Source organism: Aptenodytes patagonicus, chromosome 3 (assembly GCF_965638725.1).
Source record: "Aptenodytes patagonicus chromosome 3, bAptPat1.pri.cur, whole genome shotgun sequence".
In the NCBI taxonomy this organism is placed as follows: Eukaryota; Metazoa; Chordata; class Aves; order Sphenisciformes; family Spheniscidae; genus Aptenodytes; species Aptenodytes patagonicus.
In genome coordinates, this window is record NC_134951.1 from 41,409,132 (window position 1) to 41,464,041 (window position 54,910).

Here is a 54,910-nt window from a genome sequence, read left to right on the forward strand (position 1 = left end):
ACAGCACCTGATGCTGGCAGCGGAATGAAGCATCGGGACCACATGAAAAAGAATAAAAAAAGGCACGTTTCCTCGGTAAAAATACCCTACTGAAAAAAAAAAGCCACTATGCTAATTAGGAAAGCAATGTTATGTTAGGGGGGATTACGTCACGGCGCGTATCAGGGGGTGACGCATTATGAAATAAGGACCCCTCTAAGGAGCATCGTTTTCTCCACCACCCCAGGGTGAAACTCCTCTGTCTGTGCCTGCGCACCCTGCCTGGGCTCCTCGGGAAGCGCTCCCCCTCCCACGGCAGCCGTGCTCCCGCCGGCTCGGACGCGGGGACCGGCGGGCGCTACCGGCACCAGCGCGGGCCGCAGCGCCCAGCGGAGCGGAGGCGCTGGCCCGCCCTTCCCACACGCCTTGCCTTGCCGCTCGCGGAGATAAACAAACACGTTTTTAACAACAAAAGGCCGCGCTTGCGGCGGCTTGACCCCCGCCGCCGGGACGGGAGGGCGGCCCGGGCACGTCCCCGGTGCTGCCTCGCCTCGCCCCGCGCCCGCCGCCCCCCGCTCCGTTCCCACAGGGCCTCGCCCCCCGGCAGCAGCCATGTGTCTGCTCAAGTGCGATTAACACCGACTTGCCAAATCCCTCCCCGGGCCATTTGGGGCATGCACGCGTCCGCGCCCCGTGTTTACACAGCGGCGCCTTCGCGCGGAGCCTTTTTGTTGATGGCGCTGGCAAATGAGCCGGGGGAGGTGGGCTCCGCGGCGCGTAGCGGCCGCCGCCGGCTATAAAAGCCTCCGGGCCCCGGGGCGGGCAGGGTGAGGTGAACGGCCGCGGACCGGCGGAGGATGGAAGGCGGAGGGATGGGCTGCGGCTGCCCCCGCCCGCCCTCGGCGGCGCTGCCGCCCCCGCAGGGGTACTCGCCCCTCGCAGCCACCGTTTCCTCCCGGCGCGGGGCGCGGCCCGGCCCTGCCCTAGCGGTCCTGCCCTTGCCCCGCAGGTCCGCGCCCTTCTGGAGGCCCTGGGTGCCCGCGCCGGGCGAGGTGGGCCGGCGGACCGGCCCCGGCCCCGCCGCGGTGAGTGGGGCGGGTGGGGCGCGGCGCTGGGGAACGCCTGCCGCCGGCATCGCCGCAGTAACGTTTGGGGAGGCCCGGCGGGGGCTGCTCGGGGTGGGGCCCCCCGTGGGCTGGGTGCCGTGCCGGCGGGCTGATCTCTGCTCTCTCCTCCCCAGCCTCACAGCCCCTGCGGGCTGGCGGAAGCCTCCCGAAAGCTGGCGCAGTACACGCACCCCGTCAGGTAAGTGGCTGTCCCGGGCTGCCGCCGGTTCCCGCGGGGGAGCTCCGGGCACCCGGTCCCCTCGCTGCCGGAGTCCGTGGTGCTGCGCGGCCAGGAGGGAAGAGCCCCTTGCTCGGCAGTGTAGTGCCGGGCTGGCCAAGCACTGGCTCCCTCACCCCTTTTGATCCCACCCATATATTTATGTAAGATATTAAAGTGCCTTCGGTGTGATTTTGCCACCTAAGTGCTTTTGAACTGACAGGTCCCTGGGCAAATGATGGCCAGCACTTGTGGATTTACCAGATCTTTAAGATGAGATGTTGACGTGCTTCTGTGGTGCGGGACTTAAACATGTTCCACAGTTATGTGGCTTCTTTCTGTGGTGGCAGATTTGGCTGAAGCCCCTTGCTACTCGTTCCTGTGCCCAGGATCAAAAAAAGGGAGGGGTGGTAGTTTCTAGTCTGTCTTGCTGTGTAAACCTCCAGTGTCCTCCTGGTGCAAGGAAGCAGGTGCAGGCATGGGAAAGAGTGGCAGGAGGAGAGGGTACGGACTAAGCCAGCACTGCTGAGAAAAATACTCATGTAACTACTGCTTTAATGATGAAGGTTAAGGATAGTATCTGCACTGTCAGTTCTGAAAAGGAAATAAAATAACCACAGTTGAATCTGCAGGAGTCTGTATTCAGAAGTACTAATAGGTGTTGCAAGGTGCTTAAAGTAATTGCACAGGTAGTTCTTCCAGACAAGATGCAGCTTTCTCCCAAATCTAGGCTCTGATCCTTCAAGTACTGATGCACAGACTATCTAAGCGATTGCACGGACCCTGACTTCACTGTGACTGCTCCGGTGGTTAGGTATGAGTGAATGCTGCAGGGAACACTGGGAATGGAGAGATGTTACAAAGCAAGCGTCAGTTACTTTGTGCTGCAAAGGAAGCAGCGTTCTGTCAAACAGTAGCCTAGAAAGCACTCTTTGTAATTGCTAGAAACCCATCTAGTTCTGTTTCTTAATGTATTTCTATTATAAACAATCTGTAGTCGGCATTTAATTATGTTGCAGTGTGCTAGTCTCTTAGCTCTTGGGACTTCTATTGTCTGTTTCTTCCAGCTACTTCCAAACTGTAAGCGAAAGAGGATGCTAGTTGAAAAGGAACAGGAACTGTGGAGTATATTAATTGCAATTTATTATCTCACTAGCTGATAGCCCCTGCTAACCATGATATAAGCAATTTTTATGTTTCATTTCTGGACACAACACAGACTACTTTAAAATCTAGACCCATGGGGCATCTTCCGTAAGGAGTCTGTTAGATGATTCTTCTTGGAAAGACAGGGGTGAAATATCAAGGTCTGATCCCCTTGACCTTTATCATTCCTTTCACTTTGAGATTTGTCTTGCGCCATTGTAAACAACTACCTCGGTTGGGGACCTTCAGTAACAAAACTACTAGTTTAATCCAAATGTGTTGGGGATCCTGTTTGACACCCATTATATTCCCTAGGAATAGTTCCAGTGAGGGCAGTATTACTTGGATCAGATCCCCACGTAACACTGTTAATGAGGTACTGGAGTAGTAAGTTTCAGATGCAGTGGATCTTGGGCTGTAGAGTAGTTTTGCTGCAAAACTAGCACTTTAAGTGCATCTTCATCTCTTCAGACGAAAATACAGAATCCAGAGAATTTTTTGTTCTATTTAAATGTAGAAAGCAGTTTAGCAATTGAGGATGTGAGGAAAAACTCTGTAGGATGCTTGTCTTGACAGAATTTCACTGCTGTTTCTTGTCTGTCAGCCTCCAAGTAGAACGTGTAATAACAATAAGCAAACCTATTGTATACTTGTTTCAGACTATTTTGGCCCAAATCAAGGTGCTATGATTACTTATATCAGGAAGCTGAAGCACTTCTGAAAAACTTTCCAGTTCAAGCTACAATTTCCTTTTATGACGACTCGGATAGCGAAGATGATGAAGATGAACTGGAACAAGATTCAAGAACAGAATCAGATTGCTGATTGCAGGAAAGGCCAATGTGACTTCTAAGACTTAATTTAAACTTAATATAAAAATGTGTTATAGTATTTTTAAAGATAATTTATTTGTATGTAAGTTATTCTTAATAAAACCAAAATGTTTTGTAATTTTATCTGAGCCTTTTCCCTTTGTTCTATTCCCGTCCTGTTTTAGGCAGGGAAGATACTGATTAGTATTTTTTATCTAAGGTCCTGTATTTTGTAGACCATAACTCGGACATCAGTTTTAGGAGCAGAGAATGGATGCCTTGCTTTAAAGTGCTCTATGGTTATGTGACTTCCTCAAAGTTCGAGGACACAAGGAAAGCTTTTTCATTGTGATTTAGTAGGCTCCATGTGGAAGCGTATCAAGGAATCATTGGATTAAGTATTCTAATATTGTACCTGCTGTTACAATGGAGTCTCAAACATGGAAAAGAAACAGTATAGCTGTTTTCCAGATGGAGAGAAGGGTCCAAATTCTACTCTAGTTCTTGCTTTTGAAGAAGGGGTTTGCCTTAAGTCATTCACGCTCTCTCATGTACTGAGCTGTATTGTTGTACATAAATACAGTATGAAACTATCAGTTTTGTTTGTAAAGTGGATATTGAGAAAGGTCCAATGTGAGTTGTTTTGATTGTGAGTTTGTTTTTGATAATCAAAGTTTGGTACTAATCATTGTGCAGGCCAAAGCCCCTAAAGGGACAAAAAGATCCAAAATTTTAATTCAAATGCCAGTGCCTCTGTTAGGTACAGCTTGTGTACATACCTGAACCTGTCCTTGCCCGAGTGCTCCTGTGTGTGTGTGCGTTGCTGCGGGCTGGGCTGGCTCAGCATGTCAACAGCATCCCTGGGGTGCTTGCCCTGTCACATCTTCTCCCAGCAGGCCTGACACAGCTGGGCAGGAAGGAGCAGGTCATCACACATGGCCCTTCTCACCATTTTACCTTCAACCCGTGGGTAGCAGCAACAGCGCCCGTTATAAAAACCTCCAGGCTCGAGCACCGTGCCTGGCGCTAGGAGACCTGAACATAAAACCAACTTCAGTGCAACGGGAGACAAACTCCCCAGGGCGAGACAAACAGGCCTACGCGGCACACGGCGCTCTCTCCTTAGCAGCCACCGGCGCTGCCCTGGGGAAGCCCGCCACCGCCCTGCAGTGGGACCCTCACGGGCCCGAGATGGCAGCAGGGATGTCTGGTCCCAGGCGGTTTCCACCGAGAACCCCCCTAAGCGACGCGGCCGGGCCGCTACCGGTAGGCCGCTAGAGCCTGCACCCCGCCCGGGCCGGGCGTGGGCCCCGCCCGCCGCCGCCGCGCTTGCGCCCTGTGCCGGAGCGCTCCGCCCGCCCGCCGGGGCGCAGGCCGCGGCCCGGGCCAGCAGGATGCTGAACGTCCCGCCGCAGGCTTTCCCCGCGCCCAGCTCCCAGCAACGGGTGGCCGCGGGCGGCCGCGCCAAGGTAGGGACAGCTCGGCTGCCGCCGCGGGGGTGGGGGTCAGTCGCAGCCGGCGCTGTGGCCTTCCCCGGCACCGCGGCCTGGGGCCCTGCGGGGCTGCTTATGCTCCGGCCGCGGGGCTGTCGGTGACCGTCGCTCGGGGCGGGTGGAGGGCGCGGGTGCGGGCCGGGGCCTGGCCTCTCCTCTCTCGGCGGAGCTGCTGTGGTTTGCCGGTTGGCTCCCGGTTGCGGCTGGGGCAGGGTTACCTCTGGCCGCTTCCCTCGAGAGGTCTCGTTCTCCAGCAACCGCCGAGGGGACGCGGCGGCTGTGACAGGGCCCCCAAGGTAGGGGCTGGCTCTGCTGCGTCGCTGAAAAATACTTAGTACTTCTCGTTTTAGAAGGCGGTGGTGATAGCGCTTCCTGCTCTGCCTTCCCAGGCTGTCTCGGGGTTCCTCCTGTGCAGAGACGGAGACTTCCAGCTTGAAATTACTGCGCACAGCTTACACTTTACGGGTCTCTGTCTTTGGAGTGGTTTTGGGGGCACTTGGTGTCTGCAGACCTAACTTGGAAAGCAAACTCGTACTTAGACTAAAGTAGCATCAAGTGGTATGGGTCTGTGTGCCCTTTAGTTTTCTCGCTTCTGGTTTTGTAAGACCGTGATTCTTTAACCCTGCTCCCTGCTGTTAGAGTTTGGATCAAAGGGGTTCCCAGTCTGTGGTGCTGTTGCAAAGGAAGATGCTAGACACCCTGAGGATTTTGCTCTGCCTTTCAGGCAGGCCATGGATAATACATCCCTGGTAAGCTAGAAGACTTGGCCCCAGCTTTCTCTGGGTGACATTTTCAGTTGCTGTAGGGCTTGCAGAAAGTCTTTATGAAGGCTGCGAAGGTGAAATTTCCTACCTTGTCCTACCTGGCCGTGATTTTCATAATCTCTCTTTGTTGCTTGTAGGTTTCCAGGCCATAACTCAAATGACACTGATAAAAACTTTTTACCATCACAGGAGGACTTGGTATCTGCAGTTTGCTTTGGGAAGAGTCGTTTAAATGTTTGTTAATGTTCAGTAATTCCCTTGCCTGGTTTTCTACGTAGGAAGTTTCCTTAAGCATCCTTACTGCTGAGTAGGGCTCCCAAATATCGGTGAAGAATACAGGTTGTGTTATTTCTTGTTTTGCCCGAGTCCTTCTTAGGAGCTTAAAAAAGTGTATTGAATGGCTCTTTCTTCCTCTAGAGTTAATAATGTTTGTACATTTGTTATTTTTCAGGTACCTTTAAAACCAGGAAGGAGTCTTATGGATTGGATTCGACTAACTAAAAGTGGGAAGGACTTGGCTGGTTTAAAAGGGAAGCTAATTGAAGTGACCGAAGATGAGCTTGCTAAGCACAACAAAAAGGAGGACTGCTGGATATGTATAAGAGGTTGGTTGCTGTGATGTTGCTTCGGCTTTTTTTTGTCTAGCCTCTCTCTTCTGTACTTAAGAAGCAACAAGACCCAATCAAACAACAACAACAAAAGCCACACCCCAAAACAAACTGTGTGCCATCTATGTTTAGGCCAGGTGTAATCTTGAAGTAAAAGGACACAACTTTGTTCAAGTTAGAGGTTTTATGTAACAAAGCTTTTCTTTGCTTTCAAGCCTTTCTTAAGAAGTCTTCCAAGTGGGCATATTTTATCCCGATTTTATGTTTGCATATGAAAATACCAAACACAAGATTATAAGTGGTGCCTCAAACAACAAGGGCTTAGCAAGAATAAGGTATTGAAAATGCTGACGTGTACTTACACTCGTCAGTCTTGGAGAGTTTATCATCCTTAGCAGTTGAATATTTTTAGGGGTTGCTTTAAAGCATCTAGAGACATACAAATATTAAAAATGTTACTTAAATCTGTAGAATGGTCTTTGGGAAATAAGCATGTAAGGCCAGGTATTACTTCATAAAATTTAGTAAGGCAAATGACAGTTACCACACAGAGCAGTTGTAATCTGTATCTAGCATAACAAATACCCGTGGTAACTGAGCCATTCTATTTACACTATTATTTTTATGAAATTTTAGCTCAAAAGTTGAAAGTATTGTATGTTATAAGTTAACAGTGTGCGAAAGGTGGTTTGGAGCAATAGCGCTGGCTAGAAGAGTATTTTCAGTGCTGAAGATGAAGTTCCTAGTTGTCTTACAGAAAGGAGTAAAATGTTTACTCTCTAGTTTAATTATTTAAAGGCTAAAATACATTAATATCACCTTAAATTTGTTATGAGATAACAGTGCTTCCTATGAAGATTAAGAAGATAAGAGGAGCTGTTGTGACCTTTCTGTAGGAAGAGTGCTTCATGTTAGTGGTAAAAGTTAAGAATTTCTTTATTAGGGCAACTAGGGTTTTGTTGGGCATTAAAGGGGATGAGAGTGAAGGTAAGGGTAAAATGTCATTCAGTGCTGGCTTTTGAACAAAATAATAGGATTGTTAATGCTCTGTGTGCTGCTCTTGCACATACTAGCAAAACTATACTGGGAGGAGAGCTAAAGAAAGCTTATTTACTGTGGAGATCTGTTCTTTTTTTCTCTCACAAAAAGGGACATCTCCTCCTGCAAACAGAATCACTGCTTAAAAACATTTCTGTTTTGTTTTTAATCTCTTCCCTCCCCCCCCCCCCCCTTGATTGCATCTCTGAGGTTGTTTTTTACAAGAACTCCATCATGCTGCTTCTGTATCTGTCTTTAAATTTTCCCATCTCAGCCTCTTCTTTGTTCTAGAACTACTGATGAAAAAAACAGCATAACTGAGAATCCTGGTAGATTATCTGTAGACCTGGTATGTGGACAGGTAGTAAAATAACACCATTGTGGAAAAGCTAAATTAAATCTTTGTGTTGGTAGTTAGACTAGCTCTATACAAAAGAGCAGAAATTGATGAGAGGAATGTGAAGCAGAAGAAGATTAGGAGCTAACTTTATTCAAAGACCGGTATGGTGATCGTCAAAGAAAGCTGTCATATAGGCCATAAATATATAAAGTGGGATGTCAGGGGGGTTAAAAAAAGTGTGAGGGATATATATGAGAGATTTCTTTTGCTCCTGCAAGTTTGGTAAATTGAACATTTGGCTAATATTCAGGAAGTCCTAACTATGTAGATATTTACTTACATTTTCTTGTGTGCAGTAATCAGTGCTGCACGCAAGATGGCGTAGTGGATACATCCATCAGAAGATCAGGTCAGTAAAATATGCAAAGATCCTTCCTTTGTTGTCTGGGATGGTTGTTCTTACCAACTAGGATTGTCCCAAGTATGTCTCCCCTTGGCCCAGTGCTGAATGCCTACCTCTCCTTCTGAAGTAATTAATGTACACTTCTTAATGTGTTAAAAGCTTCTTATGAAAGCACTGGCACAGTTCCACTTCTGGTAGCTTCCTGTTTTGATAATGAGAGTGAATAAATATTAAATTTAAATATTCTGCTAGGTAGGCCTGCAATAGTCCTCTAAGCAGCAATATGTCTGTAGTTAAATCTGTTTATAGCTGCATTCTTCAGGCTCTAATTACTCGCAACAATAATTGGACTTCATAATTTCAGACCTATGAAGAAACATTGTTTTATCTCCCTGGAAGTGTGAAGAATAGTACTCATGTGGAAAGAATGCTGAGCCCTTTTACTGGGACAAATTTGGTACCAGAGTTGTAAGCCTTTAATGAGCATAGGCTATGTTTAGTTTTTTATATTGCTGAATCTGAAGAATGGAAATTTAATCGCTGATGGTAGCAGTTTTTCCTTATGGGAGACAGTTCATTCCCATAGGCATTTTATTCCATAGGTGATAGGGAAACAACTATGACAGCACTTTAGGAGTAACTTAATTGGAAGGGACAGTGAAAGCAATTCTGTGTGCTAACTAGCTCAGTTTTATGTCTCTCTTTAAACCGGCCTCTGGTTCTTTTACCCCCTAGCTAGGATACATCGTGTTCAACTTCAAGGGTTTATTTTGTTAAAGTCTTAACCCTGCAGGTTTCTCCAGACGTTCACTGGGACAGGTGGTATGGCATTGTAGGATTGGCCTCTCTATGTAATAAGATATGCCTTGTGCTCTATACGATTGTGTAACTTATGTTTCTGTTTTTGGAAAGTCATACTGTTTGTTCCAATCATGTCTACTGTTTGCCATTACGCTGTTTAATATGCACTAACCTTTCAGCTGGTCCTGGAGATAGGAGTGGTGGTAGAAATGCTGCTCACGTTTCTTTATTTCATTTTCTTCAGGATTTGTATATAATGTCACACCATACATGGAATATCATCCCGGTGGTGAGGATGAACTAATGAAAGCAGCAGGAACTGATGGTACAGATCTCTTTGATCAGGTGAGAACAACTGGCAGCGAATGACACTTGCTCACTGAAAGGTATTTTGAAAAATGCACGTTTTCTGATTATTTTTAGGACATTCCAGTGGAAATGGTGATTTGAACTTCCGGGTCTAAGGAAGGGCAATGGGTTACTGTTCAGAATGGCACTTATGTGTGCTGAAAGAGGCGTGTAGTTTCAACTTTGTACCAAAAGACAATAATGAAAATGTGACTTTATGTTGTTGGAATGATGCTTCAATTTGACCATTTTATTAAATTAATTTTTTAGCAGAAATAGCAATAAAGCTAGCAAGAACTGGAGATACCACCTTCTTAATAAATTACTACAACGACTAATTGCTGCTGTTTGAGAGGCATTTTCTTCTCAGAACTTTCACTTTTTGACAAATGCTTGTAGTGTTCTTTCGTCTATTAGCTTGGCCGCTGCACTGTCAGCGAACAAAGTACTAAGAAGAAATGCTGGGGCTGCTATCCGGGGCTGCTGTTAACTGATTGTGAACAAATCGCAAGATGACAGTTGGTCTCTTCTTTGTTTACCACTTCTTTAAATGTTTTGAAAAGACTCAGAAAATAAATGGTCTGCAGAATGGGTGTACTTTCTGTAAGGAATTGCTTGCAAACCTGCTGCTGTAAAAGATGATTCACCGAGTTGGTATTTTTTAGAAACAGACATTCTTTGAGTCTCCTTGGCTCACAAGGTTTGTCTGAGAAACCGGGAAAGAGCAGAAAGGAAATCTCCTCTGTTTCTGAAAGGAAATCTGTTATCCCTTTACAGTTCATGCATCACAGTATGTTATGCCTTTATTTGCAAAATGTTTTTAACAATGAATGTAAATAAAGAAGTGATGATGTTTTAGCTTTAAGTGTATCTTTGGTTAACTCTTTCACAAATGAAGTGTTGGATTTGAGCATAATTCTCTGGTTTCAAGAAATTTGGAGTTTCTCTCCTAAAAGTTCATCCAGTGTCAAGTTGTGGCCTGGGATTCTGTAGCTGGATCACTGTCAAGTATTGCATGATGTACTTGGGAACGGAAATCTTGACATCAGGAATATTTGGGGAAGCCCCTCAAGTTGTTACTAAGTTCAGATACATACTTGCTATGCTTTTTTTTTTTTTAGTTTGTTTTGTCATGGGAGTGGAAAGCAGTGTTCAGATCCTTAAAATATGCTGTTTACATTTTTGTTTCTGGCTGATGTCTTTCGTGTTCTGGAGGCATTTCTGTTATTATCCCATCTGCTTTAACATTCTGTGTCTGTCAGATACGGATCTTTTTAAGAGTTTGGTAGGTTGCTAGTGTTTCAAATTTCTGGAAAAATAAACTGTCATTCAAAATCCTTCATTTCTTTCTGTTGTCTGTATATGAGGAAACTACAACTTGTGGATGGGATTCTTTATCTCGTCTCCTCAGCTTGTCCAGTTTAAAGTTTTTATTTTTAAATCTCTACATACCATTCACATTTGTCATGCAGCACTTTGTTTCCTTTTCTCTTCTTGTGATGTTATCCTGGATGCTCTATCAGAATTGGCTTTTCTGCCATCCATTTTCTCTGCAAGTTCTCCAGTTCTGGTCTGTAAAGCTACTGTGTTTCTTCACTTTATTTGACTTTCTAAAATAGGTAATTTCCAAATAGTTCAGTGATAGTAAGACAGAAACAAACAGAAATACGCCAACTTGGTAGGAACTGTTTGTGTGTCTAAACTACTATTCATTATCTTTGTTTCCTTCATCCCTTCTCCCTTCACTTGTATCTAAACAAGACTAATTACCCTTGTGGTAAAGACAAGGTCTTTATTCTGTTAACTGCGTAGCATGCATCATAAAAATGCTCTTCTGAAATATTTTCTGTAGCTCAAGGTTATGATGTTCAGATACTGCAAAACAAAATGAATAAATTAAACTATTGTCACTTTTTCATGGTCCTATTTTTTCATTTAATTACATGCTATCTGTAATAGAAGTAAAAATAAGTACTGAATGATGCAATAATGAGTGTCTGTTTAAAAAAAAAAAAACCACTGCTAAATGAATTACATTAACCACTGTACAAAAATGAACTTTTCTATTTCAGTGCATAGAACAACATAGTAAGAATTACAAATTTTGTGAAAACCAATTTTGTTAATATAGGTTCATCGTTGGGTCAATTATGAATCCATGCTGAAGGACTGTCTTGTTGGGAGAATGGCTGTTAAGCCTATTGCTGCTCCAAAAGGTGAGGGTTTTAAGAATGAAATAATTTCTATTATGCTTTATTCCAGAGTTCTCTGGAAATTATGAGAAATCCTAAATCACCATATTTACAAGGGGAGTCTCTATTCTTGCATAGAGATGAAGGCTGTTGCATATATTCAGTCTTTTTACAGCAGGTACCTGAAGATAAAACTATTTTATGTATGAGGACTTTTATAAGTAATGTACCGCTACATTTCTTCTTTTGATTTTAGTCATCAGAGAACAGACACGTGTGTGTGTGTGTTATGTGTGTATGTATATAGAAATAAATATATTTTTTTTTTTTTTCCCCAAGATCCCTCTTTCTTCTTCTGATCCCAGGGGACAAACTATCGTAGGCAGCGCTCTCATCTTGAAATAAAAGTCAGTATTTTCAATCTGGTGATTTCAGCACCAAACATAGGTCTGGCAAGTTGCATATGTATTGAGATATTTGAATACACTTTATGGCCAGAACACTTTATTAGGTCCTTTAGTTTGAATTTACTTGGAGAAAATTTTGCTGATACAACAGACTCCTCTGAGCCAGGACAGCAAGAGATGTAGTATATTGTCTTAAAATGCTGGTGATGGTTTCCAGAGACTTTAATCTTTGGTATTTGTTTTGGTTTGTAGGCCACAGCAAAAACTTCCTATACCTAGGAAGCAGACACTATTACTGAATATTGACCCGTAGCAAAACTGCAGTGAAAACATGAAAGAATTAATGTTTGCAACTGTTTTTCTCAAATTCTGTGGCATCCTTTAGTTCACAAATTCAGCCATCTCTTGTAGCTCTTCAACTTCTGACAAGGTGCACCGCATACTTGCTTAGCGCTTAGATCCCATCGCCTAACAGTTAGGTTGAGTTTGTTCTGTATGTGAAGGGGAATAGTATTTTACATTTCCATGTTGCTAGGTAGCTAATTCCAGCGTGGAGCTTTTAAGGTAAATGCTGCAAAGTATGAAGGAACCTCGACAGCGTAACTGCTTCATGGAGTTGAGGTGTTACAGACAAGTTACTGCCACTTTGTCAGCTGAGTTAGAAATTTAAAAGTAAACCTGACTTTTGCTGATTTCATTAATCTAACTTTTCTGCAACTGGAAGGAGTTCTTGTGAGAGCCAGTCAGTAAAAAACAAACATGTCTTTGCCCCTGCCAGCTATGACAGTCCATTTTCTGCTGTTCACTTTTTCTTCTGCTTTCCTCTGTAATAGGACTGCTCTATTCATTTTGCTATATTAAAATTTGTTGGATAAAGGTTGCTGTCTGTGTAAAAAAAAAAAAAAACCAAAAACAAAAACAAAACAAAAAAAAAACAACAAAAAAAAACCAAACAAAAAACCCAAAACCCCCCCCAACCAACCAAACAAAAAAACCCCACACCAAACAAAAAACAAACAAACAAACAAAAAACACAACAACAAAAAAAAGGCCTGTGTCTCTCTTGGCCATTTCAGGCTTGAAAAAAATGTAACTTCATTAGTTAAGAATAAAATCGATTAGACTGGATTTGCTGAAATTCTTCATTGTGAAATTCTCAAAGTTTACTTTGATAACTGATAGGTTATGTATCCTCCTCTTTTGAATAGTGAATTATCAAAAATGTGATTGACTAACTTCACTGTCAGCCAGCAATAATTCTTGTCTTGTGTCCTTCGAGAAGACAGTATTCAGAAAAGTTTGCATTTGAAAATGGAAGAATAAAATACAGAGTTAAGATGCATGTTTTTGAATATAGGATTAAATAGGCCCATAAGTACAGAGGAAAGCCAGGCCTTCAAATTACCGTATAAATTGCTTTCTTTTTGTGGCAGAGAGTTAGTGTTTGGCAGTAGGGCAAACATCAGTACTTGGTGTTTGGTACAGTCTCAATACAGTGCAAGTAAGGCAGATGTAGGTTTGTTGGGGCACTGCTGGAAGATTTGCGGTTGTTTAGCTGTTTTGGTTCCTGTGTTTTTTTGGAAGGTTGTACAATTACTTTCTCACTGAACTGTTTAAGGAAGCTGAAGCTTGTCCTTGCATACTCCAGGGTGTTGTTTGTTTGTTTTGTTTTGTTTTTTTTTAAGAAAGAAGAGTCTTTTGAAGATGCTGATGATAATGTTTTGTCAACTTGTCTTTTGGGAATGCTGCTTGATGGTTTGGTAGTGGCTAATAGGAATTTCTGATGTGTCCCTTCTGTGATGTTACAGAGCAGTGGAGCTGTGCACTGAAATGTGTAGTGTTTGTACTTGCTGAGAAGGCCAGTGCAGCAACTACAGCAGTACCCAGGCATGTAGAGATTATTTCAGTACCTCCCTCAGCAAACCTGTACAGCATTAAACTGCTTGCCTTCCCTTCAGGGTACTCAGCTGTAAACATTAGCATGGACACTTGTTTGTTGTCTTTTAATGTTGCTAATGTTTCTCATAGACATATCTTAGTATATGTCCCTACGTTACTTCAGTGGTAATGTAACTTGGGAGTCGGAATGCATGTTGTATTATTGTTAATTCAGCGAGATTAGGCTGAGAGCTATGGTGTCATCCAAGGAAGAGAGGTAGGGCTGTGTCTTGGAAGTGCCTCAAACTGTCCTTAAATTTGCAATGCCAATTTCAGTGCAGTGTGTTAAAACGCAGTGAAATGAGAGTAGACTTTTGTACACAAAAAATTTACCTTCAATCAGAAACGAGTCTTTGTGGATGACTTGCCTATCCTGGCAGAAAGCTTGAAGCGGTGTATAGCAGAATACACAGACAAATACAGCCTCAACTAAAAATTTTGGGTCAACTGTCCCATTCATTTTGTGGAGTGTTTTGTTTTTACCTTATAGTGGCACAACGTAAAAGCCTCTGATGAAGGCAATTCTTGGTCAGCTCTGAGTCATTCTGCAATACTGTATGCTTGGTGCTTTGTTCCAGGAGGCGTTCCTTCACTTCTCTTACAGTGGCATTTTTCTTCCAATGCTGGCTGCTGTGATGCAGAGCACTGGGAGGGATTCAGAAGAACAGGGGAGAAACATTGACATTTTGGTTTCCATAAAAGAGAGCAGGAAGAACACATTGGTTTCTCCCACCTCCCCAAACCTGGCTCCCATAAAAGAATATTAAATGGGCCTTCATATTGGGACATTCTGAGATGCGAAATGTAGAGAAGGCAAAAGGGGCTTGGGTACATCCAGAGGACTAGTTTCCTCACAGATTTGCTATGAACAGAAGGATATGTGGCTGAGAGGTGCAGTGCCTTTCCCCTCGAGTTGAGCACCTTATCTATGAATTGACACTATGTAATTCACGTGCTTGGTCTTTATCTCCTTTTTTTCTGCTAGTATTTTGGAGTAGTTGCAGCACACTGTAGATTTAATGAAAAACTCAGGTAATAACTTGTCAAATAAAACCATTTGACAGAAAGAGCTTATAGGAAGATTTTCTTTTTCCTGGGTTTCTGCCAAGGATTGGGTTTAGATTGCCAAGGATTGGGTTGGTCAGATTCGGTGTCTACTCTGTGTTGTCGTGAGACAAGTGTCATCAAAAATCTGACAGATATAGCGAGCTTCTCAGCTATGAAGTTTGTAATTGCACAAGATAATCTGTGATGTTTGTTTTGAAGTGCCAGGGTTCTTGCGTTTCCTACCCTTTAGTGCTGTGCAACTTTTGGCATTTTTAACGTAGTATTTTTTCAATTATACATAATCTTTTGAAATGGTAATCAGTGCTGCATTTGTTTGTGAGTTCTTGACATCTGAAGTGTCCTGGTCAATCTGTTAATGTTTTGGAAGGTTTATTTGGAGATCCTTACTTTGGCTTAATTCTTTAGCATGATGTATGCAAGTACTGTGCCATAACTTCTTACTGTTGTGCTTGTTTTTTCTTAATGCTTGTAGAGATTTCTTCTACTCTATCTGAAGAGAAGAAACAGCTTAATGGTAAGTATTCACTTGGAGTGAGGTGGGGAGTAAATCTTAAACTTACTTGAATATTATTGAATGAGCATTGTTTATCCGGACTTCTGTCTGTCTTTGTATTTGAATTTGATGTTGAGGCTCTAGTGATCTGTGGAAATTACAGAAGGCAAAATTTTAATCAGGCATTGTGAATTCAGTGTTTAAAAGTATTCTAAGACTGCAGTAGAGTAGTACAGATAAGGGAGGTATGAGATGGACAAGCTTTCTGCTCGAGTTGGACAAGATAAGTCACAAATTACTGTGTGCTATGAAATCTGCCACTACAAAATTGCCAGGCTTTTTGATCTTTCTCTGTATCAGAAAAGCTAGGTGGCCATGGGGCTGGAGTAGCAGAGAAGACAATATCTTGGGGAACACTTAAAATTACTAAGTCTCTACTAAAAGCTGAAAGGTCATCACTGAGAAACAAGTTGAAATGGAGGTGAATTAGCTGATCACAGCATGACTGAACTACTTGAGATGTAACTGAGAATGACTGGGCTATTAGTATAAGAGGCTTCCTAAAAGAATATGGCTTATGAAGTCCCATCAAATGAGGTGTGATGGCGTTGTGTTGGTTGAGCAAATAAGATGAACATCTGTGAAGGGAAATAATACAACTTGAACTCAAGGCTGACCTGTTGGCATGAAAGGCGACAGGTGCAAATTGGTCATGGAAAAGTCTAGGCTGAAACTTTGGAAAAGGAGTTAAGAGCATTCAAATTTCAGAGTAGCAGGAGGAGCAGAAACCTAGATGTGTCTTAAGGTAAAGCCAGAGAAGTGCTCAGGGTGGTGTCCCAGCAAGTCCAGGCACAGTGAAGAAAAGGTAACTTGTTCGTGCTTCCTCTGGTGAATTTGAGTTCCCATTTGTTTTCTTATTTCTCATGCTGTCTTCCTTGCCCTCCCTTTGTGTTCTCTGAACATTGTATTTGACTTCTAAAAGGCAGTTTACCTTTTAGTATGCACAAGCATTGAGCTACACAAAAAGTTAAACATACATCATATAAAAGTAAGCAAGATTGATTTTATAAGGCTATAGAGCAAAATAGGAACAAATAAGATGTTATGCTAAACTTTGACAGGGTCTGCTGCCTGACTTTTTTTTTTTTTCTTCAGCAATGAACAAGTTGTTGGAACCTGTTAATCTTGCTTTGAAGGACAGGGAAAATTAGAAAACAAACTCTGCTTTACTCTACCAGAATGGTATCGCTAGCAGCTAGTAGTCATTAAATACACCATAAATATTTTGTATTCAAGTAGAAGACTATTTTTACCACCTATTTCAATGTTCTTCTCCTCTTGGTTATTTTGGTTCATGAATTCCTTACTTTTTGTGCTTGTCTAGCTGTCCAGAGCTATGCATCTTTCATATTCACAGTGGATCCAGGTAGAAAGAAATAAGTAATATTCTGTCTCTCTTCCATCTTGCTTCCCTTCCTACTCCTAGCAATAACTTTTCTTGTCCAAATTATGTGACTTGTCAGGAGATGTAGGAAATTATTCTGATGGTATTTTCCAATGAAATTGCCAAAATACTGATGCTTGCTTGTTGTATTCAGTTTACCTGTTTGGCAAGACTTTTTCTAAAATAGGAGAGGTCAGTCCCTGAGGTTATCTTCCATGAGGTTTTTCATATTCAGTTGTTGCATCTCGGTGCTTAGCTCTTGTAAATTTAAGTCAAAATGAGTCTAGAAATAAACATCACTGTCTGAAAATGGGCAAGAGAAGCCTATGGCATGGGCTGTGATTTTTTTGGAAGTTGTTGGCACTACTGAAGACATTTTTGTCTTATCAATCTAAAATGTATAAATAATAATTGTATTTGAAATGTGCCCGGATCAATCAACTTAAATGTATCCTTGATTTTTGTGAACATCAATTGTATGTAATGTTAGGAGCAATTAAAGCTGAAGTTTTCAGAATATATTACTAGTGATAACAATCAGCGTAGGTGTAGCCTAATGTGCTCTTCAACATCTGTTCATAGTTGAGTTTCAAACAAAAGACATCAAAATTTCAAAACGCTGCCATTACCAAAGCATGTCTGAAAACTTCGTATTTGTTTGAGAACAGATATGCATCAAAGATGTATTTTAAAAATTATCTTTTCAGCCTTGCACTTTCGAGCTAAACTGAATTTCTCTTTCACCCAAGCTATGATGATGATGATTTTTGTAATATTAATAGGAAAAAAAAATTACATGGGCAGTTCCACTATCTGAAAACAAGCTGGTGTTTGAGTATATGCACATCAGACCTTGAAAAAACTTACGCTGTGGAAAAGGGTGATGGGAGGAGAGTTTGAGCTAGAGTTTCAAGTACAGAAAACTAAATCTTGAGGTTCAACCAGCTGGAATTCTTTAGCGTAAGTAATATAAGTGTTCCTATTTTTCTTAGTAATATTTGGAGTTTACAAATATGGGTCAAGCTTGTTCTGGCCCTTCTAAGAACAAGGAAGACAATAGGTACAGAAAGCTTTCAGAGCGTCCTAAAATAGTTCAGATTGGAACGAACATCTGGAGCTTGTTCACTCCAGTCTCCTGCTCAAAGCAGGGTGAGCTTCAATACTACATCAGATGACTCATGAGCCATCTTCCTTATGGGAGGGGAAGAGGTGTGGTATTTTGGTTTTTCCTTTGTTGTTTTGTTGGGTGGTGTTTCCCCCCCCCCCCACATCCATACCCAGAATTTTTGCTGCTACTTGTCTATCGCCTCTTGTCCTTCTGCTGTGCCCCTCTGAGAAGAGTCTGGCTATCTCCTCTATGCTTCCTTCTCTCTCATGCTTTTCTTTTTAGGTAGTTGAAGACTGCAGTTGGATTTCCCCCTTAGCCTTTTCTTCTGCAGGCCGAACAAACACGATTCCCTCAGCCTCCTTTCATATATCCTGTGCTCCAGCTGCTGACTGTCTTGGTGGCCTTTCCCTGGACTTGATCTGGTATATCAATGTCTGTCCTGCACTGGTGAGCCAAAACTGGATGCAGTACTCCAGATGTGGTCTCACAAATGCTGAACAGAGAGGAAGAATCACTTCCCTTGAACTGATCGCTATGCTCTTGCCCAGGATAAAGTTGGCCTTCATCACCACAAGGATGCAGTATCTGCCCAAGTTCGATTTGTCTACTAAGTCCCTGGAAGGTTTTCTGCAAAGCTCCTTTCTATCCAGCTAGGCCCCTCACTTGTTTTGTTGCATCAGATTTTTTTTTTTTCTCCACAGGTGCAAAATTTTGCATTTGCTTTTGAGCTTCATGGAGCTTTTGTCAGCCCATTTCTTCAGTCTGTCTGGGTCCCTTTGGATGGTAGCCATAACCTTTTGTGTTTCAACTGCTTGCTGTTATTTGTTATTGCTCACATGCTTCCTGACAGTGGGACAGTCTGTGCCCTTCAGGTTGCTAATGACAGTATCGAACAGTATCGGCATTCCCTGTTCCCTAGGGAGTACCAGCTGAAACTAGCCACTAGTTGGACTTTGTACTGTTGATCGCACCTTTTGTGACTGGCAGTCCTACTAATTTTCTATCCAGATTGTAATCCACCTATCAAACCCAGCTCTCTCCAATGTGGCTATGAGGATAACGTGAGAAACTCTACCACTAGCCTTGCTATCCCATAGGATTTTGCAAAGCAGTTCCCAGAACAAGCTGAAGTTTGGTCTCGAGAGATGCAGCGTTGTAATTCTGCTGTTCATTCTGGTCACCTTAAACTCCTTCATTTCATGCCCGCCATCAGCTTTTGGCTTCACCACCAGCTTTTCTTTTATTTATGACCACTGTGACCAGTAGACCACTTTCCTTAATTGATTCATTGATCACCTGAATCATTGTCTTTTTATTGCAGTGTGACTTCTTGTTTTCACATAGCATCTTACAGTATTTCCGAATAATTCATAAATAACTTGGTTTGCCAGAATGTTCTGTTTTATTGTGGCTGTTCATATATTTCCACTGACCTGCAAAAGCAAACAGGAGTGTGTATGACCATGAATTCCTCTTATCCATGGAGGCCAACCTAAGCATATGATATATGTCCTCAAGAAAGGCTTAGCCTTTGAGAAGGCTTTTATCATTAGGTGATTGGTTTTCTTTTGCAATGATCTGACTGCTCTGCCATTTAGCTTCCTTGGCAGCTGCAGATGGTGTGTACTTAGGGGTAATTAAGGATCAAAGAATAAGTAATTCTAGCGAGTTTTAATTGCTTTAGGTTAATTCCCCCATCTGGATGATCAAATAGTTTTGACAGATTGGATTAGACCAGAGTGACTCTCTTTGTTTTTATCTGCTTCCCACATGGTGGAGCCATTCAATTACTGTGTTTAAGCTTGTAGTCAAACTACAAAACTTACTGGCATTTAGAAGAGAATCATGTAGGTAACTGAGAATTCATACGTTAAATTATTTTATGCATAGCCATTTCAGGTTTGCCAGGTTTGCCTTTGGGCTTGAAACCAGCACTTACCAACTGTTACCTTAGACCTCTGCCTAGCCATTGTCCAGGAAAACTTCTGCTGTTCATGTGGTGTTACAAATCATACCATATTTCAGTCTGTGTAGCTTCATCCATCATGATTCTATATAACTTCTTTGTGTTAAAATTGATGAAGGATTGCAGTTGCTTTTATCTGTCATCTCTGCACAAGTTTTTGCAAAATATGTTCAGTTTCTATTAGGTCAGAGATCAGTACAGTTGACGTTTTCAAAGATTGACCAAGTGTTGCCTCCCAGCAAAGGCTTTTTCAGACTGTTTCATGTTGTTTAATAATTAAAGTGAGTAGCTGAATTCTGTGAAAATTCCTAGCAAAGTGCAAAGTAGAGAGATTAAGGCTGATATCTTTGCTTAACTGACTGACGTGCAATTTTACTTGTGAATTAGGTTAGACCAGACGTCCCAAATTGAATTTGTTCATCTAAGCTGTACGAACAAATAGTTCTGTTAAAGGAAATACATTCAGATAACCTTTTTTCTGTGCTTCACTATCACAAAGTGTGAAAGCACAAGCTAATAACAGACCAAGCTACATGTACCAGAAGGGCTGCATGCATGGGTTTTGTGGTATATGGAACTCTTAATTTCTGAAGTAGAACTTCATGTTCTAGGAGCCTGCTCTCCAAGACAAAGTGCTGAATAAAAACAAAATTTAAAAAGTACATGGATACTTCTGGCTGCCTGTGGAAATAAAGCCAGTAAACATTGTGGAGGGGTATTTAGAACATTCAATTTAAAAAAACCCAAAACATCTCTGATTACGATTTCTATTAAGTGAGCATCACAGCAAATATTTTAATGACTCTCTGCTCTTTGTAGGTATGCTTCCTGAGAAGAAAGTACTGGGTGCTTCTGCCAAAGATTTAACTCCAAGGTAAATCTTTGTCTTCATTGTCTGTTGAACATTGTCTGTTTAATAATTTTGTGTAGTTCTTAGTGAATGCAGGCAGCTTCTTCCATGGTTAGTTCTTGGTGTTTCAGCTAAATGAGTATATATCATTACCATCCTCTTGTAAGTAGGAAAGTTGAGGTTCAGGTTTGAACAACTTGCCAAAGGTTATATTGACCGTATAGGCAGATGATGATGTAAAGTTCTTGGCTTGCTCTGTCTGCTTCTAACTCTTGCACCGCCTTGCATCGTATACAAATGTATGGCTTATATTTGCACGCTCCTCAGCCTTGCTTCTTGAGAAAATTCCTGGAAAGTGATTCCAACTGGGCTGATTACTTTTTCTGACTTTAGTTAATTTGTCCATAAACGTATGAGTTGGCATGCCTTGGAAAAGTACTTCATTACAAGCTGGAATCTATTAAGATGTGACAGCTGTATTCAAGTTTCTAAAATATGCAAAGCAGGCCCTAAAACTCCACTGTGATATGCCGGCTGTTGTCACTGAGGTGTCATTTTACTCCATGATGCCTTGTGTCGCCAAGGTTCAGCTTCTCACTTTGCATCAAAATCTCCTGTGAATGTGTAATCTCTGGGCTAGTTACATGCAGTCGTATAAAATACTGTGGCTTGTGAACAACTGGAATGTGGCTTATCTTCTGGAGTGCTCCCCAAACCTTGCTGCCTTTCTTCCTTTGTGTGTCTGGCATGTTCTGGTGTGTGACTGGAAGGTGTGCAGCCTAGGACATGTTGGCTGTCAGGAGTGTCTGCTGGAGGGGGCATCCTCCCTCTCTGCCTTCTTTTCTGGTCCGGGAGTCCGAACAGTAGACGAAAGTGGTTAGGACATTGGGGAAGGGAGAAGACAGTAGTAATGTAGATGCAAGGGGTTAACTTTGTTGTGGGGACAGAGTTGACTTAACTGGCTGGGATTGCAACCCAGCTGGAAGTCAAGTGAGAACTATAGATGTCTATGGTGGAGAGCCAGGCATGAGATTCAGATGTATGGTCTCCATGAAAACGGTTAGAGAAAGGAATAGCTTTTCTGAGATTGGGTGGGTAAGTTACTTCTTGGCAAGTGTAAGGCCATACAAACGACTAGCATTTGAAGGCTTTCTGTTTCTTACCTTACCCTGGATTTATTACAAGGTTTGGGCAGCTTGGGAACATAAGAATGTAAAATCTTGATTTGGGGAGATGAAGGGAAGTGTGGTTTTGTGGTATGTGCATGGAATCTATAACTCTTGGAAGCCACCCTGGCTATTGGAAGCCACCCTGGCTATTTAATACTTTTGTCTGGAGTCAAGGATTTCAGTCATCTTGTTAGGAAGGTTCATATGCTGTAAAGGGTATGTGCGTGCCTTTTAAGTAAAACCAATGCCATATAATTTTAACTACAATGTGCTGACTATCAGGATGCATAATTAGACTGTTCTTATTTTAGTAGTCTCTTCAAAATTATTGGCTCTGGACTTATCTCTTAAAAAAAATACCAAATAATGTATTTGGCTTGTAAATTCATGAACGAAGCTCTGCTTGAAAACTGCTAATGAAATATATTTTGGTGTGCCCAAAGAAAGTATATATTTTTTTCTTCACTGTGTTTTTTGTTTTACAGTTATGACTGGTTCCAAACGGATAGTTTGATCACCATTGTCATATATACTAAGCAGAAGGTAAGTGTATTTTATGAAAGGGAGAATTACAAGATCCAGTTGTGAACCAGCTTGAATTCTGGGAGAACTTTATTAAATTTTTTTTTTTTTCCTTGCCTATGAAAGGATATGAATGCAGAGTTGGTGATAATTGACTGTCAAGACAAACGATTAAGGGGAGAGATCATAGTGGATGACCACTCATATCTTGTAGAAGTTGGTAGGTACTGTAATTTTGCAGTTGAAAATACTGAATTGTCATTCTACTTTATTAAAACCCTCTCATCAGATCATAGGTGTTTTACATATACCAATTAATATTTTATTCCTCTTTCATTAGAGATGAGTACTTTAAAGTACCTTGATGTAAAGGAATTACATTGTTTATCAACTCACATCTTCATTTGTTTAGTATGTACTTCATTTTTTATACGTGGAATAAGGTGTAGTAAGAAATTGATGTAGAAGTTGTGTAAAGTTTTTCAAGTGTTTTTTTGATGGTTATTAAAATGCCCTTATTCAAAAAGGGCAAGTGGAATGATTGAGATAAATGCAGATTGGTAGCTTTACGTGAGTCATTGTTAAAAGTAACGGAGAAAACGATGCCTTTCTTAATGTTATGTATGAGGCCTGCAGAAGTCACTGGGACTGATATGCACAGGTGAAATTTCAGGGCCAGATAAAGATGCATAATGTTCTAGGCTCATTAGTTCACTCAGTATTTCTAGCCTTCAACTGTATGTATACATGACGACTAGAATGTAATTTTGTTTTTGCTTAAAATAGTGTTTCTCTTTATTTCAGACTTGGATCATGCAGTTCAAGAAGACTTGGCTGGTAAATTGTCTCTTGCAGCACTTCTATATCTCTTCTAATATCAGAATGTGGAACTTGAATTTGTTTTTCTGACTCATCAGATACTTTAGTTTTGCTTACCACAAGGTTCTGACACAATCAAATCAAACTGTAACATTGAATAATTTTTTTTAAATGGTGGCATTTGGGCTCGTAAAAGTAATAAGTTGATGGTGCTCTGATCCCTCTGAGTATGACTAAATGTTAAAATAATTAGAAGTTAGTTCTGTTGTGTATTTGTAAACTGTTCTTTGCTTAGACTGGGATTTTCTTGGATTTAATTATTCAGTCAAATGCTCTTGAAAAGAAAGGAAGAAGTAAAAAGTGGTAGTTACCAATTTCCAGTAAATGAGGATTCTGAATTCATGAGCATTCTTCTTGACCGGCTGAGCTGGGAAGCTTTTCACAATGTATTTAGTAAATAAGATACATTAATTATGCATATTAAGTTAGTGTGTGTTGTTTTAAATGCATTGTAAAACATTATAAAGAGATAGCTGGAAGTTGATATTTTAATTTAACAGATTAATTCTGTGTGTCTTGAGAAATGACTGATCCTTCTAAAATGTCATTATAATGGAAGAGTATTTTTTTTTTTGTACAAAATGTAACTAAAAGTAACAGTGTGAAACCTTTTCTCTTTTAGTGAATATTGCTGAAAAAGTTGGGAAAGTAGAGATTATCTTAAAGAAAAAGGATAACATTCATTGGAAAATGCTGGGACAGCCTTTGGAGCATCATAATACATTTATCAAATGCAAGGACAGAGGTAAGCAGTTTCATGGCCATGTTACCACTTGTTTTAAGACTTTTTGGAGCATGTTAGGTGTATTTGCTTTCTCCCAGGATTTTTCTTTTCCTGTAGTCATATTTCATTTCTTTCAGGAATGTTCTCTGGTCTTGTTGAAAGCTGCTCAGGAATTCTCCTTGAAAGGGTTCAACTTAGGGGTGTTTTTTGCTTTGCTTTGTTGGTTTGTTTTGTGTTGTTCTGCAATAGAACTGGAGGTCTTCCAGTCTTCTGGAAAGACTGGAAGAACCTAGTAGGGGAAGATGAAGACTGCCTGAGTGTTGTTGCATGTCATGGCTACCTGTGTGCTTAATATCCTTCCTGTACATACGAAAACCTCAGTAGACCCTGAGGAGATAGTGCATGGCCTTGTGTCAATCATTATAGGAGTAACTGTAGTGAAGGAACAAAAACTTCCACTTCCAACTGTAGTATACTGTAGTAACATCTTTCAATGCTGTAATGTTGTTCCAGCACACTGCATCTTTGTAACTTGAGCTATGATTAAATAAGGCACTTCAAGCCACGTGTAGGTACCAAAGCCAGCTCTGAATAAGCTGATGTGTCTGCAAGAAGCAGTAGATGTTATATATGAGTTCATTTTGTGGTAACAGAATAGTATGAACTTGATGCAGTACCAAAGTGTATTAACCCGATCAGTGTGCCTTTTTTTTTTACAGCTAAATTAAAAATTTCTGCACAATTACATTATATAATATAAGAATGCTCCTGATGTTATTGCAGCTGTCCAGTTTTCAAAAGCCCTCTTGGCCCTCTGTCTAATAACGCTCAAAAGTTGACTGTTTGATGTTAGTCTGCCTTATTATGTGTGAAAGCAAAGCTGTACATTTTTAAGAGCTAATTAAATGTTGGTCACCGTGTTCTACATCTCTTACTGGCTCTCAGTTATGCTACTTAGGCCTTTAAAGTTGAGAGATTACTGTGGTACAAAACGGTAGACCGAGTGCATAAAAGCACATCTCTGTAGCTACCTTTAGCTTACGTAGAATGTAATTTTCCTTATGAGAGTTTCAGAAACTGTTGAGTCATCCACTTTAATATCAGATTTATCAATATAATCCTCTGTATTTAAGGGGATACAGCCTGGACTATTATGTTGTCCACTGTCCATTGCTCATTTTCTCCCTCCTTATTTATCACTTTTCATGATTATGGGAAACAAAATGAGAAAATAACCTGAAAGAACAAGAGGTGTAGAATATAGTGGCTTTATAGATCCTTTGCAAATGAGGAAGGTGAGGATAATTGGATGCAATTGTCAAAAATCCAAAAAGTCAGTCTCCAGCATAGCATTTGTCATGTTGTGCAGAGAAGTGTTATAGGTATTGGATAACTTTATTATGTATCACTGACTGACTGAGTTCAGATCAGTTTAAATTGAATCTCCAGTAAACTTAAGTTAAAGGGCTTGCTGAGCCTGAGTTTCTTCAGTTCCCTGATTACAAAGGTGACGAATCTAGCAAATATATTGATATCGATAGCTTTTTAATTTCTACTCCAGAAACTTTTATTCTGCAGTTTTCTAATTTTAAACCTCCCAAATTTAAAATTGAACATCCCAGAAGGTTTATAGAAGAAGAATGTTCAGGCCTAGATGTCTTTTCTTTATTCCAACCCTGTGCTTTCAGCTTGGCCATAAAAATCTGCGTGTTGGTGGCTTCTGTTCACTCAGTTTAGTCTTAAGTAGCCACTCTCTGTTTCTGCTTAGAATTGTGCTCCCTTATTCTAAGTCACAGTTTTCAATTTTGCTTCCACTTCTGTGGGAGCAAAATAATGTTATGGGTGAAGAAACTCATACCTTGCACAGTGTGAGCACAGAAATATTAATTAACAACTCTAGATAATTTCCTTGTCTTTATTGGGTGTGCAGTTGGTTTTGTATGCAAAACTACTTTTTCTGAAGCAAAATAACTTTATTCTGGAAATAAAATAATCGAGCTTTACAGCCTGGTAAGTAATTCTGACCTCATAAATTAATCAATGCATTTTATATGTGAAGATAAATAGATCTTTGAAGAGAAGATTAGATTGCTCTTTGATAAACTGCAGAAACGCTTAGTATGAAGTGTGTTGCAGATATAGACGTTCTCCTTAATACTACTTACAATTTAGTTTATTTTGCATGCTGGGATAGTAGTATTAGCAAGGTTGTACGCATGTGGTTTGCCTATTTACCTGTGCCCACACTAGGGGTGCTTTTAACACAGGCAGAACATAATGTCAAATACTAGTAAAGTACAAGTAAATCCTGCGGTAAGATAGCATAAATGTGTATGCGGCTGACCAGAGCCTGATTCGCTATAGATACTTAACCACCTACACTATGCCAATGTGTAGCTGTGATGAGAGAAAGATCATCAAGGACTATAAACAGGGTGGAGGAAGGACATACTAGCTTTGTAAATAGCTGTACTTAAATGATATATCGGTTGCTATTAAAAACCCCCAGCGATGTGTGCGCTGTAAATGAAGTAACTTCTTACAACAGCCAATTCTAAATTCTACAAAAAAGCAATGAAGCTCTTCTTCAGAGACAATGACATAATGCAGAGATTGTACTGGAAGCCTATGATAACTTTATGCTCTGAAGAAACAGTTAGCATAAGACCCTACTTTTTTCCCCTTAAGCTGGGAAAGTCATACTCCCAGATAAATTGCCTATGGACTCTCAAATTCCTGCTGAGTTCAGACTAACATTTTGGGCAGTGTATCTGTTACTTAATTGGGAGGAAAGGACAAAATTGTGGAATTTCTTCAAAGTTGAGGGGGATTTTTTAAAAATTTTAATGTAATTTCAGGGAACTACACTGTATCTTAGGATGTATCAGTACATTCAGTACGTATCAGAAGAATAGTCAATACTGCTTCTGCTCCTTAAGAAAGATTAAGTGCCTAGTTTTCTGGAGGAATAATTATTTATACCCAACAGTATTGCATAGAAAGCACAATTCAATATAATTAGATTGTCAGTGTAGGGAAGTTGGTGACATTACTCTTAGCTAGCTATTATGAAACTGGTCATTAGGAAGCATAAACAAAAACTAATGGTCGTAGTGCCAGCATCCAGTGAAACTTAAGCACAGTATTAAAAAAGTAAGGTAGAACTTTCTCATTTAAAAAAACAAAAACCACAGCACAGTGATAGAGTGCAGTTTTTCTCGTAGGTATTAAGACATGATTTTCTTGTAGGTGCCTTTTCTGGGAAATAAGGTATGGAAGCCCACTTATGAGGGGATAGGTTGTGATCACCACTGCATATCATGCTTCTATATCAAGGTGGAATTGCAGCCAAGTCTTGGAGGTGACAGGCAAGCACTGTAATACTGTTACATAGACCTGTAGTTTATCAAAGGTTGTTTAAAAAGACACCAACTGGAAAAATGTTTAAAAATTAGTTTTTGCTGTGGAATTATTTAAAAAAATAAATTGAACTTGAATTTCAGCTTTGTTCATCTTAGTTGGTAAAAACAGATCTTTTGACTTCGATTTTTCTGTATTAGTATGCTAGTTGTTTTTCTGGAAAAACTGAATTCTACTAAACTAAAAAAAAAAATCAAGACCTTCACCGCTGACCACTTAAATAAAACTTCATTGTTGTGTACAAATCTGCTCATGATATCCCTTCAAAAGACTTCTTGCTCTGAATGAGATAAGAAGACATTGCGTGTACATAAAGCAGTATTTCTGTGTATCTAAGGCTTTTATTTTTGACTTGTGGATAGCTGTACCACTGTAGTTGTGGTCAACAGAAAGTGGAACTTTGAATTATTTGAATTAATCATGATTTTTAATGTATTTCCTGGTTTCTTAGCAGCTTTAGCCAATAGAATAAGCAACTGGTGTTGGGGCCGTATGTGATAACACCAAATATCTTTGTCCTGAAATTTGTTCCTACACAGTAAAAATGAAATTTAAGGGAAAAACTAAGTACTTAGCATGCCAGCTCGGTAAATGTTTTAGAGTGACCATGTATATAAAAGCAGGAGCCATATGCAAGTAAAAAATGACATGTTAGTAGGGATGATTTGTGGGGGGGTGTGTGTATTTTTTCCCATGGAGAATAAACTCTACTTCTTCCTTCTGAAAGTGATTCTGAACTTCTGCTCAGACCCCTGTTTTGGAAAGTAACCTAATTACCAACTTCTGCTCTCCTAAAGAATGTGCAACTATTGGCAGATGCTTAGAGGGTTCAGTAGAGAATCAAGGTGATGTTGCCTCTGAGGACTGAAATGGGATGTAATTTCGTTGTTTCGTGCAGTGGTTTTAGTCCACGTTAAGTGGAAGATCATAGACTCTTTTTTTGTTGGAAGTAATAGAAGGGAGCAGAATGCTGACGCAGCACTTAAGGTGTGTGAGCCAGACTTAGGCTGTGACAGTGTGCTATTTGCTGCGTAACCAGGGAGAGTTTAGAAGGTGTTGATTCAGTAAAAACTTTATTTTGGGAAGGGAGGGACACCATCTGGGAAGAGCATGGCTGACCTCTTTGGATAATAGGAGCTAGCTTGTGAAATCTAGTAATTAACTGAAGCATTTGAGGGAACTGCTAAATTGATGGTCAGCATTGGGAGTTCGTGGTTGTCTTAAGTCCAAGACGGGATTGCTGCCGGGAGTGATAGGCAGCCACCTTCCTTCAGCTGTGTGGTCTAATCTCCATTATGTTGGCACTAACAGTACTTGAGGCTCCATAATCAAGTAACCTGAACAAAATAAGGATTAACTTTCAGCTGGCTGATGGACACTGTTGGGTGGTACCTGCTTGCTGGGGATGGATGGGGTGGAACTCCCCTGCAAGAGATGGAGGGGCAGTGGAGGGTTGCGGCTTTTATACTATGGAACTCTATCCCAAGCAAACAGGCTAATGTTGCTGCCGTAGCATTACTAGGATTATGGCTAACAAGTAATAAGAAGTAAGAATTGTCACTGAAGTATTATCGTTGAAGAAAAGCAAGAAACATCATTCAAGGAAAAATTCTTAAATTAAAATCCTTTTCATAATGAGGAAGAACACAGTAGGCAAAAGGATGATGCTCTCCGGAAGGTATCATTATCTGTGTAGCAGTTCTGTTAGTAAAACTCATTTCATATGCATATGAGTCAAGGTACTGTAGTTCTTGATGGCAGCAGAGGAGGAAGTTCAGTTTAGAGAGGGATGTCTCTAGCCTGTGATTGTATAGGCTTTACATGGCAAGATTTTGGGGGGGGGGGGGGCTGCATGGGTAGGTTCTCTGAGAAGAGATCAGGAGCTGTGACACTGACACTCGATGTCTGCAGAATGTTTCATCAAACCTAACCTCCTCCCTAACTGCTTTCTCTACTTTGAAAATCAGGAGTTGCTACTGGGCACTTGCATCATGCTCCAAAATTGAGAGAGCAGGTGCCTTTTGCTTATGTATAGTAGCAAATCGTATGTCTTTGGCATCTGACAGTTAACTTGCTTTCAGCAACCCCTGATGGCAACTGTTCTCCTTCAGCTTGCTACTAGAGGATGGTGCTGTCTTGTTGAAAGCCTTTTCTGCATTGCCAGTTGTTTTTGCTTGTTGGTCCAGATTTTATTGAGACCACTGATAATGAACTAATTTTATTTAATGTAACAAAGGCGACAACCTAAATTAGGAGTTGGCTTAAACCTAGAAAGGCCTGTTTTCAAAAATCAGAGTGAATCGGGACAAAAGTTCTGTATGGCAAATTAAAAAAAAAAAACGGGGAGGGAAAGGTTAGTTCATTACAGGTAGAAAAGGTTGGAATTTGTCAGGTTGGAAAGGTCAGAAAATTGTCCGGAAACAGTGAATCAGTTGATGAATCAGTTTTTTAACTTCTCTCTCCACTCCCAAATATCTGGAAGAGTATTAGCTGATTGTGGGATATATTACCAACCTCCCATATCCTTTCAAGTAATTCTTAAGTCTGCAGAATTGACAGCAATCTTAGCATATTTATTTGTATACTGTACTTTGCAATCTTAGTACATATTGTTTTTCAAAAGAATGGTAGAAAAACAAATTGCAACAAACTTTTTATAAACCTTCTTTTATATAGCTGGAGAGCTGCTGATGTTTTGCTTTACTTCGAGACTGCTATGAAATGGAATTACTGCCTTTCATTTTTCAGGGCTGTAGGCATTCTTTTGGTACATCTGAAATGTTTGCTCATTCAAAATAAGCAGTTTGTAGGATGTTATGAAAGACATGAGAAAATATTAATAAAGAAAAATTCATTCCATGTCAGAGGCTTTACATCATGTCTTTGAAGGCATGTATAGTGGATAACTCACTAGTAGGTATTTGAATAATTTAAGAAAACAAGTGTATGCAGAAAAATGCCATGGCCACCTTCTGTGGCAATTGTGGTACGTAATGAATTTGATGCTAATTTAGTCCATGCACAAATTGCATGTGCAGCTGAGATTTAGTAACCTGAATGTGTATTTCCAGGCATAACTACATGTATTTAGATACTTGACCCTTCTAGCAGACTTTATTTATACCCTTGGAAATAAAGCCAATTAGAAAGAAGCATTGCTGAGCTGGAACATCTTGTTTAAAACCTTAACTTTTAAGCATTTTGTGGATAAATATTATTTGAAAGCTTTTCTCTGTTTAAAATTCTTTTGTTCCTGTTGTGGTTGAATTGACACGCAGTGATCCTGTACTTACTGAAGAAGGGAATGTTAATAATGACGGCTGTTCCTTCAGGCAGCAATTGACTGCGCTGTTGCAGAGCACTCTCCAGCTGTCTTGAACTCTTTGGCTGGGTTTTTAATCCAGAATATCTGGGAATAGCAGAATGTTTGGGGTAATAAAGCTGCAATAAGGAAACGGTAGTACAGATAAGTTACTTGGAAAATGATAATTCATTAGATGAAACTACTGAAATACTCAAAGCGGTCCTTAAATGACTCTTGGCGAACACTGGCGAAGGAGAATGGACAGGCTGGCTTACTGAGACCCTCTCAAGCCTATTTTGGGTTTTTTGGGGGGTTTTTTGTTTGTGGGGTTGTTTTTGTTTTTGTGTTTTTTGAAGTGCAGCAATTGGTGTCTGTTCTCGAACTGTACCCCAAGTTAAGAGTAAAGTTCAGCTAGCCTTACTGGCTTGGGCTTCCCTTTAGTGGTGCTGTTGGAGGTAAGAGCAGGGAAGCAATGGCAGTGGTCACTTGAGCTGCAGCAATGCCTAGAATTTCCTTTACATTTTGTCTTGTATTTAATGAAGACTTCACTGGAAACTTGCATAAGCCCTCTGTCAGGCAAGACTCACTTAAGAAGAGTTGTTGACGCAAGAAAGAATTTTGGCTGACTTCAGGATTTAGGCCATGTACAAGTGATGTACACTTATTACAGATTTTCTGGTAGTTCATCCCTGTTCAAAAGAGAATCAGCATGTGATTAAAGTCAGGAAATAAAGAAGCATCTGCTGGTGCAGGGCAAAATACAAAAGATCAAGGTACTTCTAATTATTAAGACCTAAAGAAATATTAGAATCATAGACTAACTTAGTTGAAAGAGACCTCTGGAAGTCATCTAGTCTAACCTCCTGCTCAAAGCTGTCCAGTCAAGGTTTGAATATCTCCAAGAACAGAGACTCTCTCTGGGCAGCCTTGCCCCAATGTTTGACCAGACCATCCTCATGGTGTTGCCTAGTTGGACTTTCCTGAGTTGCCGCTTGTGTCCTTTGCATCTCATCCCGTTTCATGAGTAGCTCAGCTATTTATGCTAGTAATTGAGTGTTTTTCAATAACATGAGAAAAAGAGGGGGGAGGAAACATCGCTTCACTGGAATTGCTTCACAGAAAGTGTCGTTAGAAGCGTGTCATGCTCAAGTATTCTCATATATGAACCTGTCAAATGTTGAGAGGCTCTATGTGAAAATATTCGCTGGGACTGGTTACAAATTTTACATTGAAAATGGTAAATGACATGGTGGGATAATTGTAGGGAAGAGGCTTCTCTCTGCCTTTTTTTTTTTTTGGTTTGTTTTGGAAGTATGAAGTTTAGATAGTGCTGCTCATGGGATTTTGTTGCTTGCTTGATTTTTTTTTTTTTTTTAATTTATTCTTTGCTGGGCTGAGCTTCCAATATCTTATAGCCCATGAAACTTCCCTTGAGTTACAGACCTGTTTAGGCAGTGTGGTACTATCATCACGCTGATATTTCAGGTTAGAGCTAAAATACTGCAGTGCTGAAACAAAGGTTTAGCTGAAAAATGCTCTTCTAAAGGTAGAAGAGGAAAAATGATTTCTTGTCATCTTCAATTTACACCTCCGCTTTTGTATCTATATTTCTACAATATGCTGTCATAAGGCATATTGCATTTCTACAATATGCCTTATGCAGCAATTGTTATTCCCATCAGTATTTTAGGAAAGCTGGGACACTTGTTCCCAAGTAGTCAAATACCAATCTACGGTGGCAATGGCAACAGGCCTATGTCAGTTGATAGAATATTATAGTTGAGAGTTGAAGAATACCTTCCTATATTTGGCATTTGTGGCTAAATTAACCTTTCTAAGCATGTCTCTTTCCAGAGTGAAAGCTACTAAGTGGTTGTTTTTGCATCTCTGCCCTTTTGTTCTTTGAAGTACTTCTTCCTTGCTGCTTCATCCCTACTTACTTTCTGCAGTCTCTGGTTGTAATCAGCAGGGCATAGCCCTCTATTTTGTTGTGTTTTCAAATGCTCTCTTAGACTGTTTAGTGATGTAATGATGCAGGTTACAGAGATCAGGATGGCTGCTTAGTTAAAATGGGTGCAGGTCTGGCCAGCCTTACACGGAGTGCTTTGCCACAGAGATCATTTCCAGTATAAGTGATCAGTTACTGCCCCTGCTGTAGCAGAGGCAGAGTAAATGTCTTACCTTGCCCTGAGCCTATTGCGGGTATAGGGAAAACATGTTACTTTTAAGCTTCCATAAGGTATTGGTGAAGCTGTTATAGTTTATTTGCCTTTTGTCCCTGAACAAAGCTAAATATTCTGGGGTGTTCCTTCCCTTTTCTCCCAGTGTCTTATACCCCTGTTGCTAATAGGAATGTACACAGGTTTTTTGTAGGTATTCTGATTAAGCCGTGTTCTTTCCCTGATTTCTTTCTCAATGTCTTGAAAAATTTTGGTGGAAATGCAGACCTTGCACAGTGATTATTTTTTTTTTTTAATGCTTTCTTTTTTTTCAGTTACCTTTTGCACAGCATTTAGTTGATGCACAAGTTGAAAAGCACTGTTTGAAACCCCTCGCCTCCAAAACAGCTGTATCAACAAAAATTTGTGCTGTACATATGACCATGTACTTGATTTAAGTAAGCGTATGAACGTATAACTGGAGTTCATAATTTCTAGTTAGTCAAAAGGCACCAATTCATGTCCAGAATATTTATTGATAATGCTGAAGTGTGCATTGCCTATATAGGCACAATGCTAGTTTCATTTTGTCATGTGTAAGCATTTAAGTATTGGTACTATGTACCTGAAAAATTGTGCAAAGCTGTATCAGGAATTCTCGTTGTGCTAATAGCAGTGAAACTGCAACAATGCAGGATGGTCAGCCCAATAAATATCTGGGATGCTGGGTGGGTTTAGATAGTCTGTTCCTGAAGACTGTGGCGCTGTGCCTAGTTTATCTGCCATTTGCATTAACCAAGCTGGTTTTAGTCTGCATATATGTATTCATGCTGTAGTCGTATGGTGAATTTAGTGCAGGTGCAATGTAGTACAGGGGGTTCTGCTTTCTTCTAGTATTCGGTGTTTTTCTACTTCTTCCCAGTCAATGCTGATAACTTACAGATTCAGTCTGTTATAAGCCTAATGTAAGGCTATAAATGAGTCCTTAGTCCAAAATTAGAAAAATAATTGTAAGTAATGCTACAAGAAGCATCCGTTTATAGTCTTTTTATAACTGTATATAGTGAAACATGTACCTTTCTCTATCTCTTATTAAAAGATGTATAAGAATAGAAAGACAGATTGAGACAAGTAAAACCATGTTTTTAGGATTGTTCTATAGGAAATGCAAGTTGGTTTCTAAGATGGAAGTTACCCACGACACCAAGCTCTTCTGCTTAATGTTGCCTAAGAGCACACATCTCCGTGTTCCCACTGGACAACATGTTTACCTCAAACAAATCATTGCAGGTAAGAAAAATTGAGAATGTAGCCATGGATATATTAACATAAATCCCTTCTCATAGTCTTGGGAGAATGCCAAGTCCATGGCCACTAATTCCTTGCTTGTAGTTAGAAGGTCTCTGCTTCCAGGGTCACAATCAGTGCTTAATAATGAACAGACTGGATTAATATTGCTGGAAAGCTAACTATCGAGGTGGCTGATATTTACTGTTGACCTTACTGGCTCTTCTTTCAACTCTCCCTTTAAAACATTCTCTCCGCTGAAGTAGTGCTATTCATCTTTGAAGGGGGTTAAGCTCGTTGTATATGTGTTATGTATGATTAGTCAGTTCCTTTTAGTTTGCAGCTTTTTTGACATGCCGAGGGTAATGTTGCAATTTTCCTTTTTTTTCTTTTTCCTTTTCCCTTCTTCTGAGGGATTTATAGCAGTCATGGTAACACTACTGTACACTCCGGTTACATGATATTAATGATAACATGAGGTTGTGAGAGGAAGGCGTCTTGAAAAGCATTGTTTAAGTGCTATTCTTCAAATTTTTGTAAAAGGCGAACTTAAAATAAAATGGGAGGTCAAAGAAATATCTGTTTTATTTTTTTTTGAGGCTACTATTAAAAATTTCCATATTAATGGTTATGCTGGTCACTGTACTTGCATTGCACTATGTGTGGTAGAGAGATTTCTCAGAAGAATTTTTAAATATCCTTTAATTGCGAAGTGTTTTGTCCTCCTCCTCCCTACATAATTCTTTGCTGGTGTCCAACTCTTGCAGTCTTTTTTCTATGATTATACAATGGCTTTTTGAAATGATAGTGGAAGAAAATATAATCATGCAGCACTAAAAATCTGCTATTTCAATTTAGAAAAAATCAAGCTGTGGTACTTGAAATTAAATGCAAATGTTTAGATTTTCATGTTCTTTGGGGATGACTCTAGATCTTTTCTTCCAGTGTTTTGAATTTCTAAGTAGTATAAAAGGAACATACTGTACAGTGGCCTGAAGATTTTAATTGGAAGTAGAAGGCTACTGTAATAAGAACTGGTGCAGTGGAAAGTAACGTACTTGCATAAAAGCATGCGATGGTGTTATTTTTATGGGATATGCAGATTATTTGTTTACTGTTTGTTTATTTTGGTATTTGTTTGCAGTAAATTTGCTGGATGTAGAGTACTTTTCATATTATTTCAGCTACCTTTTTGTCTTCTGTCTAGGGACAGAGGTAGTAAAACCATACACACCTGTATTGCCTTTTTTGCCATTGGATTTCAAAGAACCATCTCACTATGATGGTGCACATATATATTTAATGATTAAAATTTATTCCTGTGGACTGTTCACACAGGCACTTGACCACCTACAAATCGGTAAGTATATGTTGGGATTTTTTTGTGTTTGGTTTTGCAGCAATTGCTTTATCTTTTCAGATTCACTGTCTGGGTATTGTGATGTTCTTGTTGTTTACCTACTTATACATTGGGACATACTTACAACTTTTTTTTTTTAAACCTTATTCTCCATGCCCTAAATGTACAGGCTTATCCTCACTGTAACTAGGAGTTGTCTGTTACGTAAAGCTCTCGTGACTGATCTTCCAAATGTGTTCATGTTTAACTGTTCAGATATGTCAACTGTATCACACATTATAGTTGATCACTGGTTGTATATACTCTTAGAACAACTTTTTGTACTTTCGAATAAAGAAAGCTAGGTCTGTTTTATTAGACTTAAGATGCACTTCCTTTTCTGTTCCAGATACGGAGGTAGATTTTTAACACTGACTTTACAAATGTTTGTATACTCATATAATGCAAAATCCATCAAGAGAAGACATTTTAATTGAACATCTGTTCTTTCAACAAGAATGATCCTTGTGTGAAATGTCTAGTACCTTTCTGAAAGGAACCCTAATACTACAAAGACGAAGGCAATATGAAAGGGCCTTTAAAAAAATCAGAATAGTAATTAGCTTGTTTTCATCTCATTAACATTTACCTCTTTTTTTTTTTTTTTTTTTTTTTTTTTAATAAAGGAAACTATATTTCTGTCAGCAATCCTGAAGGTAACTTCAAGAAGTCACAGGTTCAAACTTCAGAAGATCTTTTTTTATTGGCAGCAGGCACAGGCTTCACACCAATGGTTAAACTGCTGAATTTTGCTCTGACTGAAGTTAGTTGCCTCCGGTACGTACACTTCTTATGATTTAACCCCAAGCTAGAGTAATCCATAGGAAGGATGAAACGTAATGGGCAAGCCTCAGTGTTAATAAAACAATTAACAAAACAGAATTGTATGAAAGCATTTTTCTTCAACTTATGCCAAAAGCTGGCATGCTTTAGGGAATTTACACATACTTGGCTACCATCAACAAAATGGACTGATTTGCATTTTGGATTTTAGTTGTGATACAAATGAGCTCACCAAGTAGAAAATCTGAGGGGTGGTTGTTTTTTTTAAACTAGCTTTGCATTTGAGTGCCTTTTTTTAGTATTGAAATATTTCAATGTAGACACTGTTTTTTGGACTGAGGAGGTTTACAACTGTTTAGTTACGGCTTCTCTTTAATCTATTTGAGTAGCTAGCATACTTTTATATTGTTTTCACCTGCTAAGCGACAGTAACACATTTTTACCAGATGAGTTCCAGTTTTCACAAAAGCGCGACTTATGTAAGCATAGCATTAAGTATATTCAAATGCATAAAAAGGTGTGTATTGCATATGCATTCTGTACTCCGCTTGTAAAATCTACACAAGGAAGCATTACTTGTTCTTGGTCAAGTGAACAGGTTGGTTTTGGCCCCTTATGTCCTTCAGAACCCCAGAACTAGTACTTCTGCTTGATGTGATTGTCAGTTTACAACTGTAAGAGAGTATACAATAGCTCAACTTTAAAAGGAAATTCAAAGAGTTACTGTAGGGGCATACTTTGATAGAGGTGAGGTGTGCTTGCATTGCTTTTAGCAAAAATCTTTCACTAGAATCACATCTTGCAGAATTTCTTAGCAGATTACATTTTTGTCAATGTGAACTATTATAATTTGGGAGAGTATAAAAATGAAAAATATAACTGCACTGTCTTTTCTTTAAAACTGTTGCAGAGGACAGTTCAACAGACTTGCTACTGTTTTACTGTACCTTTGGATTTGGACTCTTGTAATGGAGATTAATTTCTAATACTGAATTTTATTCAATAGAAGCACAGGATGTTTTGGTTCATTATGTCTTTATGAAGAACATTTTGAAACAACATAGATTAATTGGACACTAGTCTTCATAGTAAAGCTAAAAAGGATGACGTACTGCAGAAAACTGTTTCTAGAAAAAAAAAATCTAACTCAGACATTATTTTTGTATTGTTTATTGTTCAGCAATTACATATAATCCTATTTTGTGAGCAGAGAGACTGTGTACTATTTGGCTCTTCCAAAGCGTCCTGTATTGTCAGTAGTGAATAACAAGTGGCTGGCTGGCTTTGTGAATCCAAAAGATAAATCTATCATCTGACAAAATGCTTGGGAAACACTACTAAGTGAATTTGGAATAATTTTTTTTTTTTCTCTTCTTGAGGGGAAAACTAGTATGTCAGGTAAAGGTGGTTCTGATAATAAGAAAGCAAAACTAAGGAGAGCATAGTAAAAGATGCAAACCTTGACATCCATAACCAGAATAAACAGAGTAGATAACGTGTGAAAGACTACTGCTGCACAGATAGTGTTTGTATCTACTCTGTCCTTGAAAGATGACCAGAGTGGCTTATTTTAACTCTCTCCAGCACAATTTCTTATGGGAACTCAGTGGTCACAGTTAGCTTAGGATGCAGCAACATCTGTTTTCTTACTAGTCGAAGTAAATGAATTTTTCCTTCTTGCCGTGGAGGCTTGTTAGTCGCTGGAATGATTTGATCTGGTACAGGTTCTGTTTATATGCAGACACTTAAAGCTTCGTTTTTCTGACTGCTCTAGGCAACTTAGTTTCTTGGCCTTATATTTGCTCTTTAACTCTCACTTTCTCTTTTGGGAAAATATTACAAGAGTGTCTTTAATATATGTGTGTGTATGTATTTATAAATACTATTTATATACATGAGATTATATGTATATATAAACAATATAATTTGCATAAAATTCTCTTACTGTGAAAAGTAACGATTGCCGTAAGCTTGGATTGCACACACTAGAACATGAATTGCAGAAAGTTGAGGAAGGATCTGAATAATGACTGAATTATCACCTGAGGGCGCAGAAGCCCCTGTCTGTAGAGCTGGATGAGTGCGGCTGAACCTCTGGGGCTGCACTGCAAACGCTGGAGAATCCGCAGCTTCCCTACGTGGCGTTTGCTGTGATGTAACGGGCTTGGATCATTGGATTTCCATTCTTACTGTCTAGCCAAAGACTCCCTGTTATCTTTTAAGTCTGTTTTTTCTTGCCTATGGTAAACGTGGAAAACAATTTGTTCTCTTCCTGTCTGCAGTATCCTTTTGTGATGAAGTCATAATGCTCTTCCTTCAGTCTTGTTTCTACTCTTACAGGCCAAATTGGTTTTGGCCAAAGAATTAATTTAAAAAGAATATCGGTCCTCTATGCTGTTTTTTCCTTTTTAAGTTGAGATTTTTGCTCCTTTTTACTGGTGGTGTATAACTGCAATCAGATGGATACCTTTCTTAAAGAAGACTGAGGCACAAAGGCACTAAACACTAGGTAGAGGGCTAATGCTCTTATCAAATAAGTATAGGATGCTTGCAGTCTATTCTTAATTCTCCTTGATAGTTGTTTTGTCTCCAGCTTTTCATTCCTAAACTACCACTCTGTTCTCATACTTGCTTTTAATGTAGTGTTCCACTTTCATCATCACTTCTGGTTTTTGAAGGTGATCTTGTAACTTTTTCTACCTCTTCTTCTTCCTCTGTGTTAAAATCACGTAAGGATCTCTTTAATTCCTCTCCCTATACAGCTTTTCATAAGACCTTCCACAGCAGTTTTTGAGTTTATTAAAACCTGCATCCCTTGTAGTAGTTACCAGTATGTCAGATTCTCCCTATTTCCTTCCAAAGAGATGATTAAGTTTCTCATTTGTTATCTAAACTTCTGTCATCATTCTCTCAACCAGCTCTTCTGTACTGGGTGGGGATCATATCCAAATCTCCATCTCTTCCTTTTAGCTGTTTTCTCCCTCATTTCTAGCAAAACTGTTCCCAGTTCATTCCAAGTTTGGGGGTTTTCTGTTCTCTTTATAGTGCTGAGTACTGAGCAGTACTGCAGCAGATATATTTGTCTACATTGGGGAGTATCAGTAAGGGTGTCTCAAAGCATTATTCTCCGAATAACCACTTTCTACCTTTGTGCCCAATGAACAAAATGCATGGCTTTGCTGTGCACTTTTTGTTGCCTTTTTTCCCCACCTGAGTAACGCTGGCACCATGCCAGTTTTGACAGCACTACGTTCTTGGTGAGCTTTATTTTCCATGTTTCCAGGGAAGTGGGCCATGGGAAGCGTGTAAGAAACTTAGATTTTTGGCACATGCTAGCTTCTGAATAAGTTGATTTTAGTATTTAAATATGCAGCATAGCTGATTTGGGGCTGTTTTGTTCTATACCAGGCAGGTTTTGCAAAGCTTGTACATTGTAACTTACTTTGAGTTGTAATGCATCTGGAACGTCTTTCTCTCAATAACACTACTGCTGATGTGTATTATATACAACGGTCATACCTCAGTTTTATACTTTTGGCAGCAGAAAATGAACGTGCTTCTCATAAGTAGAAGGTGATCTCTTATCTTTGGCATCTGATGTAGCCTGTAAGAGATTTCCTGGAATCTTGAAGTGCTACCAAACTGCGAAAGGGGAAAAGGTTAGAAGTCAAAAATGTGGTATCTTCAGGCTGGGAGAATACTGGCTTTTAAATGGCAGCTGAAGAACAGCTGGAGATCATGAACTCTCCGCAGAAGCCCTAGCATGTGTGATACGCATGCGTGAAAGATGGCTCTCTGCAAGGTACAGAGGATGAGGTGACAGGAATTAATAGTTTCAGCGCAGCATCATATAAACTTACTGCGTCTAGTGCTAGTCTCTTAGAAGCAAGGTTGGCCACATGTAAAAGGGACACTGGGTAGTGGAGTGCCTTGTTACGGAACTGGAATTGCAGGGCTGTGTGGTGCGCAGGGCCAGCAGGCTTAGCTCAGCCTCAGTGGTGGCCCTGACAGGTACCCGTGTGGTTCTGTGCCAGGTATCCCAGTGCTCCAGCTTCCTGCAAGTACGGCACTGAATTTACTGCTTCTGGCACCACAGCAACATGCTCTCTCTGCTCAGAGCTGTGCCTGAGTGGAAAAAAACAACAGTAACTTAAAGCCCTGTGGGGTGCAGTTCAGGAACTGCTTGCTTTTAACAACAGATCATCTGCCTTCTATCAGTTGTCCCCAGAGTATTAGTCTGTCATTAGCAATAAAGGAGAAATTAGGTTTATGTGGCTTCATCAGATGGTAGATTCTGTTTTGTAAAGTCAGTCTTTGTGTTTTACCTCCACTGTAGCATAAAAATCTGAAAAGATAATAGCAGCGACCTCAATGACAGAGCACTTATTTTTAATGTGAACTATCTGGCAAATATAATGCTTGTAAACAGTAGCTTTCCAGGTAAATAGATTGTATAAATCAACAAATAAAGTAGGAATAAGATAACCTGGTACAGAGCTGTAATTTGCTCTTCAAGTTATGAGTTAATTTTCTCTTACTCCTATGTGTTTAGATTCCATCTTTATGAAATTAGTATTGACATAAGCTGCTTGAAATACACAGCTGGTGTATGTAATATTAAAAAGGTGTACAGAGTTCATATACCAGCTATTAACTGAAGTAGTAGTGCTCAAACAATATTGAGAAACCGCTAGATGAAACTTGACAAGCTATACTCTCTTCTCAGTCAGGTCTTAGTAACTTCAAGAGACTTTATTTTTCTTAGGACAGCAGTTCCTGAACTAGAGGTTGCAACCGCAGACAGGGTTATGACATTTAGAAGAGAGGTCACAAATCCAGCAGACTTTCAGGTACAGCAAGAAAAATACTATATTGGGTTAGTGGCAAAAAGATTTGAGGATTGCAGAGTTGCAAAACAAACAAACAAAATGTAAGCAAAAGGCTTCTGTATAATGCAGTGAGTTCTGATACTTCAACAGATGTTTCAAATACAGAAACAATCTGCAGTTAATTTTTCTTTTTTCTTTTTTTAAGGATAGTGAAGCTGATCTTCTTCAACAAAACAGATGACGACATACTTTGGAGAAACCAACTAGAGCAATTAGTTCTTAAAGATGAAAGGTATTTACAAGTCTTGAGAACAACTTGTACAATCCCAGTGTATAGAAGAACAAGTCTTGGGGCTTAGACTAACTGTACAGCTTTAGCACAAAGACAGATCCCAATTCTGGAAACTCTTAGGTAAGAATTTGATAAGACCTAGGGAGTGGAAGGAGATGTGCTTATATTGGTCACAGATGCATAGCAGCAGGCTATGTCATTATGTTCTGTAGGTCCCATAGGAAGCCAGGGATTTGATATGACAGTGTTTAATAGATGTTTATTGGAGACAGTATGTTAGATGAGACGATCGTTAAAACTGAGAAGCTTTTTGGAGGTGAAGAAAATTAGCCTTAGCAATAGAAAATACAGATATGCAAAGAGAAGCGCAGAAGTGATAGACAGGGATAGTGTACCCTTGGAGCAACATTCTGAATTTACAGAGGAGTCTTTAAAAGTCTCTTTGGTGTCACTTAGTTGAGAAAATTATTGTCTAGAAATTCAATGTTTGTCTAGAAATTTAAAGTTTAAATCAGGCCCGTTACTTTCATTTTTATGTACTAATTGTTGCATTTTTTTCCTCAATTACGATGTAATTATGGATTAAAATGCACTAGCGCATATGTAATGTTAACTTAGTTTAGCAGGAATAGTTCTGTCAGGAGACATAGGAATATTAGGTTGCCTTTGAATTTCAGTACCCTTGTTTTTATTGCTAGATAAATTGTTACTGCCTAGATTTTATGATAGAAGTATGTTTTGTTTGTTTACTTAATTCTTAGTTGAAATTGTATGAACAAATTAATTTCAGTTGTTCCTTCACAACACTGAAGCGAAAAATCAATATTTATTTTATAACCTGGTGATGTCTGGCACATCCAAAGCTTCATAGTCTAGACATTGTGCGAATTTACAGTAAAAATCCTTTCTCCCTTTCACTAGGAGCCTCAGATACACAAGTGCTTGTTTTTTACTCAATAACTATGCCGTTAGTGGGGTTTTTAAACCAGTTATAGTGTTTTCTCATTAATGAAATTGTACTAATGTTTTCACAAGTTTGGCTAAGCATTCTTATTTCACTACTTGTGTACTGAGCTACACTAACATTTGTGTAAGTGAATAACGGAACAATAAAATCCGTGCTTTAGTATCTTAATTGGCACCAGCTGTTTTTCTTTGTACAGTGAAATAACAGCTAAAATTTTTAAGATTGAAAGATTGGGCTAAGTAATTAAATGCACAATACTAGAGGTGATTTGATTGACTTGGTTGGTAGGAACAACTAAATGTCTGTGATACCTGATACCGTGCCAGTGGGAGCTGAGCAGAACAAGAAAGTAATCATAGGAAAGAATCTGCATTCTGTGTGGCAGATTTCTGATCAGAGATATTTCTGAATATTTCTGAAATATTCTTCTGCTTACCAGGTTTGAGGTTCAATTCATTCTTTCACAACCAACCAAGGACTGGGTGGGTAAGCAGGGGAAGATTTCTTTATCGCTTCTCTCTGAGGTTGTGAAAAGAAGCAGAAAAGACTCCAAAGTGCTCATCTGCATCTGTGGTCCAACACCTTTTGCAGAACAAGGAGTACAGTGAGTATTTTAAATGATGAACTAGAGAATGAGGAATTTTTTTTAAATTTGACAACCTAACTAGCTATAGTGTTTCTGACTTGGTAGCCTTTCAAAAATGGCCTTCTGTTTTCTGCTTTGTAAGAAAAGTTTTTAAGGTTTTTTAAAAAACGAATTTTAAAAAAACACCTGGCATCATAGTTGAGGAGTATATTTAGTGTGTAGATAAGTAAATATCAGCAATATGTAAATTTCATGAGCTCTAGTAAGTTGTCCAAAACTGTTTAAGAGCATCTCTTTAACAATGACCTTTTTTCCCCAAGGTTTTAAATGCTGCTTTTATTTGATGTTCACAGAAAAGTTGTTATAATAAGAAATAAGTTTTCTCTGTTGGTGTTAGCTTGACAAGTTACTAAAAGTAAAATTCAAAGCAGCTGTTCTATCACAAGCACTTCTCTCGATTTTTATTAATGCATTTATTTATGTCTGTACCTAATACTTTCCTTATTTTATATGCCATATATTTAAAGATAAAAGGCCCTCTAACTTTCTCTTGCCCAGCTTCAAAATATTGAACCAATATGGACATCGCTTGCATTTCTGCAGCCCTGCTGAAGTCAGGTGCATGGAGGGTGGAATTGGCCAGTAATTATACTACCTCTTGAGAAATCTGAGATACTTTAAATAGATATCTGTATTTCTAGAAATCCTTTCAGGATCCATAAGACAATGTAGTACATATGAGCCCCTGGGCACGAAAGGTTTTCTAAATGTATTTGCAAAGGTAAACTTCATTGTGCGTGTCTGAATAAAAACAAGATAGTGGTGCTAAAGTTATGCTTCAGCTGTGTCTGTGGTGGGTTTTGGGTTCCAAATATTAATATTACAAATCTGATTTTTTACTTTCAGATACCTGAAGGATCTTGGATACTCCCAGGAAGAGATACACACTTTTACTGCATAAACCCATATGAGGGTATCAATGTTTGTTTGTATAATTGTATCTTATTTATTTACCTTCATGAATTTAATTAAGTGAGAAGCAATTTTGTAAGACTTGAAATTTCACTCTTGGTACCAAACTGTTTCTTGGAAGAAATATATCTTTGAAAAAATTTTATACCGTGTTTTATCTTGGTTTTGTAAATATTTTTGCTAATCCGGGGTATTAATTTATTGTAGAGGCAAGCAAAAATGTATAGTATAAGTTATGTAAGATATTTCATGTTGTTGGTTCATGAGAATTCTTAAATTTATGACAAGCACTGATGTAAGTTTTGACTTGAAAAGCTTATTACTTCTTACTGTAAAAAGTCTTAAGAGTGATACTGTCTGAAGTTAAATATTGGACTGTAACTCAGGTAACCGGTCATTGAAAAATGTTCTTTGTCATCTGAAATCTCTTCTTTGACTTGCAAGTGATCCAGATATGTTTTTGGCTTTGTAAACAAAGAATAGAAGTACCTTTGGTAAAATATAAAAATTTACATCAAATAATAAAAAATAATAATTTTACATTACTGTATGCATTTTTGTAAATTTTTTGTATTTTCAGTTTATAATGTCATACAGAAAGGTTTGCACAAGCTTAGGACAGCAGCTGAGAACTCAGAACAGAGGCACAGAGTCTTGGTCTCTCACAAAACTTTCTGTGTGACCTCTCTGATATCAGGCATCCCTTGTCATGAGCCCTTCTGAGGGTAAAACCATGGCAGGTTATGGCCTGCAGATGCCAGGGTAAGGACCTGTCGTGGTTTAACCTCAGTTGGCAACTGAGCACCACCCAGCTGCTCGCTCACTCCTCCCCCTGGTGGGTTGGGGAGAGAATCGGAAGAGTAAAAGTGAGAAAACTCGTGGGTTGAGATAAAGACAGTTTAATAATTGAAATAAAATAATAGAATATACAAAGCAAGCGATGCACAGTGCAATTGCTCACCACCCGCCGACTGATGCCCAGCCAGTCCCCGAGCAGCGGCCCCCCCGGCCAGCTTTCCCCAGTTTATGTACTGAGCATGACGTCACATGGTATGGAATGTCCCTTTGGCCAGTTTGGCTGTGCCCCCTCCCAGCTTCTTGTGCACCTCCAGCCTTCTCAGTCGGTAGAGCATGGGAAGCTGAAAGTCCTTGACTAGTGTAAGCACGACTTAGCAACAACTAAAACATCGGTGTGTTATCAACTTTGTTCTCACCCTAAATCCAAACCACAGCACTGTACCAGCTACTGGGAAGGAAATTAACTCTATCCCAGCTGAAACCGGGACAGGACCATAGAAGTACCTAAAACTATTTGACAGGTTGCGGTAGTACTAAATGAGGTTATCTGAATCAGTGGGGTTTTTTTACTCCACTACTAAAAGTGTGTTATGAGGCAGCAATCTGCTGTCTAGTAATAGTTTGGAGAAGAAAAGCAGCAAAGCAGCCAGCCCCATTCTAGATGTTGTCAGTAACAGCTGTAGGCGTTGTTTCGTATGACATCTAGTACTGTTTGCATCCTCCTGTTGTGTTGAATGGGTATTCCTCCTAAGAAGCCAGACTTGCGGCTGTGGCATTAATACTTCAGCATTCATGAAAAATGTTTTAACAATACCCTTTAAAAAGGTTAAGTTGCTATCTGACAGTGACTAGCTATGCTAAACTGAGCTGTCATCTCTCCAGTACCCTCTCGTTTATGAGACTTGAAGTTAGAAAAGGACCTGGTTGTCAGTCATTGCCCATACGTCACAAGTTATTTCATTGGTAGTGTCATCATTTTGTCATCTAGAAGGATCTAAATGTTTTCAGTTATATAATTTTGCAATGCGTTATTTGTGGAGATTTGTACTACAAAGCTCTGAAGGGGTTTCTCTTCCGCTGAGCAGAAACATCAGTGCTATGCTGGAAAAACAAAGCACTCACTGAATTTTATCATTTTTTTCTGTCACAAGTGCAAGATGACTGTGATGACTTAAAAATTACATTTTGGTGTTAATCACTAAACCTTACATCTTCCATAGGATACTGAGGAATTTCTCATGTTCCAGTCACCCAAGATCTGATGGGATGGTCTCCTGTGTAAAAGAATTTCATTAATTGCCTCCCTCTCAGGCTTTTTAGTTTTAACAGGTTACTTCGCCAATATCCTGCCCTTTGTGCTTTGATTGTCCGTATCTGCCTTTATCCAGAAGGACAAAGGAAAGTGTTTTGGATAAGTAGCTGTTGTGACACAGCGCATCAATGACTTTATCCTTTGCCTTAGGACATAGGCCATATTTGTCAATAGATGATGACTTCTCGAAGGCTTCGTGCAGTCCAGGTGGTGATCATGGATACGGAGACTACTTCAGAGTATGTCTAGAAGCTTGTGCAGTTAGTGTGCATCCTCTTTGGTTTCTAGTCTGGTTACTAGTGGTAATTGCTGTTTACAGTTGCAGCTTGAAGGAAGCTGTGCTCTCGGAGACTTCGGGACTGTCATCCTGAAGCAAGGAAGACCCTGACGCGATTGGTTATGTTCAGTGTCATACGGCATGTGGATCTTAAATACCTTAAATATGAAGCAAGGAAAGCAACCAAATTGGTAGCTGCCCTTGCAAGTCCAACAAGATCATAGAATCATAGAATCATTAAGGTTGGAAAAGACCTCTAAGATCATCGAGTCCAACTGTTGACCCAACCCCACCATGCCCACTAAACCATGTCCCTAAGCGCCACATCTACATGTCTTTTAAATACTTCCAGGGATGGTGAATCAACCACTTCCCTGGGCAGCCTCTTCCAATGTTTAACCCCTCTTTCAGTAAAGAAATTCAACTCAACAAGATGTTGACTGCAGAGGTGTTCTGCTGTGGTGGTTCTTCCAGGTCAAATCTTCATGGGGTTGGAGTAAACTTCCTGGATCTTGGGCTGCATCTGTCCACAGGGAAAAGAGGAGTCTATGTCCAGGGCTTACTGACCTTGTATTTTTCCTGGAAATACTAATACTCAATCAAAACTGAGTAATACTGAGATGCTGATGTTACTGATGAGGAGCAAAAGGAGACTGTGACATGCAAGAGAGACATCCGTGGAAGTTTCAATATGCAAATGTGTTACCTTTGAAAACTTTTGAATGGTTGCTGTTGGTAGTTTCTGATTCATTCATTGTCAGGCACTATCAAGCACTGAATTCATAAGTGTTTCTGTTCATAATAAAACCAGAATATCTAAATCTGGTCTAGTAAAGGGGGAAGTCTGGAGATTCCTGCACGACATCATCCATGAATCAACATCAAGTTATCATTTGGACCAACGTGCTCTGGGGATCCCATTGCACTGGGGGAGAGAAGGCGGCTGATGATCCTACAAGGTGCAACATTCGATGATCTTAAGGGTCTTTTCCAACCTAAATGATTCTATGTTGAGCATTAAATAGTGAGCGAGTATTTCTGCTTTCTTTTGGGATGACTGAATAGACGTGTCAAGTTGTCTGTTTTGAGTAATACAGAACTAGTATTCTTATGCAGAGCTTCATACTTTGGTATTTTGACTGTCACAAATTATAATCAATTAGTGTGGGTAACTTAATTTATACTCTTTTTGTTATTGTTGAAGTGAGTTTTTTTTAATGTATCTGCACTACAATTGTGTTGTGGTGGCATCTAGTTCTCAACGAGTGCTTCAGGTTACCCGGCAACTTCTGGTGGTTATATTCTGTGGTTGGTTGTTAGAGGAAGAGATCAATACTTAAATATCTTCTGGAAGTTAAAAAAATAAATATATACATAAACACAGCTCCTATTTCTAACTGATGTTTCCCTAGCTAGATTGTCAGCCTGTGGTGTAAGTTTTTAGGAATTTGCATATCTCTGGGGATGCAATATGTTAATTTCCTGAAAAATGGGCTTTTTTTGTCCTGTACTGGTACAACTTTCAGTTTTTACCATTAGTTCAGTGACTTGCCTTGTTGAAATTGAATGGATCTTCCCGTAAGCTTTCAGTTGGTTAAAATTGCTTTTACAGTAAGTTTGTGCTCAGCAAAATGATACGCTACCCGGCTTCTATTGCAGCTGGCCTGCAGATTGAGAGTTACTGGATGGGAAGAGGAGAGAGGGAATAAATAGGCTCTCATGTGCTGTGCAGAGATTGACCAGAAAAGAGCTACGTTTTCCTAGGAAGTAAGACTAAAAGCAGAAGATGACATCAGAAGAATATTCTCCTATTACCTGGTTAATGTCAGATAAACACTCTCTTGAATTGATGCTCTGTGCCATCTCTGGATGGTTTTTCACCAAGAAACAAACCCTTTTTAGTTTTCCGAAAGGAAATTTGAAACATTTATCAAAAGGCACTGGCTTAATTGCTGTGTTGTCAGGGTCAAACAGGGAACTTGTATGGAAAATCGTTTACGGGGGAAAAGGGACATCTGCAGTCTCTCAGCTCTTTGTTTGGAACATACTCTTGGATAAACTCTTCATTTAATTCATTATGTCTACAGCTGTAGATGTGTATTTTGTGTAATTAAAACAGTAGCTTGAAGAAGTAAATACTTGAGTACAGTATATTAATAATGAGTCTGCCAAGAGACTATTCATAAAATATTTGTTTGTCCACGCATGAGAAACATGAAAAATACAATAGTTAAGACAGTGTTTATATTGCATTTTGTTGTTGAAGACAATAAATTGGGATTGAAATCCCAATTATACATTGTAATCCATTACTAAGACTGTTTTATAGCTAGCTGCTGCATGCTGCTGATAATGAAGAGGGTTGATAAATTGTAACAATTATTTGCCAGTTGTATTTTTAAAAACTCAGCTTCTTGGGTTTTGTTGCCTTTAGTAAATGTGAGGAAGACAATTGCTTATAGGAAAATCCAATTTGCAGATGTATCAGTTCTAGTTCTGGAATACTTAAATATTCAAAGACTGATTAAAACAAAGTCAGAGGAGCCGATGTGAAGCGGCGTAGTTGATGGGTTCTCTGCTGCTGCTCAAGGAGATGTTTGTATGTTCATTAAGAGAGAATTGTTTATAGAAAAGCATCCTTAAAACCACCCAGTAAATATAAGGAATTTGAAGAATGCAATCATTCAGTAGGTCTTCATTAAGCAAAAAAACCATTCTAATGTTTTGTTTACACAGTGTTTATTATTTCACTGCATCAGTTGTTCCGACTCTTCTGGAGGAGATTTCATTACATAGTAAGGTGGAAAAATTTGCTCTATTGTCTCCTCCCATGCATTTTGTTTTCTGAGCTAAATTGATTTTTTGGGAGAAGCCACAGAAACCTCCATGTAGGTGTATCTTTTATCATACTAGCCCTTAGCTGCTTTTCTAGAAAAATTCCTGCATTACAAAACTGTGCAACACCCACCTTATTTTTAGAAGATGGTCACAAATTTTATGCGTCAGTGACCTCTTAACATCAGTGGCTCATGCTACATGCAGTTGAAATAAACAGTTTCTTCTCCTCCCTCAGAAGAAGGTATATCATCAATATCTTGGAAATACATCTTCTGCCTTTTATATCAGACTGCTGCATCCTGATGTTGCAGTTTTAAAAACCAACCTACCAAAACCAAACTAAAACATAAACCCACCGCGCAGATTTGTGGAAGTTACACCCACAAAATCTGCACATTAAATCACAATTTGAATGGGAATTTTCAGAAACAAACTTTTTTATGAACTATCTCATAAAATGCTGTTGTAGAAGACTGACGCATTTCCCCTCTCTCATTCTTCTCTTGCAGACAGGTCTGTACTGTGTCTCTTTGAGCTGCATGGCTTGGAAAAAGGAGAATAGTCCCCAAATGTTTCGATTCCACCTATAGTCTTCATTGCTCTGACCTTGTCAAGGACGATATCCCTACAGGTGGTCCCTTCTAGACCACTTCGGGAGGACCTCTTTAAGCATGGCATTCTACATTTCCAATTGGGAAAATACCTATTTAAGCATCTTTTTGCAACGATTGAAATCCAGATCACATCCAAGTGTGTAGTTGAGAGCAGTCATAATTTGACATCTGTAGTGGAGGGACACTCATTTCCAACTTCCAAAGTGGACTTTCTGGCGAGATGAGCGGAGTTGCTTGTTTCCTTCAAGATAGGCTCTCAAAACTTCGGGCACTTCGAAGATTTTTAAGATGTAATTTAGGATAAATTGTCCTACTTCTAAAAGCCTCTGATTTCCTTTGAAGTTTTGAATAGATCTGTTATTACTCATAACTTGCTTTGCACGAGTAGCTTAGCAACAAATGGCCATTTGACATTATTTCAATGGTACGATACTATTTGTTAAAAGTGGCTGAAGTGTAACTTTAAGTTTTACTTATAATGTACTAATACTTGAAAGACTTCTTGCAGATTATAAATTTTATAATAAATTCCTGAAGTGATGGACATCAGGCTGAACATCTAAAATCAAGGCTAATTTATATTAACAAGTGAAAACGTTTTTTTGAAGGCAGTGATGCTCGTGGTCTGCCTGTTTGCATTAGGTAGCATCACAGCCTTATGTGGCTGTTAAAATGGAGCTGCTGACAGTTTTTCTTGTAATTAACCTTTATTACTGGTGATGTGATCAAACTGGCACATTCCTGCAACTGTTCTGCGTTCCTGTGTGAGATGGTGTTTATAAGGTGTATTGCAAAGCGGGTTCTGTGACTTATAAAACATGCCAGAGGAATAAAGTACTTCAAATCTTCAGATGAATGCTTCCAGCACCGTTTTTGAATAGGATTCTGCGGAAACTTTGGCTGGAAGAGCCTGCTGGAGACGTGGTGCAGTCTCTGCCCTCGGGGGCTTTCAAGACCTGACTGGATACAGCCCTGAGCACCCTGGTCTGCACTAGAGACTTCCTGAGGTTACTTCACACCCAAATTATCCTTTGATTCTATGCTTGCGTGCGCAAACTTACTTTTTCATGGTAACAATTCCTGTTAATCCATAGTTCAGTTTCACGCAGATTGTGCTGTTAGAGAGTATAACCCACCCATCATGTTCTGAAGACCACGTACCTCCTCTGTTCATCATAATTTTTCACATCTGTATTCACTTAACCTGTTGTTTTGCAGTAAGGACGACAGCAGCAGCAGCCAATTTTTTCCTTGAAGCATACAGCCATTGGAGTGTTGTAGCCATATGTGTTTTTGTAAATGTGTAACAAGAAACTTTGCCTATAGTATTGGATTACTGGACAAAATTTGTAAATTTGGATACTTGAGTATCCAGGGCCATGTATTTTCTCCATAACATCCCTTTACTTATGGCATGGTAGCTAGTCTACTTAGGAAAATTATATTCATAAAAAGGAGGAATTCTTATGATTTAGAGCTGTATGGATATTCAGTGGCTGTGTCTGGCTTTTTTAATGTGTCACTCTTTTAATACCTGCAAATCCGATTAAGACTATGTACCATATTTAATGGTTTTAGAGGTAGAAATAGTTAATAGAAGGTAGACAAGTATTCTTTAGGGAAATCTTAAAAAAAAAAAAAATCATTCCCAATTCAAGTAATTTTCTCTTTGCTGAAAGTAATTGAATGTAGGTACTGTTTGTGTTAAACCACAACAGTATATAAACCACCAGGACAGTATACTGATGACAGGTTTTTACAAAAGTAAATCCTAATAGACCAGAACCGGGTGATTAGAGATTGCAGGTGAAAGCTTGCAGAGAGAGTAATAATGAAATAATACAGCCAGAAAGCAACGTGTTAGTTTATATGAAACTGTACTCGTGTTTTACAAATAGGAGGGGGAAAAGCCTTGTCAGCGAAGTCACTGGACTCAGCCAAACAGTTTTCCTTTGATAAAACAGTGAAGGATAAATTGTGTGCGCCTCTAACGAGTAAGTCTAAGCAAAGGAGACCATTAGTAGGAACCCATGGCAATCAGCTGCAGCAGGTGAACTGCTGCCTGTGTTTCCTCACAGGGCTGGGCTGAGCTGACGGCTGGCTGCTGGGAAAAGGGGTGATGCTGACCCCCACGGCCTCTCCTACAAGCTGCTCTTGTGGTTTAACCCGGCAGGCAGCTCACCACCACACAGCTGTTCGCTCGCTCTCCCCCCACCCTACCCCTGGTGGGATGGGGGAAGAGAATTGGGGGGGAAAAAAAAAGTAAAATTCATGGGTTGAGATGAATAGGACAGAAAAGGAAAGGAAAATAATAATAACAATAAAAGAATATACAAAGCAAGTGATGCACAATGCAATTCCTCACCACCCACCAAACGATGCCCAGCCAGTTCCTGAGCAGCGGCCACCACCCCCCGGCCAACTCCCCCCAGTTTATGTACTGAGCATGACGTCACATGGTATGGAATGTCCCTTTGGCCAGTTTGGGTCAGCTGTCCTGGCTGGGCCCCCTCCCAGCTTCTCACTGACAGGGCATGAGGAGCTGAAAAGTCCTTGACTAGCGTAAGCACTACTGAGCAACAACTAAAACATTGGTGTGTTATCAACAACGTTCTCACCCTAAATCCAAAACACAGCACTGTACCAGCTACTAGGAAGGAAATTAACTCTATCCCAGCCGAAACCAGGACAGCTGTGGACAACTCTGCTCAGTGAAGAGCCTTGAGGAGGTCCTTCAGCTCCTTAAACTAGTGCTTTTTCATCGGTTTCTTCTTCTGGGTAAGTTCTTTACCACCTTGAGTTGATTCAACTCGCCAAGAGGAGTGAGACAACTATCAAGGCTGACACAAGGGAGAAGGCAAAGTATGTAGCTGGGATTGCTCAGATACTCGTAGACAGTGTTTGTTAAAAAAGAAAATGTAATTTAGTGGGAACTTGGCCCATGGTGGCAAATCGGATCTCCCAGCCAGGACACTCAGTTGCTGACTGGACGGTGACAGGAGTCCCCGTTGCAATGGGCTTTGCAGCAGCGTCATCAGCTGGCCCAGGTGAGACTCTCGAAACCAGTTCTGCACGATGCATTGCTATTGATTGTCTTCAGTACACACAAAGCATCTCTTAAATACCTTAACTATGCAGAAAAGATTCTCCTTGGTCTTGCATTACTGTTTCTGCAGGAACAATTTCTATTAACTATTTACAAACATCTTATCTACATACAAAGTTGATCAATTCTGTAGCAGAGGCTGCCCCGTATGTTAGTCAACATGTTTTAAGCACACAAACTGGATGAGATACAGTGGGAGCCACCCGGGGGGAATTTCAAGAACTGTCCCAAATTCCCATCTGCTGAGCTCCTGTAATGACAAGTCAATTGTGACGGCTCAATTACAAGGGTTCAATTCTGCTGGGTGTGCACAGAAGTACACGGGAACTGGTACCCTGCTATACCACAACTGTAACTAAAAAGTGAACTTGATTTTCATGCTTAGAACTGATGTGCCGTAGTTTTTGTTACCCCCTGGTCAGGTGGAACCTGTCCTCTTGGTATCAGCCAATTTTTAGGCAAGATGATCCCATCACCAAGCTCGTCTGAGGCTTTCCCAGGCCTAGGATCCATGGTCAAAGTCTGATCAGTTCATCATGAGCCCAGGAAGAGTTTAATTCTGAAGAGTTAAAGGCAGGAAAACTAGCAGCAGACAGACAAATGCAATACATGTTCTGCTTTTTAGTTGTGCGCTAATCGATGGCATTTTTTTGTGTGTGTGTGTGGAACATGTTCTGCAGTTAGATGAATATCAGCATATGTTTTATACACAAAACAATTATCTTGGCTCATATAAGCACTAACTTGTAGTGATTCTTTTTCTTTGTAGGATGATATTGAAAGTACCATAACTCTTTTTGTCAAGTTGATATATTTTCCCATTCTTTTATTCCTACACATTATTACATGTTAAAAAGTTGGGGGGGGGGAATGACAAAAAAAAATTATTTAAAAAATTAAACACCTTACAGTTCAGAGTTTTGGCTGTATATTTTAAAAATCTCCCCAGATCAGGATTTCACTTGAAACTGAGATGCCTAAAATGAGGTGCCTGCAGCTCAGCTAAGTCTCTGAGCTCCCTCTGTAATCACTAGAGCTCAAATCAGCACAGCCTGCGCAGGTCCGAGAGTTGACTCAGCTGAGCTGGATGTGGGATTCAGGGTGCCCAGTGCCATTTGAGATGTTCAGTGGCAAGCCAGACCTATATATATATGGGGTTTTTTTCCCCCTTCAGTTCATGCCTGTCAGGCAATGTTTTCTACATGTCTGAAGCACAGTTAGCTGCCTCAGAAGTCTTTATTTTCCTCTGAATATACATAAAAGCCTTTCTGCACGGGGAATGCAAACAGTTTTCAGAGACAGATCAGTAACCTGGCAATGAAGAATTTGTGAATAACTGCGGTTACTAATCTGAGCTACTCATGTTTCGGAGATAACCAACCTTTAATTCCACAGGTTTTAGGCTAACATGCGCAGTCATGGGTTTCTTTCTTGTTTGTTTTTTGTTTTTAATAGGATTGAGCATCAGTGAGGGAGGGATGTGGCAGCCCCCTTCTATGTGAGATGGGTGAGCTACAAGCTTCCCCACCGTATTTTGCTATCTTTGACAAGAATTTTTCAAAAATATCTGTAACCTGTTGTTGAACCTCTAAACAAGTGGATGTGTGTGGAGGTGATTTTCCAGCATATGTCACTAAATCTTCTGTCTCATCATTTAGGTCTTTGATCACTAGTGATGTAAAGTAATAATATCTGATTAGAACTGAAGCAGAGATGTTTTGCAAGCGTACCTGTAGTCTGGATGTCTCTCTTTGGGGTCTTTCTGTGACAATACTTGCAAAGTACTGTGAAATCACGTTTAGGTTTTCTTTTTTTATTTTTTTTTTAACTGTCTTCAAGGTAGGTTTTTCCTGTATATTTTTTTTTTTTTTAGAAAAATCAATATATTACTAAAAGATTAACAGTTTTATAATTTTCCTGATCTTACTTTAAAAGGTCTTATTAATATACCTGTTTTTACAAAATCATTAGCAAAAATAATGTTGCTTCATTTTCTACTCAGGGTTATGTGATTTTCCTAGGCTGACAACATAAATGTGGAGAAATTTGGATTAAAAAACCCCCGAAACAAAACTCTCCTTACCCCAGTTCCACATTTTGACTTCTTGAGCAGATACTGTAAATATTAAATTTTTCAATAACTGGGGGAAAA

At 39.7% G+C, this 54,910-nt stretch overlaps 2 protein-coding genes across 2 annotated transcripts; both read left to right on the plus strand.

Moving 5' to 3' along the window:
• The first annotated feature begins 766 nt into the window (after nt 1–766).
• On the plus strand, nt 767–3,396 carry RIPPLY2 (ripply transcriptional repressor 2). Its single transcript, XM_076335452.1, has 3 exons — nt 767–1,064; nt 1,220–1,284; nt 3,108–3,396. The coding sequence occupies exons 1-3, from the start codon at nt 837–839 to the stop codon at nt 3,271–3,273; spliced, it is 459 nt and encodes a 152-aa protein (XP_076191567.1). The 5' UTR covers nt 767–836; the 3' UTR covers nt 3,274–3,396.
• Nucleotides 3,397–4,630: 1,234 nt separating this feature from the next.
• CYB5R4 (cytochrome b5 reductase 4) lies at nt 4,631–44,353 on the plus strand. The gene is made up of 16 exons (XM_076333161.1): nt 4,631–4,729; nt 5,969–6,122; nt 8,952–9,052; nt 11,187–11,271; nt 15,133–15,174; nt 20,491–20,545; nt 22,176–22,233; nt 22,339–22,432; nt 23,017–23,049; nt 23,714–23,836; nt 33,848–33,988; nt 35,193–35,345; nt 36,011–36,161; nt 41,202–41,288; nt 42,695–42,859; nt 43,748–44,353. The coding sequence occupies exons 1-16, from the start codon at nt 4,655–4,657 to the stop codon at nt 43,800–43,802; spliced, it is 1,572 nt and encodes a 523-aa protein (XP_076189276.1). The 5' UTR covers nt 4,631–4,654; the 3' UTR covers nt 43,803–44,353.
• The last annotated feature ends 10,557 nt before the right edge of the window (nt 44,354–54,910 follow it).

What these genes read in the sequence shown, in the direction of transcription:
- RIPPLY2 (XM_076335452.1), top strand. Translation starts at nt 837, where the DNA reads ATGGAAGGCGGAGGGATGGGCTGCGGCTGCCCCCGCCCGCCCTCGGCG. An exon ending in CCGGCCCCGGCCCCGCCGCG is followed by an intron (nt 1,065 to 1,219) that starts GTGAGTGGGGCG and finishes TCTCCTCCCCAG; the next exon opens with CCTCACAGCCCCTGCGGGCT. An exon ending in CAGTACACGCACCCCGTCAG is followed by an intron (nt 1,285 to 3,107) that starts GTAAGTGGCTGT and finishes TACTTGTTTCAG; the next exon opens with ACTATTTTGGCCCAAATCAA.
- CYB5R4 (XM_076333161.1), top strand. Translation starts at nt 4,655, where the DNA reads ATGCTGAACGTCCCGCCGCAGGCTTTCCCCGCGCCCAGCTCCCAGCAA. An exon ending in GCCAAAGATTTAACTCCAAG is followed by an intron (nt 20,546 to 22,175) that starts GTAAATCTTTGT and finishes TTTGTTTTACAG; the next exon opens with TTATGACTGGTTCCAAACGG. An exon ending in TTTGCAGAACAAGGAGTACA is followed by an intron (nt 42,860 to 43,747) that starts GTGAGTATTTTA and finishes TTTTACTTTCAG; the next exon opens with ATACCTGAAGGATCTTGGAT.